At 45.1% G+C, this 60,948-nt stretch overlaps 1 protein-coding gene and 1 non-coding gene across 3 annotated transcripts; one reads left to right on the top strand and one right to left on the bottom strand.

Moving 5' to 3' along the window:
* Positions 1-1,468: 1,468 nt before the first annotated feature.
* On the bottom strand, positions 1,469-37,254 carry Frmd6 (FERM domain containing 6). 2 transcript variants are annotated; one of them, XM_032907895.1, is made up of 13 exons: positions 37,027-37,254; positions 28,900-28,990; positions 24,432-24,535; positions 23,212-23,288; positions 19,028-19,214; positions 16,544-16,699; positions 14,990-15,055; positions 14,233-14,301; positions 12,036-12,210; positions 8,244-8,579; positions 7,206-7,337; positions 4,086-4,177; positions 1,469-2,132 (listed from the first exon to the last, which is right to left on the bottom strand). In XM_032907895.1, the coding sequence occupies exons 1-13, from the start codon at positions 37,123-37,125 to the stop codon at positions 1,848-1,850; spliced, it is 1,869 nt and encodes a 622-aa protein (XP_032763786.1). In that variant the 5' UTR covers positions 37,126-37,254; the 3' UTR covers positions 1,469-1,847. The 2 variants fall into 2 exon arrangements, with proteins under 2 accessions (XP_032763786.1, XP_032763788.1); XM_032907897.1 differs by having other exon boundaries at positions 24,456-24,535.
* On the top strand, positions 4,289-4,359 carry LOC116906412. The gene has a single exon (XR_004388674.1). It is a non-coding gene; the product is annotated as a small nucleolar RNA SNORD45 (small nucleolar RNA).
* Positions 37,255-60,948: the final 23,694 nt, after the last annotated feature.

The following is a 60,948-nucleotide window of genomic DNA, read 5'->3' as shown; positions in this document are numbered from 1 at the left end:
AGGAAGCCGTCAGGTGACTGACCCCTTCGCTCTTCCACCTTCCGTGAGGACACCGAGACACTTATACATTCTGGCATTTGAAACTTTGGTTCTTCTAAAAGCGTTCGACAAAAGCAAAATAAAGTCATGACCACAGAACTTCTTTTCCTTCTTTAAAGTGTCAGGTGAGAGTTCCTGGGTGAGACGCTGCTGAGGCCGTGCCAGCACAGGAGGGCAGTATGGTGGGGCACGCCTGTGGCCACCACGGGCTTTGGAACACTGACCCATCCACGGGGAAACACTGCTTATGTTCTGCCTTACCCTAAATCTACTTCTTCCTTACTTGGAAACATAATTTTGTACAAAAATATGAGTTTCTTTAGAAAATAATACATAGTCCTCTTTTTAATAAAACCTGGCAGATAGCAAAATGGAGTATCAAAATATGGTAAACAAATGTTGTAAAATACTAAATCATTAAAAACATCTCCTAGAAAGACATTGTGCTATGAAGTTCTCTCCTGAAGGGCGAGCGACCCTTCAACGTTGATAAACTCGTTCTCCTGGCTTGGCTTCATTATACGCTGTAACAGCAGCAGGCCAGTAACTGTCTTAAAAATGGCCCGTTCTCCATCACCAATGTCCTCTGTACACTTTTACTTCCAAATGAATAGAAAGACACACTCGGATTAGTGGTCCCCAGTCCTACTTGTGCATTACTGTCTCTACCTGGGAAAACGTAAATCAATCTCCCACCCAGAGGAGACTGGTTTAAACCGGCCCGGGGTGGGACCCAGGCATGTTTTAAAAGCTCCCCGGGTAAGTCTGTTATGCAATCAGGGTTGAGAATCTTGGCCAAAGGCACACAAGGAAAAAGTCACTCTTACCTCTACATTTATCAACTGATTGTCTGTGGCTAAGTATCCTCGACATTAAACAAGGAATTCTATGTGTGCAAGACATACATGGAAGTCCAAATGAAGAGTCACACAGCTTCAAACACATACAGACACAAACCGTCCCATGTATCTAGATATGTACAACATATACGTACAGTTAGGGTATCTTGTTAAAGCAGAAACGGGCATTGCCATCTGTTCACCACCGTTAAAAACCAACAAAGAAAACACAACCAAACAAACGTCTTCTGAGACATTTCCACTGGTTCTTAACATACACCAGCTTTGTAAACTGCAAATGAACCACGGGCGCAAGTGAATCCCAGAGCTTCCTGGGAAGCTCCTGGAAGAACGAAACAGCAGCGTGCACTGTCCACGCGTGAAGGAGCCCCGGGTGTCCCGGCACACGTCTTCAGGACTGAGTGGTGCTTCCGTCACATAGGCATCTTTGGCTACAACTGTCTGACTCCCACCAACTTCAGTGTTCATTTTGGGCCCACCTCCGTGAGGCAGCAATGGCTATGTACTAAGAATGGCTCTCCATAAAAGAAGAGAGAACTTCCCTCTGCCCTCCCCCTCAAACTGTAAGCGCTTCATGAGGGAGTGGCTAAAAAAAACTTATAAGCAAACAGATAAACCTAATGTCTGTCACGTGATAAACAGGAGATGAACAAACACTGCAGTCTAACCGTCGGAAGTCTGGTAAGGCGGGAAAGCAAGCACACTTCTTCCAAAGGGCCATAAACATCTGGGCACTCGTCTTCCTCTTACATTCTGGCTTTCTTTTACCTCTGCATAATACTTAAAGTGCAATTGTTCCAAGGCTTTAGTTTCCATCTCGAATATTATAAAGAGAGAGCTAAGTTTGGGGTGAAAAAATTATGGCACAAACAATGTGTGAAGACGCTCGGACTCCACAGCCCCCAGCAGACAGCAGCTGCCCGCAGGGCTGCCCGCTGCCACCGGGGCTTAGACAACGAACTCTGGGACCTCGTCGTGAGTGAGGTCCAGAGAAAAGTACTTGCTGGCTCTCTTCACTGGGAAAGCGTCTTGCATGTTGACACACTGCTGAGCCAAGCAGCTGTCGCAGTAGAGACCGCTCTCATCCAGTTCATGGCCACACCCGAACGTGTAGCTCTGAGCAGTGTCCTGACACAGGCCTGCGATGCGCAGGAAGTCTTTCTGGTACAGTCTGATGTCGTCAAGGCTCAGGCTATGCCGATCAGTGGAAGTCTTTGGTTTTCGACATATTGTCTGCAAGATAAGGATAAGGAATGGGTGAGGAAAATGTGAACGTGGACCACGTGGGAAGGTAAGGTCTCTGCCCAGCAGAGAGAGCTGCTGCAAATCATAAAATGTCAAGTAGTCCTTTCATGTTAGAAAGGCTTTCCAACCCGTGCCCTTCTGGGGTGGTAACTTTCTGAGTGTATCAAAATGCCTGGCCTGCCGAGACACTCAGCTGGCGCGGCTGTGTGGTGACGCTCCTCCCAGTATGGACAGCCGGCACAAACACAGGCTGGCAGCTACCCCTAGCATTTGCAAAACTGAGCAATATGAATGAATCAGGATAAGGCAGTTCAGCTTGCTAACACCTTTCCTGCTTGGGTCTGTTAATATTGTAATAAGAAATGAAAAAGCAATTATCACTTGCTTGAAGAAGCAGGACATAAAGCGTTCTGGCTGCAAAGGCTGGGAGGGAATGGCCTCCCATTAGGGCCACCCGCTGCTCTTGCAGAAGAACTGGAGACCTCCAAGTACCCACAGCACTGGCTCTCAACTGCTTGTGACTCCAGCCTCTGGGGAACGGCTCTCTCTTCTGGCCTCCACAGGTACCTGCACGCACATGCACACATGTGCACATACACGCACGCAAAAATAATTTTTGAAATGCAGAATAAAGGGGTTGGGGATTTAGCTCAGTGGTAGAGCGCTTGCCTAGCAACCGCAAGGCCCTGGGTTGGTCCCCAGCTCGAAAAAAAAAAAAAAAAAAAAAAAAAAAAAAAAAAAAGAAATGCAGAATAAAAACAGCAGCAGTTCTTGGTCCCTCAAAGAGGTCCTGTCCTTCTAAATGCTATTGTGGGTGGCCAGCTTTTGAACTCATGATCCCAAGTGGTCGTGGTGGAAAATAAAGAAGTTAAAAGGTGACTCAGAGAATACCACAAATGGGGGATGGTTACTGAGGAGTCAAGAAACCAGACAGTCTAAGTTTGCTGGTTAGCGACACAAAGGACATCTTGTTGGGAAAAGACACCAATTTGTTAGACACAAAAGTTCCAGGGACACATCTGCTACAAAGTGTCACATTTGAGTGACATCAGCTATGCAGAATGGCCCCTTAAAGTTGCAAAGAGTCTTCCCAGGTCTCAAAACGACCTCAGACATGGAATTATTTGGTCACTGCCATAAGTCCTCAAGGCACACAAATGTCCCAGAGTTGTAGCTTTGGCATTTGCTGCTTAGCTCCAACACCTATGATGTCCAGGGACATCCGTGTGCAGTGCAGCACATGTGGGGCGGGAAAGCTGGCCTCTAAGCTTCCATGCCACACATACTGTTTAATAACAGGAAGTTTAGAAAAATATTTAGTAAATATTACTTTCACAGTTTGGCTTCTTTTATGGAAGTACAAAAAAAGGGTATAAAAGGGGGCAGGGTGTTTAAAGGTAGAGGAGAAGTAAGATGATGCCAGAGAAAGAAACAAAGAAACAGAAAGAAAGAAAAAGAAGGGGGAAGGATATAATAATATATTTTTAAAGAGCTGAACCAGTCAGTGGTCACGGCTGGCAGAGAGTCTAGCAAAGCACGCTGTGGAAATTCAATCTGAAAGGAAAGTGGAGGAGAACCTGCTCCTCAATTAACATAACAGCAACCTTTCCACCTGCTGAAGTGACTAGTCAGCCCTGAGACACATCACACAGACATACACACAGACAGACACACAGACAGACACACACAGAGACAGACACACACCCTCCCTCTCATGTGTATACACTCAGCTAACCAGAGACTTGAGAGTGCAATAAAGTATATAATTTATCCAAATAAAACCCAAATGTAAGTGAACTAGCTGGCGAAATGAAAGAATTCAGAATGTACGTCACGAATCATTTCCTTCTGGTTACTTTTTGCTCATTTGTATGAATCGCAGTCTGACAGACGTATGTCTGTTACTCCAGTTGCTAATATGAAGGTTTCAATCCCCAGTACCTGTGGAAGAGAGTCAGTGCTCTGTCCACGCAGCTTGACAACCGTTTCCGAGGAGCTGGAGGTGGAAGAACTGATTTCTTTCACAATTAACCCTGAGGTAAAAGAGTACACACAGTGAGCTACTCAGACCACTCTCCACAGTCCCTAACAAGTACCACCACCAACTGTAAGCACTGCTGAAGCCTCTCACGTGTCTCCTCGGGGGTCAGTGACGTCACGGCATGTGTTAGCTGAACGCTAACCTAAGGCAAGTTACAAATAGCACTGAGACCTTGGAGGAAAAAAAGTGTCTCCTCAGTGGTGGTGGCCTTGGCTCACAGCTGGTGGCACCCACTCTTTGGCAGGAAGGAAGGGACAGTGAGGAAGGGACAGCTGGGGTAGTGAGGCTCAGGAGTGAGCCGTTTACGTTGGATGGAGGTCCTAGGTGTAAAAGGGCCTCTCGACGGCATCCGCACGTCTCCCTTCTCTCCAGGCATCACTGAACGGAACACCGATATCTGGTTTTGTTTCCACGTAGACATTAGATGTGGGATGTTGACCTCTGCGGTCAGATGGGCCAGGGCCAGAATCTGCCCGGATAACTAACTGGCTGTGTGTCCAGGCCAGTTCCCACAGCTCATCAGCTCCTTTTATACCCTGCCTGCTACTCAGCTAGCACTTCTGTGGTGACTAAAGAGTTGTGGACAACAAGGGTCGGGTGCTCCTGCTGGTCAACAGATCACTGTGACCACAGCCCCCACCGCCGATGCCAACCGGAAGAGACAAAGACGTCGACAGCAGTGAGAATTCAGCACTGGGTTTCAGAGGTCAGCCCAGCCCTTCATCGCCTCTGTGTTCCGAGGAAACCTCCATTTTCAGAACTAGAAATCTAAGGCTGACTTTCTCCCTTATGACTTTAAGATGTAAGTGATGTGTCCCTCCAAAAAATGTTTCAGAGGCTAAAATGACCAGCTCCAGCTGGGTATCAGACTGAACACCACTGCAGTTTGTCTTGCCACTTGATGAAACAAGTGAAACCGGCAGGAAGAGGCATAGGGACAACTGCTTCGGAGGGGCGGGGTCCCCCTACCTTGCGGGTGGCTTTTACTTAGCCGCTGCTAGCAGCTCAAAGCCTGGCATGAACCCTGTAAGTACACAGGACTCAGTAGCTCAACTGAAATGGATTTGTGGAGCCGTTTCTGGCTCGCACACCGCTTGGGCGACACTTGTTTGGGCGTGGTACACACTGCATCGCTCCACAGACTCAGGAGGAGCGCAGACCCCAGACCCCACAGGCCTGAGGGGCTCAGGATGGCAGGGGTGCGGTAGACTGTGTGTGGACTCTCTGGTGCCCTCGGCTCCTCTGCCTGAGTAACCTCCTCCAAGCCCTTATCACAGCTGAAGAAGTCAAGACTCAAGCATGGCTGCTAATGTCTGCATTCAATCTGAGGTCAGGGTCCGAGAGCAAGGCTCATGGAGCAGAGAAGCCGGAAGCTGGGGTGCAGCAAGGAAGACACTGGAAGCATCCATGGCCCCAAAGTCACATTTTCATGTTCTGTGTTTAGTTACGCCACTCTCACATAACCTGTGCTCTCCCTGCCTAGCTTTTGAGTCCTGCATCGTTTCCTTTGGCAAATCTCATGTAAAGGCCAATATTCCAGTGTCCAGTGACCAGACAATTCAACTATCGGTGTTTGCTTTCCTCTTTCACTGTTAAAAAGACATATAAGGGTTGGGGATTTAGCTCAGTGGTAGAGCTTGTCTAGCAAGCACAAGGCCCTGGGTTCGGTCCCCAGCTCCGAAAAAAAAAAAAAAAAAAAAAAAAAAAAAAGAAGACATATAAATCTTTACTGAGTATTATTAGTGGCCATCCTATTTAAACTGTATTTCTATTTAAAACTACAAAATTAATAATCTCATAGAACTGAATGCAGAAACACACTACGAGGCACTTCCAAGTGGCCCATGCACTCCACTTTCCTAGGCATTTTGGACCACTTAACATCACTTTCTTTTTACAAACATAGATATGTAGCATTTCCCATGCACTTATTATATGCATATAGTTGTGGGTTTACATTTACTATGTGAAGAGATAGTTCAATATAAATCAAGGTTGGCCTAGCATCAGGAACGCAGTGTGTGGTGAGGGTGAGGGTGAGGGGTCTCCATCTACAGGTCTGGCCTGTCTACCATGGGTCAGGCTGAATATCTAGAAGTTGTGGGTGGGCTGAGTAAGCAAACAGAATCCTGCAGAGAACTGTTCCCTGTCCAGGAAGAACCAGGATGTCAGCAGCCGTGTGTCTGTCTAGTTCCCTTCTGACAGCTGGTGATCAAAGCTGACGGTGTCTGGAGAATAGCCATTCAGGGACCTTTCCCAGTGTAGGCTCCCTAAGTCTTAAGCCCAAGGAACAGAGGAGGCTGATTCGTGACATGCGATAAAAGGTTTAAAGCACGGGGTTAGGGATTTAGCTCAGTGGTAGAGCGCTTGCCTAGCAAGCACAAGGCCCTGGGTTTAAAGCAAACCCACACTGCTGGCCTCAGAGAAACAAGCACTATGGAATATTTACAACCCTCGAGCTGAAGTTGCAGTGAAGGCACACTTTCTAGAAGAATTCATGCAAACACAGAATTTAAGGAGGCCTATCTGAAAGTCAAACTGCCCCGACACTTTCTTTGTAGGCTCTCCTATTCGTATAATACGGTATAGGACACAGAGCAAACTTTTGGAGGGCGGACATTGTCTATTTCTGGCCATGGGCACTTGTCTTGTTATCTCAATTATTTTTCTCTGGTACAAAATGGGAAGAGGCCAACGTAAGGGTCTTCAAGGTTCCTTCCAGGGCCATTATGTGGTTCTCAGGTTCATAACAAGGAGTGAAGGGTAGAAAGCAAAAAAAAAAAAAAAAAAAAAAAAAAAAATCCAGCTATCCTACAACAGCGTGGCTTGTGGTCCACAGTCTGGGTAGACGATGCTACTGTTCCTTCCTGGTGCCCTCCCCCATCTCCTCCACCTGGCCCCGAGACCAGGCGACCTGCAGTGCTCTCCTCCCTGGCTGACTTAGAGTCCCCACCACCTTCCTATTTTCAGAGGCTCCTGCCGGGGGCTTCTGGAGGCCACGGCTGGCCCCGGGAGCTCACCTGAGTGCCCGTTCAGCTTCCTGGACAGGAGCATGTCTTCTGTGATGTAGATACACATATCTGGGCTGACTTCCAGAGACTCTTCGGTCATGGGCTCCAGGTCCCTGGGGTCATCAACCAGCATCTCTATTTCTGAGACATAGGCAGGGAAGGCAACACTTAATGACCCAATGGAGAACGTAACGACAGCCATACTACACGTGTGAGGGCAGCCAGGTGAATGTTCACATTTGGAAACCCTAGGACAGATCTCAGCATGACGGGCCACCTCCCTTTGAAGGGCTGCTGTTAGTGGCACGGCCTCTCATGCCGTGGTTTGATATCAATCGCCCTACTCTTTAAGGAAGAGGGGAAGCTGTATGGTCTCGCTGCCATGGCCCAGGGCTCACAGATGCTGATGGGTCACCAGCGCCAGGACAAGGACCTGCCAAGCCACGCCCACCCGACCTCCCCACTTCCCATAGCCGCTGCCTCAGAGCTGTGTGAAGTATACAAGAGCTTAACGTGCTGTGCAGTTTTTCTTAACAGAGCTAATAGGCTTTTTTCATCAAGCCCAAATGTTATAGATCTAATGGGAAATAGAAATGGGCTTAAAAGAAGCACGTGAATGCTAAATCTGCCCGACGAAGGCTGGGATCTGCTGCTCTATCTCAGCGGAGGTAATTTCCTAGCAGCCAGGGTCTGTATTTCTTTTATACTCCCTGTAGTTTGGTTAAAAGGTAGAGCACTCAAAAAACACGTTGGGAGTTAATACTATGTACCAGATGTGATTTTTTTTTTTTTTTAAAAGAGAAGGAGGAGGACATTCAGCTCTGTGGTCCTAACCACTGACTCACTTCTTACAGAGACGAGAAACCTAAGTCGTAAGGGCTACAGGTTTTTTGTCCCCTCTACTTCACGCGATCCGCCAACCCTATAGTTGCAAACACAATCAGGTCACTGGGGAAGCAACAAGACTTCTTCTCTCTCATCATTAGTCACTTCCCAGACGCCAGTTCTACAGGCCAACATGAGAATAGCCGTAGCAACAGGAGTTACCATCATCTTGCGAGTCCTCTTCCAGGCGGTCTTTGCCTCCACTCTCAACGCCTGAGGTGTGGGAGCTGCCGTGGCTGGTCATGGAGCTACAGGTCTTCAGCTTTCGATGCATGGCGCTGCCTGAACAGCCATCCTCTGGCCCTGGGTCTCGGGGCTTAGTGTCTGTCTCGATGCCTGACGTGTGGGAGCTGCTGTGGCTGGCCGTGGAGTGGCGGGACAAACGCTTGTGCTTCATGCTGCCAGCGCTGCTCCCGCTGGCCCGGGATCGCTTTTCCAGCGGGTCCATGTCAAGGTCCAGGTTGTCACTGATGTAGGATTCCCGGTACTGCTTTTTCTCTGCGTGGAGAACACAGCTCAGCGGCATACTCAACCAAGCCAGATCATGAACGGTGTCAGGTGAGACTAGGGGCAGCCTCTCTGAATCTAGTGACTGAGGAATTCTGGGAATTGGAGCTCGACACAGAACACTATATAAGGAATAACAAACACTAGAGCAGCAGCCCTAGGTGGGGATGGAGGTAGACTTTAAATGAAACTTCAAATATAGAGAGTGCCACGGCATACCCCTTCCTGTCTGCTCACTGCCACCATCCACGGGATACAAGTTCGAAACAGAGCACCTAACACCTTGTGGAGCAAGGTGACCAATGTGACGTTGCATGACAGCCACAATGGGCTTCTGCATTCTGCAAAGCTGTCAGATAATAGCATGTCAGACATCCCAATCCGGTCCTCCACAGACAATTCTAGAGAGAGTCAATGAATACTTCATCAGTGTGCTGACTGCTGTGTTTTACATGTCTGTCTGTCCAGTGTGGCTCCTGCTGCCCTCAGTTGATAAACCTAACAAGATAAAGTTGTTCAGGAAATTTCTTTCAGAGATTCTAAAACTTGGCTTTTCAAAAGTAATCCAAGACTGGCTTTCTCTAGTTTGGCCAAACAACGAGGCATTATCTACCATGGTCATCATTACTGGTTTGGTAACACTCCAGGTGCCCTCTGATTGGTAACAATCCTTATATTTAACATTCCAGTGTTGCTGGTTGATATGGTCAAAGTCAGAAGCCCTCTTAGCAAACACTGAATTAAACACACTCCAAGTTACAGAGTCTCAGCTGGGCGGTGGTGGTGGTGGTGGTGGTGGTGTGGGTGTGTGCTGTGCTCAGAGCAGAATGCCTATGTCTCAGGTGAGAAAAATTTCAAAGAAACAATCTATCCTCTTCATCTTACTACTGAGGAGAAAGAAACACAGTAGACCAATGCTAAGGAGAGAGTACATTTGAGAACATTAAATTAAAACATTGCTGTAATTTTAGACTAGCAGCCAGCTGGAATCTCGGGGACCTGTTAATGGACACACTTGCCCTGCTTCTTGGCTAAGTGGAATCATTTGCAGCCCTGATGTCTGCACACAGCCCTGAACCCGCACCTTCACTGCTTTCCAGAGGAAAATGGAGAAAGAACAGGGGTCTGGGAGATACAGCCCCGGCTCCTTCTGATCACAGAGCCCACAGCCAGATCATCAGAATACCCGTGCCCTATGGAGGATGTTTTGGAATGTAATGTGGTAACTGTGTTTTCTTCTGGGACCCAAGGATGTTCTAGTAGCTGCAGACAATGTTTTTAATGACTGGAGGTATGTTTCCTTCTCCTCTCACTCCCAAGACAAAAACTCTTGTGACAACTTTCTATAAAAAAGGTGAAACAGTAGTATCTTAGAAAGGCACACAGAAATGAAATTTAAGAACATGCATTCTTTTGATACTTAACTAATGCCATAAAAGGGCTTTTCTGGTTAAAATAATCCACAAATAACACGTGGATTAGTGGATCTGCATCAAAGCTAGCTCACGGAAAGTTGGTGTGACAATTTCTTCAGATCTAAAGATAACAAACTTATTTTCTTTGGAAGAATCCCACCCCTATCATTTATTTAAACTCAACCGAACAAAAGGTGCAATATACGCCACCCTCTATGTGCTCTGAACGTCTCCTCTCGAACTCAGGTTGATTTTTCACTAGTGTTGTGACAGTGTGAGACGTGGGGCTGCTCAGGGGTGACTAGGCTGTGAGAGCTCTGTCCTTACTCAGGAACAAATGTTGCTGTGGGAGTGGCCTCCTATCGTCTCCTGTGCCTGCTCCTTGCCCTTCAGATGATGCATCAGGAAGTCCCTGCCAGGTGCCCAGCCTTGTTTTGGACTTTCCAGACATTCTCCCTGCATGATCAGCCTGGGGTGTTCCATTATTGCGGTAGAATGAACAGACATTTGCTCACTGAGACTCTCAAGGGTTCCCCTCATTCACCTGCATTACTAAATGCTGTGGGTCGAGAGCTGATGGGACAGATGGACCTTTTAAGGTGCCATGGTGGCCATTTAGCTCTGAGGCACACTGGGAGAACCTTGGGCTGTGTACCCGGCTGGCTCATCTATCCTCACAGACTCCCTCTTGGTACATTTCCCCCAGTGGATTCCTTAGTATTCATGTCAGCCCAGAGGTGAGTCACCCTGGGAAAAACAGGCAGTCTGCGGCAGAAGCCAGCACACATCACGGTGCACCAGCTCCTGCCACAGCAGTCACAGTGGCAGACGGCGGGGCGTGAGCGATTCGCCTCTCATCACTGAACTGCAATCTCCACACACATCTGGCCACGTCTGGCTTTAGAGAAGCTGACCAGATGCACGTCTTCTTTAGGCTTGCTTTGTTAGAGGGAGGGAGGACAGCCCTTGCTTTCCATGGGAGTGTGGGTCAGCACTTGCTTCACATACAGACGGAAAGAGCCCGTGTCCCGGGGCCCAGGCAGACATTCCATCTCTAATCTGATTACTGTGACAATGACCACAATAGGATTTTTCGGAACAAACTGAAAACAATTCTAAGCAAATATGCGACACAGCATTTGGGGATGAGAAGTCAGTGTTTACTAAGTGGAGGAGGCCCAGGGCGCCATAACTGATGACCAAGATAGAAACCGCTAAACTCGTCTGCAGCCAGAGGCCCCAACATGGACTCCTTCCTTGCACAGTTTGCCTCTTCTTAGGAACAGTGCTAGGACCTCAAACGTAATGTTCAGGTCCAACGCATCTCCTCAAAGCTAGGACAGGGCCTCGGGCAAAGACACTGGATGGAAAAGGCCTTCTCCATTGTTACTCTTACAGGGTCAGCTTGAGGCTCTCCCTGCTGTCAATCAGAAAAGCCGTGGTCTATCTTCACTCTCACTTGGGGCTGAGGGAAGCATCACGCTGGAAGGAGCTGCAGCTTCCTGCAGACAGCACCATCAGCTGCAGACAGGGACACCCAGCACTCGGATACAGAGGGCTTCCGTCTTAGTCCACTGGGCAGAAACTCTAACCAGATGGGGTAGGGGAGCTGCTCAGTCGGTGGGCCTAAAGGACTGCAGGCAGCTCTCAAGTTCTAGTCCACGTCTCTAAAATTCTCATTCTGGAGGTGCTTAAAATTTCCTGTTCCTGGCTGGGGAGAAGGAGGCCAGCAGAGGCAGCTGGGTGTGGCAGTTTACACCTTTACCCAGCACTCAGAAGGCAGGGGAAGGCCTGGTCTACATCGAGAGTTCCAGGACAGCCAGGGCTACACAGAGAAATTCTGTCTCAGAAAGAGAGTCCAGCGGGGCCAAGCCACCCCTGCTCTCCTGGTGTGGGACTGCCGCCACCCCTGCTCTCCCAGTGTGGGACTACCGCCACCCCTGCTCTCCCGGTGTGGGACTGCCGCCACCCCTGCTCTCCCGGTGTGGGACTGCCGCCATGCCGCCGCCATGCCGCCACCACGCCGCCTCACCTTCGTTCTCCTCCTGCTTGCGGAGGTGGCGCAGGACGGGCTGCAGGTTCATGTAGAGCCGGTGGCTGTTGCTCAGCAGCTGCAGGAGATGCCGGGAGCGTGTGGGGCACCCGGTGTAGTAGACCAGCTTCCTGGCGGAGGGAAGGCCATCGGGCAAAATCTCAAACTTCTTGCCCTGTGGAGGAAAAGTGCAGATCAGATCGTGGCAGAAAACTACGAATTGCCAAAGTCCTGTTCATTTCTAAAGCAAGATTCTTACAGATAGGGGAAGCTGAACTGACCGTCCTCTGAGGGACAAGTTTCCTCATCAGAACGGGCAAAGGACAGAGGACAGCAAACTCTGGGTGGGATCTACCCAGGGTCTCTGGGAAACCCCGACAGTGGGATGGGTTGGTGTGTTCATCTGGACACCTTAATGTAGCAAACAGAAATGGAGCCGAGGCAAAGCACCAGGAGACCGCAGTTCACAAACAGACCGTGGGTATTCTTTTAAACCATCGGTTCTTCAACTTACTGGACCCCAGTGCTGGGATGGCAGTATCTGACATTTATCAAGCACTAAGCAGGCATCAATTCATTTAATCCTCACAAGACAGTAACCGTCCAAGAATCAAGGAGAGAAACTGAGTCACTAGCTCAAGGTCACACATGTAGATTGCACTGGGGAACTTCTGGAAATGGATTCCTGTCTCCAGGCTAGAACTTCAGAATCAAAGATCCCTTGAGGAAGGGAGAGGCTGAGAGATCTGCCATCTTCAACAGAATCTTAATAAGAGTGACGTGGGGTGAGTTTCAGGAGTCTCCATAGCATTTCTGATTCTGGGCCAGGAAGGGGGCCAGTGGGGTTATGATTTTTGTTTGTTTTGTTTTGCTTGAGACAGGGTTTCTTTGTATAGCTCTGGCTGTCCCAGACTCACTCTGTAGACTAGGCTGGCCTCAAACTCAGAGACCCACTTGCTTCTGCCTCTCAAGTGCCAGGATTAAGGGCTTGTGACACCACAGCCTGGTTATGATTTTCAAACAGTTCTGGAAAAGGTCCAGACCATGACAGTATCAATGCAGAATGAGCAGAACATGAACTGCTCCGGTTAACATGTGAGTTCAGAGCAGACAGCACCCACAGAATTATGCAGAGTTGGGCCTTCTGACAGGCAGGCTTTGAGAAGCCAGTGCAATGCCAACAAGGCAAGGTGGCCCTTTATCTGCCCAGGTTCTCTTGTCCACAGGGAGGAGCGTGTGTCTACACGTCCTCAGCTATGGCTTTTCCTGGTCTACCTTTCTCAATTGCTTCAGAGTCAGGAGAATTGTGGGTTTCAGTGACTTCCAGGACACACGTGATAGTGACTGCAATTCTGAATGTTACTACAGTGAGTAAGAATCACAGTGGGAGAACTGACAACTGGCTCTAGAGATCTGCTTCATCCTCAAGATCCTGAAGATAAAGCGCTTCCCCACTGCCATGGCGGACCACTGAAGACGACAGCCAAGAGACCGCCATTAACGAACATCTTTTAATTTCACTTTCATTCTTCACTGGAACTAAGGAACATCTGAGCCGCCAGCCAGCCTCCACACTGTTTCATTTACCCTGTGTGCCAACAGGTCTTATGCTGTGGACTTTTACATGGTTCTATTTGATCGATTTACCTTGTATTTTCCCCTTCACTTTCCTCCCCTGCAATGCAAGTTACTTAAGACAGTGTGGCAGGCACTGGACACACAGATTATAGTCTTTGATTTTAATTTGCTACTGATATAAATAACTCTGGTTATGATAATACTTAAGGAAGAAAAATTAAAAAAAAAGCTTTTTAGCATTTATTTATTGTGTGTGTTGTGTGTGTGTGTGTGTGTGTGTGTGTGTGTGTGTGTGTGTGTGTGTGTGTAGTGTGTGTGCGCGCTCGTGCCACTTTGTGTAAGGGGGCAGGTCAGAGACAGCTTTGTAAGTCCTGGGAATCCAACCCAGGCTGTCACGTTTGGCTGCAAGCCCACCATGCTAAGTGATTTCACTTGCCCCTAGCTTGGACTTAAAACAAAACAAAACACCACCCCAAGCCCCTTCAAATAAACAGACTACTTTTGTTCTTAGACACAGTTTTTTTCAAAGCGAATCCCCCACAAATTCTCAAAATCAACCTATGAGACTTCTCTCTCCCTGCCCTCTGTACCCCTCCTTTCTAAGTTACTTTATACTCACCACAAACACCAACTTCCCAACATTTGTCCAGGGGAAATCATACAGCAACTGTTTCTCTTCTTCTAGATTCTGTGGAAAGAGGTTCGGTACACGAGGAGTTAATAAGCATAATATCCTGTCTTGACTTACAACAAACTAAAATTCAGTAATTAAAATCTGAGAGTCTTCAGCTCTTTTTTGGAGAGGGGCAGACAGTAATTAAGATCAGCAACAACAGCCCACAGCTCCTGTGGACTGACTGCGGGCATGGGTTGCCGAAGGCAACTTCCCCTCTGTCCTATCCTGAAGTTTAAATATGAAGTCCAGATGCTCAACAACCGGGAAGGGACTGAGACTGGAAACCGGAACTGGATATTCCCACGTTGAAGGTAAGACATCTTTATAACTTCCTTACAGGGACCTACCTCCCCTAATCCCTGATGTAAGGCTAAAGGACAGCCCTGTCCCACCTATGGAAGGGAGACAGTCCCCACCCGTTTATGGGACGTATCAGACAACTGTAATGGATGCTGCAGCACCTGGGTGGGCCAGGCAGGAGAGAAGAATACCGGCAATTCATGAGACCCAAGGGGCAAGGTAGGATAGTGACATTCTGTGAGTGCCAAGCCTGGGCTGACCTTCCGCCCTGCATTTTCTAAGGGGACTGACTACTGTCAAGGCAGGTAGAGCCGACAAAGGGAAGTGAGGACTAAGCCTTGGCGGGGTCACACACAGACATTCTCTGCAGAAGACCTGTTCAACACCATTTGATACGAACCTGAAAGATCTGTATTCCTCGCATGGTCAGTCCCAGGGTCAGTGAACCTTCAACCTCTCTTTTATCCTGACAGAATAAAGTTTCATGAAAAAGTCATTTTTTCCTTCTATAATACATAATTGAACAATGAAGAAACAAAAAGACATATTTCAGAACTGGAAGATTTTTTAAGTTAAAATAACTGCTTGAATTGTTCAACAGCCTTTGTTTCCTGCAAGACTTAGAGAAAATCTTGAGTATTTACTAAACCAACTGTGTCCTTTCCTTCCGACTCCTTAGACTTCAGGTTTAGAGGTCAGCGCTGTATGCACACGTCCGAGACTCTCCTAGGTACTCATACCTCTGAGAACCCCAGCACACAGGCACTGCATGGTGCCTTTGGCCACTGGATCATTCTCACCTTCCACTCCGTGCTTAATTAACGTGTGGATGTTAGAATATTGGGGCAATAGTTGCCGTCTGACACACATCTGATTTGAATCACAGACAGGGAGCTGAGAAAGTTCCCAGATTTGAAACCTGTAAAATCAGGGGTGTGGTGGGGCCGACTAACATATCAACAAAATTCTGTGCTGAACATCATGCCTGACATGTGGCAGGTACCATTTTAAATATGGTCCACTGATCGATTCCTTTACACTGCAGTCCTAAGGGGCAGGTACGTCCCAGGGCCCTTTAAACTGTGAGAAATCTGAAGCACTGAGATGTTAAATGCTTTCCTAGGGTCATGCAGTAAAGAGCCAAACTGGGATTCATCTCACAGTTAGACCCACTGGGTTTGCAAATACACCTTGAATATTTACAAGAGTCCAGTTCTAGCTAGGAATGACCCTTGTAAGGATAGGGAAGACACAGGACAGGAGCAGGGACGAGAAGGCCAGAGCGCGCTGAAGAACAGCATGAGCATGTGCAGAGCATCCTCACCATGCTCTGTGGAAAGTGAGGCTTGGGCTACATGGGGTGAGAAGAGACCATGGAGTGCCTGAGTCTGTGCACCGCTTAACTGATACACACGAACTGTGTCACCCAGGAACCTGGGCTGCATCCACAGTTCTGCCACAGGGCTTTGTAACCTTAGTGAATTATTTAACGTTCTCAAGCCTCAAGTTCCCTGGCCGATAAAATGATCACTTCTTACAACAGTGGTGGGGTTTGAAGAAAAAAGGAGGCATACAGTGCTCTGTCTGCTCTGGGGGCCATGGGGACAGTTCCATAATTAAAAAACACCATGGGGGCGGGGCTTTCACGGAGGAGTACTACAATAATATTCACCAAACAGGCTGCAAAGGTTACTCTTCCAGGCAGAAGAACTACAGCAGAAGGCCCGGAGGGCCAGGTGCATGATCGCAGCCCTTGATTACAAACATTTAAGAAATCCTACGTGCTGCTCTGAGGCTAGGGCATGATGGCCTCCCAGCCTGACACATCAAACCAAGGGCAGGCTAAAAGAAGAACTTTCCACAACTTGCTATATGAGAAAAGCACAGTTCTCAGGTGAGCTGAAATCTCGCTCAGGAAGGAGTACGCCCAGGGGTAGGCCGAGGACTTTCCTACCTTGTACAGTCTGTAGTAATGGATGGCGACGTCATCCAGTCGGACGGCCTCTTTGATGTACTTTAGATATGCCTCGGAGGCTGTCAGCGCAAACTGGTCTCTGTGCATGTTTGGAATGTGTTTCAGGATGTAGTCCTTCCCCCGCTTGGAAACCACCTGTTGGAACGCCGTGCCCCCAAATGACAAGATGAGAAGCTAAAATAGACCACATCAAGCTAGATAATCTTCACTAGGAAATTCTAATCTTATTCTATTTTCACTATCTTCTTGGGCTATTGGGTGGGAGCAGCTAACATAAGACACAATGTCCACTTGGTAGAAAAAACAAAACAAAACCCTAATTGGGAAAAAACAGATTCTTCTGGTTTGAAAAGTCACCGATGTGGACAACAGTGCCACGCAAACTGGAGTAATTTTGCACACCTCATGGATTGTACTGTTAAATGATGGTACCGTGAAAAACACCTGTGTCACAGAACATCTGTCCGACTGGGGTCCCATTAACTCCCACAATCCCACCAGAACATGAGACTATAAACGTTCATCTGGGGAAGGAAGATAAAGGGTCAGGCAGGATTCTCTGGAACACTGGTTCTCACACAAGGCCAGGGACTCTACTTGAAAACGTCGGAGGAAACAGTTTCTACTGAACTCGCCCTGTGGCTTGCTAAGGCTTAGATTCAGGTGGTGTCGCAGAGCTTTCAAATGTCAAAACAACACAGCACCCAGCAGCTGCACGCTGAGGGTGCTGAGAAAGGCCGCGCTGGGTTCAGAAGGATCTGAAAACGTGGAAAGTCTCGGCGACATGAGCAGATGCAAGGGCTTCAGCCGTCAGCAGTGGGGGACGCTGGAGAGTTTTTAGCTCTAACGTTCAGATTCTGGTGTTTGTTTCTGACTTTGAATACCTCACGAAGGATTATACATGGAGGCCAGTGGTGGTTCACGCCTTTAACCCCAGTACTCAGAAGGCAGAGGCAGGAGCATTTCTGTGAGTGCTAAACCACAGAGAAACCTGGCTTGGGGCTGGGGTGGGTTCAGAAGTAGCTGTGTAGACACATGGGTAAAGTCACTAGCTGAATGGTGCCAGGGCATCCAGTTTAGGAAATTAACCAGATCCTGGAGTTTCACACCGTGGGCAACTGGGGAGATCCTGTGTGAGTGAAGCGCAGTCCTCCCTGCTGCGAGCTGGGGAATCCTGGGGCAGGAGTAGCTCTGCAGCACTGTGCGGAGGTCTGAGACGATGCCATGGACTTGAAGGAAACCAATAGTGACAAAATGGGGACTAAGGAGGGTGACAGGAAGCGGAGTGGTCACGTCAGAGTATGCTGCTGTTGCTGGGTAGGACGTGGAGGAGGCACAGTGCCGAGCAGAGTCCATAAGGTGCCATGTTCTGCCAACTGGACCTATGGCGGCCTCCAGCTCTCTGTCACCAGGGATAGAGAGGTAGGGCTACTTCTGTGGAGGTGGGGGAGAGGAGTGTGACTTGGGGTGTTCTGAGTTTGTGGAACTAAGGAACAAGTAGTCACCCCACTGTACAGTGTAGACATATTTAGGAGTTCCCTGCATATTGTGAAGGTGGGCATGGAAAACGGTGACTGGGATAACATCTCCCTGGTGTAAGTGGCTAAGTGCCAAGCACAGAACAATTCAACACAAGGAGGGAAAAGTATCTCCTAAATCAGGCAATGCGAAGATCATCAGTGACCTTAGAGACAGCATGTGCTTGGCCGAGGGGAGGTAGGCAGGCAGAAAAGGACTGAGGAATGCACATAGGAAGGAAGCTGCCGGAAAGCCAAGCGCACTTGGCCTATCTTTTGGGAATCCGGCCAGGTGGTTCTGCTTTGTGATGCGGGTGACCCGCTGTTCTGTGAACATCGACTGTGGAGAGTGAGCCCGAGCCAGAGCTGAGGACACCGAAGAGAGGGACACAGCGGCCTGCAGGAAGAGCGGCAACCCCACAGGTCAGGGAGCATGTGAGACCATTCCTGCCAGAGTGACCTACATCTATCTTCTCACGACAGAAGGGGATGGCCCCTCGCCTGGCAGGGAAGGACACAGAGGTCAGAGCCAAAGGCTGATTTAGATTTGTTTTCTCAGCCCATTAAAACTGTCAATGATCTCATCTCTTGAGAAGGAATCATTTTTCCTCAAAGGGGAAAGATGCATTTCACCAGGAGGATTGACAGTGTCACGCTAGCCAGGCGTGGGGATGGACACCTTCAGTCCCTGTACCCAGGAGGTGCAAGCAGGTGGGTCTCTGTGGGTTCAAGACCTACAAAGTGAGTTCCAGGACAGTCAGGGCTACACAGAGAAAACAGAGCGTCGCACACTCCAACACGGGGCTGGGAAAGCCTAAGTACTTCTTCCACATCTGAGACGCCCATGAGCCTCCAGAGTGAGGAGCAGGCTAATGAGCCTCCTGCTCATCTCTTGAGAGGCTTGTGCATCTGGATGGGCAGGGCGGAGAATCCGGACAGTACTTACCCATGCTGGGAAGTAAGCCTCTGGCTCAAAGTAGTCTCCATGGTGCACTTTCCTTTTGAAGTTCCCGAGGTCAGCCTGCAGTGCAAAGGCTGCCAGCAGGAAGTAGGCCTCCTCTCTGAGCACGCACTGAGAGTGCAGCACCTGCTTCCTTAGGTGCCAGTAATAATAGTATCTCGCAATCCGGTCACTAAAAATACGGGAAAACGGCAGTCATGTTTGGGTGGAATGGTGCAAGCACATGTCAACAGAACCCAAATCCCACCTGCATCGGCTGGCACAGGCCCTTGGCTTCTGCTCCCTATGTCCACCTCACTGAGGGGAAGGTCCAAGCTGGAACCAGATCACCTCCTCAGGAGGCTGCAGAAGGCTCAGATGCCAAGAACACCTTAAAGCTCATAGCCTTTGGCTCATCCAAAGAAAGGCAGCTCTGAGGGATTCCACTCCACTAAGGTGCATGTGTCACAGAACAGACTGGACATGCCAGACGCTGGGAGTTCGCAGTCTGCATGTCCACGCTATGCTCATCACTCACTCAGTGGGGACAAACCAGGGCGAGCCTGGCCTTCCTGTTTGATGGTCCTTGTGCCGTTCCCCTCCTTAGCACACCACACACGCTCTACAGCACTTTAAGATGCTTGCACGAGAGCGTCTGAGCACCAGTGGCCTGTTATTTTCCTGCTGTTCTGAGGCTGGAAGAGCCAAAGCTTTCCTCAAACAGCTTGTTCTACAGGATGAGGATGCTGCTTTATGGAGTGTCTTCACCAGTGCAAGCCGTGTCAGCCATGATGCTCCCGACATAAGGAAATGCTAACAGTGCAGGCTCTAATCCACTCGAGCCAGAAATAAACCCAGTCCACGGAAGTGAAGAGGCAGTGCTGGCAGGAGGGCTGGCCGGGGTGGGTGGTCACAGGACACCTAGTCAAGTCACAAGAAATGTTCATGGGCACATAGGATCCGTTTTATAATTAAGGAAAACGACTGTGGCCATGCAGGCTTTCAGTGAGGTCCTGGCATCTCTCAGGCTGTTTACCTGAGGTCACAGCTCACCAGCAGACAGTAATGGAAGCATACGGCCTATTTTAGCCAGGACAGGGGCTAAGAGGACGAGCTCACAGACAAAGCATCTGTGTAATTCTTTCCCATGACGATTCATTATTCAGTGTTGCCTTTCAGACGTCTCACTGCACACCGTAGGATGGTTTATGGCGGGGTGGGTGTGGGGTGCAGAGATAAGGGTTAATATTCTTTAGCCTTCTGGGGTTTATTAGTGGCCATGTCATACATCTTCCTTCTTCACAGAGCATTCCATCCATACCATGCCAAGTCGGTGTGCACGTCATACAAGCTGAGGCCAACTAATCATGTTTTAGGCTTCAGAAATACTCTCTGTACTAATAGTCCTTACTCTTAATCTGCATCTGCTGATGACAGAAAATATCAAATGCTAGTTTTTCACGGAACATTAGCCCAGCATATTTTTCCTTTCACATGAAGGTTTCTCAAAGTTTAAAAGTAAAAGGAAACAAGCTCATGTTTCCTGTTGTTTGTCAGCTGAAAATGTGATCTCTAGCACTGAATCACACGCCAAAGAAAGAGGCTCAACCCTAGATAATTCTAATAGGACCCTGATCATGCATGCGTTTCCAAAAAGAAAAGGTTTGCTCCCCACCCCTCAGCTTGCACCCTTGGTTCCACAGGAAGCCCTCCAGGCTCACTTAGTTTCTTTGTTGTCTTCTCAAGAAGGGATTTCTCTGTGCAGCCCTAGCTGTCCTGGAACTCACTCTGAAGAGCAGGCTGGCCTTGAACTCTTAATTTTTCAAGTAGTGACTAAGAGTGCAAGCTGGCCTCAAGTGAAGGGGAGGCCAGGCTAATGGAAACCAACTGAAGGGGAAGCCAGGCTAATGGAAACCAAGGAGCCTGAGAGAGTCTATGGCCCTGTCCCACTTGGAAAAGAATATGATCATATTTAATGAATCTCTTCCCAAAACAATGACAGTTCCTTTGGATTAAGAGTGAAATGTAAGCGGGTGACATTAATATTTTCACCCTCAGTCTACCATTTATTCAGCAATTCTGTAAGCAATGTGCCTCTGGTGTGTTAGACACCAAGAATACAAGAATGTGAAAAAACAAGCAAAAACCCCAACTACTGCTGTTGCAGAGTCTATGCTCTATACTGCTGTAGAGTCTATGTTCTATACTGCTGTAGAGTCTATGTTCTATACTGCTGTAGAGTCTACATTCTATACTGTTGTAGAGTCTACGTTCTATACTGCTGTAGAGTCTATGTTCTATACTGCTGTAGAGTCTATGTTCTCTACTGCTGTAGAGTCTATGTTCTATACTGCTGTAGAGTCTATGTTCTATACTGCTGTAGAGTCTATGTTCTATACTGCTGTAGAGTCTATGTTCTCTACTGCTGTAGAGTCTATGTTCTCTACTGTTGCAGAGTCTATGTTCTATACTGCTGCAGAGTCTATGTTCTATACTGCTGCAGAGTCTATGTTCTATACTGTTGCAGAGTCTACGTTCTATACTGTTGCAGAGTCTATGTTCTATACTGCTGTAGAGTCTATGTTCTATACTGCTGTAGAGTCTATGTTCTATACTGCTGTAGAGTCTATGTTCTCTACTGTTGCAGAGTCTATGTTCTATACTGCTGTAGAGTCTATGTTCTATACTGCTGTAGAGTCTATGTTCTCTACTGTTGCAGAGTCTACGTTCTATACTGTTGCAGAGTCTATGTTCTATACTGCTATAGAGTCTATGTTCTATACTGCTGTAGAGTCTATGTTCTCTACTGTTGCAGAGTCTACGTTCTATACTGTTGCAGAGTCTATGTTCTATACTGCTGTAGAGTCTATGTTCTCTACTGCTGTAGAGTCTATGTTCTATACTGCTGTAGAGTCTATGTTCTATACTGCTGTAGAGTCTATGTTCTATACTGCTGTAGAGTCTATGTTCTATACTGCTGTAGAGTCTATGTTCTATACTGCTGCAGAGTCTATGTTCTATACTGCTGCAGAGTCTATGTTCTCTACTGTTGCAGAGTCTATGTTCTATACTGTTGCAGAGTCTATGTTCTATACTGCTGTAGAGTCTATGTTCTATACTGCTGTAGAGTCTATGTTCTATACTGCTGTAGAGTCTATGTTCTATACTGCTGTAGAGTCTATGTTCTATACTGCTGTAGAGTCTATGTTCTATACTGCTGCAGAGTCTATGTTCTATACTGTTGCAGAGTCTATGTTCTATACTGCTGTAGAGTCTATGTTCTATACTGCTGTAGAGTCTATGTTCTATACTGCTGTAGAGTCTATGTTCTATACTGCTGCAGAGTCTATGTTCTATACTGCTGCAGAGTCTATGTTCTATACTGCTGTAGAGTCTATGTTCTCTACTGTTGCAGAGTCTATGTTCTATACTGCTGTAGAGTCTATGTTCTATACTGCTGTAGAGTCTGTTCTATACTGCTGCAGAGTCTATGTTCTATACTGCTGCAGAGTCTATGTTCTGTTGCAGAGTCTATGTTCTATACTGCTGTAGAGTCTATGTTCTATACTGCTGTAGAGTCTATGTTCTATATAGAGTCTATGTTCTATACTGCTGCAGAGTCTATGTTCTATACTGCTGCAGAGTCTATGTTCTATACTGCTGTAGAGTCTATGTTCTATACTGCTGTAGAGAGTCTATGTTCTATACTGCTGTAGAGTCTATGTTCTATACTGTTGCAGAGTCTACGTTCTATACTGCTGTAGAGTCTATGTTCTATACTGCTGTAGAGTCTATGTTCTATACTGCTGTAGAGTCTATGTTCTATACTGCTGTAGAGTCTATGTTCTATACTGCTGTAGAGTCTATGTTCTATACTGCTGTAGAGTCTATGTTCTATACTGCTGTAGAGTCTATGTTCTATACTGCTGTAGAGTCTATGTTCTATACTGCTGTAGAGTCTATGTTCTGTACTGCTGTAGAGTCTATGTTCTATACTGTTGCAGAGTCTATGTTCTATACTGCTGTAGAGTCTATGTTCTATACTGTTGCAGAGTCTATGTTCTATAGTGCTGTTGTAGAGTCATGTTCTAACAGGCAGAGGGAAGCCACAGCACTAGGATGTATTTGTTGTGTCCATGTAAAGCAGTGTTGTAGAGGACACCAAGGCTTAGGCTTGGGCTGTCTTTTACCTGATCAGCTTCCCGTTCTCTACATAGTACTGCACCCGGAAATGGATGATCATGGGAGGCCCAAACTGGTCGATGCCCTAAGACAGAGAGAGACACATGCAGCCAAGGTGTGTTTAGTTCTCTCCAACATAGGCTTCAAAGACAACCACCCTCCCATCACTTGCAAGATACATTTCTAAATACAGACGGGCTCGTCTGCTTGTAGCATGGCGCTTGTAGTAGGTAGAAAGTTGTCCTACATGGGCCCCAGGTCCACATCCAACCATGAAGTTACAACACAAAGCAGGGCACCCTCCCTCTCTGGATTCTCATTCGCTGCGCTGCCAATGGCAACATAAGGGAAGATAAAAATAAATGTCATGGAAATTTCTAGCTGAGAGCCGGCTCCTGGCCCAGCTCTGTCCCCTGTGGTGACCATTTGCTCCCTATTACAAATGCTCTCTTGTTCCCTCAACATTCCACACAGCACATTCTAATACACTGCTTGTTTACTTAAATGTTGGAGTGCTTTACTCTGCAGTTGGCTTTGAAGTTGCCTTCCAGCTTAGCCCAAGAATCCTGCACTGCTGTGGGAGGACCCCCTGCACTGCTGTGGGAGGACCTCCTTCACTGCTGTGGGAGGACCCCCTGCACTGCTGTGGGAGGACCTCCTGCACTGCTGTGGGAGGACCCCCTGCACTGCTGTGGGAGGACCTCCTGCACTGCTGTGGGAGGACCCCCTCCCTGCACTGCTATGGAGGATTTGGGACTAGATGTAGTGTCATTCCTGACTCACTAGGAGATGGCAGAAACTACAGGGCCTGCCCTGTCCCCCACCTCCCCACCACCCATGGAACCGATGTTAACTATATAACGATACCATGGCACTCAGTAAAACAACAAAGGCTGGGAAGCAAGAACCATAAAAAAGCAAATTTAAAAATTACTAAAAACTCCTACAAGTTTTGACAATATTGTCACAGGAGAAAAGCAGATACTCTCTCCTGCTTTTCACTTTGAAGTGCTACCCCATGATTACTAAAACATAGATAGATACCTATCGGTTCATGCTGTCAGGTATTCACATCTGAGCCGCAAGGCATTTCAGCACTTATAATTCATTTCCCTTTTTCAATCTCTACCTGGAAATTACTGCCTATGATTTTTTTTATTCTAATGTGACAGCTAAAATACACATTTTTAAAGAATAAAGAGAATTTTGTGTATAAATGCAATCTCACCCAAGTGACTTCGTATTGTCGTACCTTGCTGGCCTCCTTTTTCCATTCTTTGGGACAATATTTATAGAGCTTTTGTGACAATTCCATATATACATGTTCATTATCTGCACAGTAAAAAAAAGAGACAAGATGTTAAAGAGAAAGGATTTGTTTGAAAGAAAAAACTATTCAGGGTTGGGGATTTAGCTCAGTGGTAGAGCGCTTGCCTAGCAAGCACAAGGCCCTGGGTTCGGTCCCCAGCTCCGGAAAAAAAGAAAAGAAAAAAAACAAAAACAAAAAAGACCAAAAAACAAACAAACAAACAAAAACCTATTCAAAGCTATAATTCCAAGGCAGCTTCCTGGTAAGTGAATGTGGCACAAGGACACAAAAAGACCGGGGGCATGAGCTGGACTTTACTGAGCTGATGGGTTCTTTTTCTTCTGCAACCCAGCTCTCACGGTCTTAGAGGATGCTATGCTCAGAAGAAATGTGGTTTCTAACAACCATGTGCCTCGCTTCCAGGATCTTGAGAAACCACAGAGCATTCATTCCTGTGGACACACAGCTCAGAGAAACACTGGTTTCACGGAAAGAAGACTTCCCGTGGGGGCAAAATGCTGACATAGCAGCAGCGCGTTCCCACTGCTTTAGAATACCGGGGCATTGGCGGCAGCTCATCTCCAAGGGTGGGCACGACACCTGCCTTCCGAAAAGTTGGCTTTTAAAATATCCATTCTATGTTCCCCACACCAGAGCATGAGCGTACCAGAATGACAAACCGTCCCTGGGTCTGCCTTTGGGATCTATCCTATCAGAAGAGAAAGGTCTTGTGGAAAACAAGATTTGACACCAAACAATCCCTCAGGTGGGGCTGGGGTGATGACCTGCTTTTAAAGTGAACAGAAAATCTGCCCACTGGAATTTACATAAAGCGAGTGGAGCGTAAGGAAACAAGCCGGCCCAAACACATTTTTTTTTTCATTTTTCTTTTGAGAGAATTTTTTGCAAAGATCTATTTCATAAGAGAAGCCCTTGACATTCCGATCTTGTACACACACACACACACTCATACTCCAGCTTTTTTTCCCACCATCATTAAAGGGATCTCTTTCTAGATGCTCCATTAAAACCTTCACAATGAAGGGATGTGCACCATACTCAGTCCAGGAAGACGTGAGCTGACTCCACAGTGAAACCCTGGATGAACACTGGCTTTGACTGGAAGATGCCATTGAAAAAGTAATGCTATGCTGTCTATAAGTGGGTTGTTCAGGCCTCTAACACAGAGAAAGGGACAAGATGTCCCGAAGACGAGAGAGGGAATGTTCCACTTAACCCAGCTCTCAGGTCAGTGAAAGCTGCCTCCTACCCTTTCACTTTCACTGGCTGAACATGACTCTGACTATGTATGGTTTGAGCTCCTGCTGGAAGCAGGATGAGCAGAAGTGAGACTGCTCAGAGGAACACATGCATATTTACAATTTTATTGAAAATACATTTTCCATAGACTATATTCGATCGTGCTTTCCCCACCGATTCCTTCTATATCCTCTCAACCTTCCCTCCCACCCAATTCCATGCTTCTTCTCATCCTTTAGAAAAAAAATTCGAGTAAAAATCAGAATATCAAAAACAAAACAAAAAAAGGCACAAGAAACTCGAACACACACACACCACACACACACACACAAAATAAAACCCATGAGAAAGCAAAATCAGAAACAATAATATACAAACAAAAGACCAGTCAAGATAAAAAATGCCCAAACAAAGCAATGAGACAAAATGTCTACAAAACCACCATTGAGTTCAGCTTGTGTTGGCCATCGGCTGCTGGGCATGGGGCTACCCTTAGGTGTGGTGTGTATCCTCAGTGAGAATCCACTAGAGAAAACCGAGTTTTCCTTTGTGAATGGCTGCTATTAGAGACAGCTTCTGGGTTAGGAATGGGCACTACCTCCTTCCTCCTCTCTCAGCCTGAGACTCTGGTCTATCTGAGACTTGTGCAGTCCTGTGTATGCTACCACAGTCTCTGGGAGTTTATGAGCACAGTGCACACATTAAATTACCTTTATGCGTCTATCACTTGACAGTGTGACCAGAGCTATCTAGCTTGAAATCTCTTTGTAGCCAAACTTGTGTAGACTAGTAGATGCAAATTGAGCACAAGAGCTGTGTTTCCCTTCCCAAACTTTGCCCTAGAATCTGCACCTCTGGAATACCCTTTATAATGCACTACTGACTGTCTGAGTGAATAAGCCAGGTTCCTCAGTGTTGGAGGAAGAAGCCATACACAAAGGAAAGAGGTAGACTGAATCTCTTGGAACTGGGCTATCACTAGAAGTGTTAACATGAGCTCATGAATATCACAAAGTCTGTGGAGAAACTTTGCCAAAAGCTAACATCACCGTAAGAACTTAAGTAATTATTGCATGCCTCATGATACTGTACACTGAGAAAGGCACATTATCATTTATCTGATATCCCCACCCAAACCATGCATAACCTGAATTGATGAGGAAACATAAACCAAGCCCAAATTAAAGGGCATTCCACAAAGTAACCTGACTGCTCCCTTAAAAGAGAAAGGCCAAGGTCACAAGGAAGGGCGAAGGGATGGCTGAGGAATATGGACTTGAACCAGGCCATCTGTGACTATGAATACCTCTAGGATCCTTGGAAAAACCTAAGGACTACTTAGCATTAGGGTATGGACTTCCTTGTTATAATGTTGCCACCATAGTCACACAGAAGATGCTGCTGGTCTCAAGTGCAAGGGATGGGAAACAGGAAGCTAGATGACAGATGGAGGGAGAAATGCTGGTGTTAACATCTAAGGAGACTCTTACTTTCTTCTTGGAACTTTGAAATTATTTCAGTACAAAACTGAAAGGATTGGGATGACATTGTGATTCTTGATATTTAGATGGATTTTAAAAAGAGTGTTAAACTGGCTGACTCTTAAAATGTCAATGATTCTGAAGAATTACATCCTTCCCAACTATTGAACAGACAGTGACAATTGCAGTCACCAATTTAAAATGGTGTGAGTGGCTTCAGTAAAGCCATCCTTCAGACCCCGATGGTGAATACGTGCTGTACGTCTGTCTAAAGCCGTGGGATACCAACACCAGGAGAGAAGCCAAGTGGGAACGATGGGTTCTGGGCGATACAGTGTGGGCTCCGTCAGGTTGGGGCCGACAGTGGGGAAGCTATACCTGCTTGGCATTCTGGAACTGCCTATACTTCCTGCTCGCCTGCCTGGGAATCCAAAACCACACTAACAAGACAAAACCTGTGAGGCAAATTCTCAAGTTCGTGTCCACCCTGCAAAGCCGGCGTGACAGCAGCTTCTTCTGTCTGTCACACTGTCTGGACAGTGAGAGAAGTCTGGTGGCATGTCTGAAGGGGGACAGCTAGCCAGCAGCAGAACCAGAATCTGAACCAGGTCACCTGACGGCTGTTCCAACACTCTTTCAGCACATCGCAAACTCTCCTTGAAAGAGCATCTTAAAAGCTCTTGTTTGGAAACCAAAGGAAGCTGTGAACTGGTTTTCTTGGCCTGACTTGTTGAACCACAGAGATCAACAGTCCGGCTGCAGGTGCAGAAGGAAGAACGCCTTTGAGAGCACAGCAAGAGTCGCCTGGAATCTGGGAGGCAGCTTCCCGCTTCTAGAACCACTGATGGAGGCCAGTCTTCCCGTTTTCATCACTCGCTACTACAGAGCCATTTGCAGAGAGCAAGTGGCTGACTTGCAGGGCCTTATTCCACGTTCCAAGGCAGGCAACCAAGCACAGATCCCACTTTGGAGGAAAGGGAGCCCGCTTTATCTGCTGACTATATTTTCTAACTTGGCAGATATTGAATTTCTAATATAATTCATTCCTAGTACAATGGTAGAAGACAATGACTGCATTTCATAGCCACAGAGCCTGATTAGAACAAAGAAAAGGATTCGAAGAAAAACAAAAAAAAATTTTTTTTTCAATTAATCCATCACTGTCACATTTCTAACTGCAAGAGAATGTGAACAGAAGAAAGGCAGTTTTACTGTGTTCAAAATCCCTGTAATGTCACAAGCCATCATCATTTGTAGTACTGTGGACAGTAATGACAAATGACAAAAAACATCTACTTTCCTCTGGGGAAGGGCTGGTCTCCATGGAGAAAGAAACAGCAGCCACAATAAAAAATCGAACCCAATACATTAAAAAAAAATGAAACAAAGTAAAAGGAACAGACACATAAATATCTACATTCATAAAATTAATTAATATTAAGTCTAAAATGTAGTAACAATAATAAAACTCTAAGTCACTAAGAAGTACATCGGCTGATACTGGAAATTCATACTACAGGAAGGATGACGAGCAGTTGGTGGGCATCTTGACAAGTAGCTCACAGAGCGTGACAGCTTTACACTTTAAGATGTCATTCACCTGGAGACAGAAGGCTAAAGATCCCAGAGACTGGACAGACACTTACTTTGTATAACACTGAGACCAAAGAGGTGACTATCCTTTAACCTGAGCAGGTCACACACCTGGACCAGCAACTGGTGACACAGAATTTTAACCTGTGGGAGGGAGGGAAAAAAGACACGAGTTAATTAAATTCAGCCGCACTGCCACAATGAGGCACAATTTAAGCTCTGAAAATATACACGGTCGCAGGACATGCTGACACCGGCAAAACCACCCATGGTTTATGGAGATCACTGCAACCTGCGGCTGTCGCAGTGACTATCAGTTTGTACAGCATGCTAATGGGGTACCAATGTAATCTTACACAAGACTCATAAATCTCATGGCAACGGGTCGGTTTCTCAGATCCTGCATGAGAAATGGGCCCCTCGGAACAGCTTGCTCCTTTAAAGGTATTTATTTGGCAAGTATGTTCTTTCTTTTAGCATTTTTTCTTACTTTAATGGATACATTTTTATACAGTATTCAATATTTTGTATAGGTATACCCTACAGCAGTGGTTCTCAAATATCCTAATGCTGTGACACCCTTTAATACCGATCCTCAAATTGTGGTGAGCCCCATTCATGAAGTTATCTTCGTTGCTCCTTCATAAGCACAATTTTGCTACTGTTAAGAATCATAATGTAAATACCTGTGTTTTCTGATGGTCTCAGGTGACCCCTGTGAAAGGGTCATGACCCCCAGGCTGAGAACTGCGGCCAGCGGAATGGATTAACTAGTACACTGCCTCACATCCTTTCTGTACGTGGTAAGAACACTTATGACCTCAGCCGGCAATGTTTAGGTATCCAGCACATTATTAGTTATGGTTGCCACTCTGCATTGTTTTCTTTTCTTGAACTTATTTATCCTGTTAGCTGAAACTTCAGATCCTTTAGCCAACAACTCCCTGCCCTGCCCTGGTAACTCCCGTCAGGCCCTGGTAACTACCTCGCACTCTGCTTCTAGGAGGTACCCTTTTATGACTGCACCAATGAGACCAGGCAGTCTGTGCCTAGCTTATGACACTTAGTACAATGCTTTGCAGATTATTGTTGCAAATGACATCTCCCTCCTGATGTGGCTTACTACTCCATCACGTGTGGATGTGCCACGCTGTCTCTTCAGTCATCAGTGGGTGCCAGCAAACTGCTGTGAACAAGGCTGCATGCAGCATGAGAGTGCAGGTGCACATCCACTACAGTGAAGGGTTTTTTAACAACTCAGTTGTGTCACGTGATGTTTTTCTGGAGCTGTCTTGTGAGAGGGCATGTGATGTTTTGATGAAAACAGACACTTGAGAGGGTCATGCAACACTTCACGGCCTTCTAGCAGAGAGATAAGCACCGAAGAACTTCCTGTGGTATTCCGGCTGCTTCTGGCTGCTTCTGCTGACTCATGCTGATTAGATGGAGCCTTGCTGTTTCTGCTGGATTGTGCCACGCTGTTACTGATTCCTGGTGTTTCCTACTGAATCGGACTGGGGTATCCTGACAAGGAAGAGTGGAATCTCCCCAAGACACTTCTAACAGGTCCACAAAACCATTTTCCTATTAACTTTCTCCCTGCTACCTCTGTCACTGGGTTGAAGTGTTCAAGAACCCTAAATAAAGTAGGTTTTGAAAAACTCTACACATACAGATGTCATTTCCCCTGAAAACCCAGGAGAGGACTGTATATTTAATGCTTTGAGGAAGCACATGCTGTTTGCCACAGGGCCACACTGCTTTACATTTTGACCAGCAGATGACAAGTGTCCCCCCCCCCATGTTCAGCAACTCTTGTCAACTTTTCTATTTGGTGAAAGCCATCTTAACACTTGTAAGGCAGTGCCTTGCTGCTGTTTTAACTTACACTTTCTTGATGCTTACTGAGGCTAAGTACTCTTTAGATACCTATCAGCCACTGTTCCATGAGAAATGTCTGCTTAGGGCATCTATTTCAAAGCAAAGTTTTCTTCTTCTTAAAGGTCTAAGCAAAATACTCATCTCCTGCCCAGTGACAGACTGCCCAGGTTCTACTTAATCAATCACTCTCTGTTACTGCTTAACTCATTCCTCCCTTTTCTGAGTCTCAGTATAATTCAACCATCCTGACATTAGTAGATATTAGGAATCTACTAATATGAGATTCTGGAGATGGCTATTCTGAATTGAGAAGACATTACACATTCTTGTTTTGTATATACGTGGGTATACGTGTTTGTATTTGTATGTGTGGTGTGTGTGTGAATGGGGGGTCAGAGGACACCCCTGTTTGAGAGTCTCCTTGCTCCTCTGACTTGAAACCCTGTAACAATCCTGTGCTGCTGCGCCAAGCTTTTACCTGGGTTCTGGGGACTTGAACTCAGGTCCTTGAGTTTGTGCAGCAAGCACTTTTACCCGGAGGCAAAATCTCCCCAGATAGTCCTGATGCTTTCTCAACTGTGAATGAAACATCAGGTGGGAGTTAACTGAGCCTCTCGGGTCTGCCTCACTGCAACTGAATCACCCAAGAGAGCACTCAGCTCAATTTTATTTCATAGGAGTAGAAAATAAAACTGCTCCAAGTCATGGGAGTGAGTAGTAACAAAGGCCGACCCTCACAAGTTTTATGTACTACAAGTTACATACATGTTAAAGCAGGGGCAACACAACCTTTGTGATTTTTGTCTGTACATGTTACATGTCTACTTACTCTCTGAGGCATTACCAGATTTCTTGTCATTTTTTTCAAGGATAACTGAAGTATAATTTCATAATTTATAATGTTAGTGACCATGATTTACTTATCTAAATTACTTAACTCTGAGTTAGTAATTTTATCATATGTTCATACAGAACTAAAACTAAGAAAACGAAAACATGCAAAATCCCAGAGGAGAGAGGATTAGACACTGAGGGCCAGAGGTTAAGGAGGCTTAGTTACTTCCTGGTGCTCTGACGATCACCTGACAGGAAGCGGTTTAAGGAGGCGGGGTTCGCTCTGGTTTGTGGTCCACTGCTGCAGGAAGACATGAGGGTGGGGAGGAGCTTGAGGCAGGGTATGGTGCATCCACAGTCAGCAGAGGTGACTGCCCTGCTCAGCTCACTTTCTCAGTTTTATTCAGTTTGGGATCCCAGTCCACGGGGGCTCACCCAACTTACGAGTGTGCCGTCCATGTCAATTAACCTAACGAGGATCCCTCGTAGACATGTTGAGTGTTTCCTGAGTGGTCCTAATACTGTCACAGTGACAATAATGATGGCTGTTTCAGGCAGGGTCCGTCTATCCAGGATCTGCACGCAGCAGGTAGTGGTGGCTACTGAAGAGCAGGAACCTGTCCCCAGTGAGCTCCTGAGGACCTCCACTGTGCTCCACTAGACGGCTCCCTGTTACCCCTATGGACACTCTAGCTTATACACATGCCATCCATATTTTTGAAATTTTATTTTATGTGCATGGGTGTTTTGCCTGAATGTATGTCTGTGAACCACAAGCATGCAGTACCCTTAGAAGCCAGAAAGGAGCATTAGCTTCCCTGGGATTGACTGAGCTCATGTGGGTCCTCTGGAAGAGTAGCCAGTGCATTTAACTTCTGAGCCATCTCTCCAGCCCTGCCATCCAGCAATTTAATAACAATGTAAGCTCCCCTCAGCACTGGGAAGACCCACTGGCTGCTGGGACTCATTACCCCGGCCCTCTGGGCTAGCTTAATCCAGCAGCTTGGATATTTACTTTGTGTCCTAATGAAGTCCTCTTTATTTCCAACACTCACTGTAAACACTGGGTTATTATTCCATCTCATAACTATCCTGTTACAAATAAGTTTAAACAACAGACTGAGAGTGAAGAGGAGAAAGGACCACGTTTACAGGCAACTCTTACATTGAACTCAGCTCCATCAACGTGAGACTTAAAATGTCTCTGTTCTGGGGCCCTTTTAACCCTTACCTTGGCTGCCTTTAAATTTTAGTTGGAGAAGGAGCAGCCAGATAAAACGTACAAGCTGCTAAATTCCACATTACAAACTGAACGTTTATAAAATAAAATATGTGGTGACTCTCGACTAAACAAGGCTGTGCCTTTCTTCCAGGCATCCCATCTAATTATTACTGTTCCGCTACTCTAAATCAAGGATCTGGAGCCTTCTGCTAAAGCTCTTTAACAATCATCAAGTAAGTATAGTGTTCTTGTTTAAAAACTATAATTAAATAAGGATGTGGCTTGAAAGCGTTACCTGCTGTGAAAACAGGATCCAGCGTTGGGTATTTGCAGACTAGAATCTTTAAAGCCACATGGCTGATTGTGAAATTTCTTAATCCCTTTCATCTTCAGGGGCAGTGGGATTTTAGAAAGCACGACATTCTCAACAGCGTAGGCTTTAGCTAAAAATACCTCTGCGTGGAGCTCTGAATTGAAATGGGGTTTGGTCCTTGCCGTGCCAACTGTTTGTTACCAGGCGAGGATGTTTGAAATAGTCTCTGGTAAGAAAGAATTGTTCGCCTAACCGCAGGGACTAGAGGTGCAAGCTCTTGGCTGTGATTTCTGCCACTCTAAAAAGTCTGTCTCTTATATTTACCAGGATTTTATTTTTTAATGTCCATTTTTTGTATTTGTTTGATGATTGATTTAAAATAGCTCCTATTAGTATAATTCATGGAGAGTCAAAATGACCATGAAGTCAACTATACCTGCCAGGGGAAAACTTTATTTTAAAAGAGTGTATGTGAGTGCACCCTGACTGCTGGGGGAGGGGCTGGGAAGGCCACTGATAAACAGTTTCGTTACAATTAATTCCTTATGCCCAACACTGCACATAGCAAAATCACCACTCTCTGCTGTGGGGAAAGGGAGCCCTGGAAGATTTGGATTGTCTTCCCAGCAAGTCTCCTGGCTACTTAAGCTCATCCTTCCCAATCTCAAGGCTTGCTGGAGGAGAACCTCGGCATGGCAGAGGAGGACCTATGTTCCCTGGAGGAGGAAATCTGGGCCTGCATGTCAGTGGCAGAGTACCCTAAGAAATGAACAATGTCCGTAAAGACTGACTTACTGAGCAACCTCATGGACAGATACTATAGAATGTTCTTTACACACGGAGTGTCTTTAAATCCTTGGCACATTCCTACATGAGGCACAGAATAGGCCCATGTCATATACAAGGGAACCAAACCCAAATAATGAACGACAAACTTAAGAAGTAGGCACAAAGCTGCAAAGGAAGTCACCGGGCAGACGGTTCAGTCCAGGTCCCCAGTACCAACAGCCTCAGTCACTGACACAGGCTCCAAGAAGGAAGAAGTGGAGCCCTTGAGTGCGGCTGGCCCACAGCCTTCCTGTCTGCCTGAGGACTTTGTCAGTCTCACCCCTACTGAGGAATTTTGTTAAATGAAGATCCCTGTGTCCTGCCCTCGACCTACATCAGCGTCTCCATGGGTGAAGCCCAAAGAGCCCCTCCTCCAATAATTCTAGTACATGATCAAGGTTTAAAGTCAGCCATCTATACACAGCAGCATATGTCTGGGAAAACTAATCCACGGCACCACTTTAAGGCAATTTTTTGCTTAATTTTACCAGAGTGAAATTGGTTAAAAAAAACAATGAAGGTTGGCAATAGGAAGAACATTTAAAACGCTAGGTATACCCCACAAAGCACCCCACAAAGCGTGCATGAACCGCCTGCCGTCTTCAGTCAGTCTGCTCTCTAATGCTACTTCCCTCAGCTGGGACTTGAGTGCCAAAGAACTCCTTTAGAGACTGTGGCCACCTCCCTCTTCTGTTCCTCACGGAGACAGATCCCATCCTGTACCTGCTGCACACACACGGACATGCTTACACACCTCACTGGGCAACACACAGAACAAAGGTGGAAGGAGCTTCCGCCATGCTTATGCTGTATGTTCTAGTATCCCTAACTACCACATGTGTGTGTGTGTGTGTGTGTGTGTGTGTGTGTGTGTGTGTGTGTGTGTGTGTGTGTATGACTTCACATAACAGAGCCATAAATTTTGGTGGATTTTTACTTTCATTTTAATTTATGTTTCTGGTAACCATACTGAAATGTTTCCAATTTTCATTATATTTTAAAAAGCAAGCCGTGCAAAGATAATAGTCTATCACCCCACATACCCAAAACCAATTCCAAATTCCTAGCTTATTACTAGAAACTCTGCCCAGAAGATAGTAAAATCCACCTAGGAGGCAGGTCTGATGATACAGATGAGCAGAATCGAGGCAACCTGAGTAAATTAAGAAACTGCTGACTGCTCAAATAAAACCAAGATACCTATGGCTACAAGCAGAACCTTGCTGCAATGTAAACTTTTAGTGAAGTTGTTTAAAGGTCATATATGTTCTGCATATCTATCCCATTATATAGAACATGGTAAAAATATACTAGCATACAAGTAGAAAAACTAACTGGAGGCAAGCTTGCCTTTGGGAGGTAGGCAGATGTTAGATGCTTATGAGTTTCAGGCCAGCCTGGCCTACATAGTAAAGCCTTATCTCAAAATAAAAAGAAAACAAAAACAAAAAAAAAAAAAAACACAAAAAAACCCTCAAAATTGATAGGTACAAAACTGATTACCATGAACCTGCTGGCAGTTTCTAGCAACTGTACTCACTGGGATGTTCTATGATTTACATATCTACTCTGATAAAAATGGAGTGACTTATGCGTGTCTTGTGTCTGTGGGACTACGGCCCAGAAAGGATCATAGCAGTCTCATTAACATTGGTCAGGAATTTCAAACGGTACAATATCCATCAACAGCAGTAAATGTGTAACAGAACGGGACGCGGCTATACGGCTGGGATTTATCTTATGAGGAACAAAACAAGTGCTGTTGTGTCGATTTCACGGGCCAGATGCTGAGTGAAAAGGGCTTTAGGATAAGGACTACATCATTCTGGGGGCAGGAAGGTCGTAACTGAGAGAAAAACTACCTTCTGATCAAAACCGTTGTCATCACTGAGGACAATGGATTGCTGACGAGGAAGAGCCCTGAAGGGTTGATGGGAAATTTCTATCTGAAACTGGGCAATGGCAACGTAGGAGCATATACTAATGAGATACACGGGCTGCACGCTGAGGGATTTTTATGCTTTGTAACGTGTTAATTGTAATTTAACCATTAAAATTACAAAGGGGAAAAAATAAAACTATTTCAGTTCTCAGTATCCAGGTTAACAAGTATCTGATTTTGACTTGAGAGACAGAGAAACATCTTAGCTCGCCCACAGCAGCAGCTCACTCTGACTTTGCTTAGACTCTGACTATTGATGACCCACAGTCAAGATGAAAATGAGAAACTTAGCAACTCTGAGCATTTAAAACACAGACACAAATAGAAATTTTATTCAGGAAGCCAAGCAATTTGAGAGACAAAAACCAATGCTCAAAAAAATGCTGCTGGGCTGGAGAGATGGCTCAGTGGTTAAGAGCACTGATTGCTCTTCTAGAGGTCCTGAGTTCAATTCCCAGCAACCACAAGGTGGCTCACAACCATCTGTAATGGGATCCGATGCCCTCTTCTGGTGTGTCTGAAGAGAGTGACAGTGTACTCACTTACATGAAATAAGTAAATTTAAAAAAAAAAAGTTTACTTCTGTTTTTAGATTTTTTTTCCTTCCTCCATCTATAGTCTCCATTCTGTTGTTTTACATTATCTTTTAGCTGAGAAAGGGGCTTCCATACAGTAGAAATAACAAAGTGAATCCTTTTCACTACAGAAACTGAGAGTGAAGGAAATTCAAAGATTTCCTTCTTCGGTGGCGGGATCTGAGGGGGAAACTGTGAACAGCGTGAATTAGAAGCTTTCCCTAGGCCCGAATGGAAATGTGGAAGAGTCTCCAAATAATTCCAAAGCACACCAAGGCTGAACACACACAAAGATAAGGAGACAGAGAAGCCCAATAAATTAATTCAACAGAAAACATTTCAATAAAGTTTAAAAACAGATTCTTTGTTTTGTTTTAGTGTTGTACCCAAAGTCCTGATTTGACCCCGGCGAGACGCTGCTGAAGGCAGCTGTGTTGAAGCCATAATGCTGTTCCCAGCCGTGTGGCGGCCTGAGCTCAACCCTGCCAGACCCCGGCTCACTCTGCAGCGCTCCCTGAACCGCCTGACTCGGGTGTGGCCTTGTGGGCACGAGCTTGCTGAAGTATTCCTAGAGGATCTACTCACATTTATGATGATGCTCACAGACTTGTCATTGGGGAGGAAAATACACACTCTGCGGCGGTCCTGCATGACTTTGTTGTTATGGAAGGTCAGTTTGTTCATTGTGTTGTGGGCTGGCCAGTGGTCAGGCAGGGTGCGCTGGGTTCTCAGCGGCTTCTCAGGCTCCCAGCGCTCCAAAGCCAACTTTCCCTCCTCATCATACGGCCGACAGAAGCATCATGGTGCCCCACAACATCGCTGTAGAAAGTCCACTGGGAGACCTGCGAATAGAGGGGAAAGAGAACCTGTTAAGAGGAGAGAGGCCAATGGCACACAACTATTCGTGCAGACACAGGGAGACAGGGAAAGAGCATTTCAAGCTGAGACTGCCATACTGGGTGCAGAGACACATTCTGTCTGTCAACTGTCTTCACCCTCCATTCTTAGACATGAGTGAATAGACAGGTGAGAGCCTAAACGTTCACAGATGGACCGAGTACCATAAGCTCAAGACGATGGATCCTGGCTGAGGAGTTTCTGGTTCACACCAGGGAGGTGACGGGGCTCTGGAGTGAACTACAAAAACAGCATCAGCAAAGCCTCTCTTCCAGGACCACAGAACTTGGATGAGTCTTGGCTTGATTGCTGGTGACTTTCATTTCACCAGATAGCTCTACAAAGGAGGCCCTGGCTGCTGGACCACTGAGCAGCGCTGCAGTGATCAATGATTTCTCCATGGCATTCCCAGGGATTATTAAATCCTCCTTGGTGTTCATGTCCCGCTTTCCCCCGTTCTCTAACTGGCTCACGAAAAGTTAATTCATTAGTTCACCAATCAAACAATACACGGCGATACGAAGACTGTATTATCAAACATGTACATATGTATATAGTTTTGTCTGCCTTTGTGTTTGCTTTTTTTTAAAGTTTTGAAGTACGGAACTTTGCTTGCAAGTACGAGACTTTCATCTCTGGTCTTCAGTATTCTATCCTTCATTTCTGCTTTCTGTCTCCGGCCCCGGTGAGACCCTATGGAATAATTTTAAAGTCCCGGTGAGTTTTTCCTTCTCCTGAGGAGTGCTTCACATGTGCTGCAGTGTGTTAAGACTAGCTGTCTGTGTCACTGGTATTTACATTATTCCTTTGCAGCTGTAGTTGCAGGACTCGCGAGATTAAGTCCAGGAATATGAAGCTGGTCTCCAAGGCAGAAGCCTGACCTATCGGCTCCTTAAAGTTCATGTGTCTGCAGCAAGAGAGAATCTACTCATAGACGGTATCAGGAGTAAATAGGATCTAAGATTTTATTTATTTATTTTATGTATGTGAGTACACTGCAGCTGTCTTCAGATACACCAGAAGAGGACATCGGATCCCATTACAGATGGTTGTGAGCCACTATGTGGTTGCTGGGATTTGAACTCAGGACCTCTGGAAGAGCAACCATCTTTCCAGCCAGATTTAGTGATTTTTAAAAATATAAATAAAACACAATCTTCAAGAAAATTACTCAAAACTGAAATTAGGTGGTAATCTTGTATGTGGTAGTTCCTTCTTTGGAAGGGGACCATCCATCACTTGGATGTTCTGTCTTCCTTAAAGGTAAAGGGTGATAGCTCCCCTTAGGTTTCCAGCACACCTTTGGAGGCCAGGGCTATCATCTTCTTTAGAAGAGTAGATGCTCAGTCCCTGAGTTCCAGAAACCACTCTCCAAGTGCAGACATTAATCTAGAAATGTACTCTTCTTGGTCAACAATGTCCAAGCACTAGCTAGAAGGATGATGTTGGCTACATGGGACTCGCACATGGGGTTAGAGGTAAATGGAGAGTCCAAGCCACAGAGACAGACTCATGACAACTACAGGCACATGTGGAGACCTTCACTTCAGTCAGGGAAGCAATCTACACAGTGCTGGGTTCCACTACACTCTCAGGGCAAATGCTGGGAGAACATCCTAAGAGCTGACCAATACCAGAGAATGACCCCCCATTGCTACTGCCAAAAATGCTCTCAACACTTCCAAAGGTACACACCCCTAAAGCAAGCCAGGCCGATGCTGGTGCACCAAAGCAGGAGAATTTCAAGTTCAAGGCCATCCTGGGCTCCTGTACATTCCAATCCAGTTCTAGATACAGAAAGATCCTATCTCATAGAGCCAACACAAGTCAGACGTAGTAGCTGGCACACGCTTCCAATCCTAGCCCTCAGAAGGATGATGGTGGCAAGCTGGGGTCAGTCCAGCCAGGGTTACAAAGTGTGACCCTGTCTCAAAAACCTGAATCTAATAAAATTCCTAAAACAGCTTAAATTTGGAGACTGAGAGCCCCCGCCCTACTTGTAACCTTTCTTAAAAGTTTACAAAGTAAGCCGGGTAGTGGTGTGCACATCTTTAATCCCGGCACCCAGGAAGCAAGAGCAGGAAGATCTCTGAGATTGAGGCCTGCCTGGCCCACAGAGTGAGTTCCAGGAGAGCCAGGGATGCCCAGAGAAAACCTTTCTCGAAAACAAACGACCAAACAAAACCTCAGAAAGTATTAAAAGCTCGGAGAAGTTGTGAAGGCAAACTGCTTAAGTCTGACCACATTTCACACACTCCCCGAGCACAGAACACTCTTGTCTCCAGAGCCTGCTATGAAGGTGAACAATGTTCTCAGGCTTATCACTTGGGAAAGGAGTTCTGAAGTAATTCTTTATCGTACTACCAATTTCATGGGGAAAGTTTTCCCATCTGTTGTACTATTCCAACATTTAGGTCTGTCTTACTACATAAATTATAAGCTACGATTGAATATATCTTATTTTAAAGTCATACCCTTAAGTGATATTAATCCCATTATAATTCCTCCTATTTAAATCTGCATTTCATTTTGAGATAGTCCTATGATTTTCCATTTTTAATTGAACCAATTAAAGCAGGACATTTCTACTGACCTACTTTTTGGAATTTAAAAGTTAAATTGGGGGAGGGCATTCTGAGATTTAGGATGGTTCCAGGGCTTCATTAAAATACACGAAAACTTCATTTGGGTACAACTTTTTTCCATTTTAAAGATTTAGTTTTATTTTAGGCATGTGAATACCCTGTCACTGTCTTCAGACACACCAGAAGAGGGCATCAGATCCCATTACAGATGGTTGTGAGCCACCATGTGGTTGCTGGGAATTGAACCCAGGACCTCTGGAAGAGCAGTCAATGCTTTTAACCGCTGAGCCATCTCTCCAGCCCACTAGGTACAACATTTACTTTATGGTTCAAACACAGTACAAAAGTCAGCACAAAGACTACTGGCGCAGATTTACAGGAGCCCAGGTCAGAGGCAGTAGCATTGTTCCACGGCTGCTCTTAACACTCTGAGGGTGACAAACCCAACACATACATGCACGCATATATGCTCGTGCATGTGCACGTCACACACTACATACTGAACAGGGTGGGATTAAGCCTTCACTGCACCAAGACAGAATTAAAGCTAGTTCAAAAGTTTCACTAAAAAGGCAAACACAAATCAAACCATAACCTATCTCTAATTCACACCAGCATCAAGTTTAAACTGGACTGTCCTGGGAAACAGTAACTAGACAGAATTTATACCACTTTGGATTGCCAAAATTGGGTACAGGGCCACTGACCACTTGTTCTATGTTCTACACTGAGCCCCAACTCAGCCCCAGGAAGACACATTCACACCCCAAAGCAATGCCTTTTTGTCCCACAGTTTATGAATAAACCAGGTAGTGACAAAAGACTGTGTTGGCAGTGATTAGACCCACAACTCTTTCCTCAAAGAGACTTACAAAAAATATACATTATTTGTATACATACAGAGTCTTCGGTATTGAATTTTTACCCACATAATACAGTTTCAGTTAGGAGGGAGGCAAACAAGGATCCTCCTCCTGGGACTACCTCCCTGAAGCTTAAGACGGTCCTTGTCGAGATCATGAAAGGCAGATGTGATTAAGAAAGACTCCACCAGCAACCAATATGGCCAGCCACTCTATTACCTAACAAAACAAAGGGAGTTATTTTGGAAAGTGGACTATGAGGACCCTACCTTCTAACTTAACTGTTTCCTATAAAAAACTTAGGGCACACAGAGCACTTAGGCCTGTGTGCTCACTACTCACTGAAAAACAGAACACAGAAGCTGCAGGCTTCTCCTCCAAGGTGGGTAACAACTCTTCGGTCAGGGGCACTGCCAAAGAAGCTTGAATACTGTCTTTGATTCCCAAAAGCACATACATGGGTGGGCAGTGACATGTCAACTCAAGGGATGATACAGCTGAATGACAACTTTAAGTACAGAAATATAGCCTATACTGTAAGCTAAACTATGTAATTAAAAAAAAAAAAACAAACCAGTCTAGAGCAGTGGTTCTCAACCTGGAGGTTGAGATCCCTTTGGGGGTGGGGGAGTTGAATGACCCTTTTGCAGGGGTCAAATATTAGATATTTATATTATAATTTTAACAGTAAGCAGAATTACAGTTATAAAGTGGCAACAAAATAATTCTGTGGTTGGGGTCACCACAACATGAAGAACTGCATTGAGGAGTTGCAACATTAGGAAGGCTGAGAACCACAGCTCTAGTATACTGTCCTAAAATGCTGCGCATGTCTTTCACAGAACAAGTGCCACAGTTTTGCTCATTTGTTTTATTAATATAAAATGTGTGCTTGCAACACCTACTGTGTGACAAACAGGCAGTGAGCACACACAGTAGGCCAGACTGAGGGTGCTTGCTGGTGCTGTGGCCGTGCTGTATAGACGTGCTATTGTACCAGGTGATGGGACCTCTAGCTGATGGGCTGATGTGTGAGCAAACACTGTCTCAGGAAATCTGCGGGCAGACAATGGTGAATGGGAAGGCTCGCTTGCTGCTCGGCACAGGTGAAATAACGGTGCTGACGATGGGCTAACATTTGCTACACACCTGCTGCACGCAGGGCACTGCTCTAAGCACTTGTGGAGCAGGGAAGAAAACGGTGACCCCTTTGTCATGCTCTCCAAGGAGACAGCTAGGAGCTTGCATCACAGCAAACCAACTTATGCAGATACCCTGGTTCTTGTATCAGAGAGTCACCTCTATATGAACACTTATTTAGCTCAGCCACTTCAAATTCTGCCTTTCCTCATCTTCCTTCTCTAGTCAGATCTTAGAGCAAGGCCACACTAGGTATCACCAAGGCCAGATGTGGAATAACACTCATTAACTCTTGGCTGTCTGCTTACAACACACGTCCCTGACCCATAAGGCCCCACTTCTTAGCCTTGGCACTTGTCATGATTTGGATGTGCAATGGATCCTCCAGGTGCATATGGGTTCCTGGTGGCACTGTCTGGGGACATTATGGACCTCATGAGATGTAAGGCATAGCTTGAAGAGAAGAGTGCCTGAGAGAAGAGGCCTGTGGAGGCTGCACCCACCTCTGGTTGCTTCAGCTTTCCCTGCTGCACTGCCATATAGGACACTGCCACATGCTCCCGTCACCAGAGCCTTGCCACCAATCTCATCCCTGCAAAATGGCCTGCGCCTTCTACACCTGTGAAGCAGAATACTTCTCCTCTCCTCCAAGGTTCTCCTATCGGGTAGTTTGTCACAGCAATGAGAAAATAAACTAACTCAGTACCACTGTGTCTGGGAGCTAAGCAGTATCTGCACGGGGTCCATCCTGAGTCACATGTATGCTAGCTGCTTCTTGCTCTGCCCACAAGGTGCCAGAAGCCCTTCTTTATACCAGTCATGACAACCCACAATGCTAATGGGCACTGCCAAAATTTACCCTGGGGCAAAATTATTCATTGTCACTTTTATTAAATACATGTTAAGAATTCTTTTTAATTAAGTGTGTGAGAATGTGTGAGCACACATGAATGCAGTGCCCACAAAGGGCAGAAGAGGGAGTGGGATCCCTTGGAGTTGAGGCTACACAGAGCTGTAAGTCACCTTACATGGGTGCGGAGAACTGAACACAGGTCCAAATGTGTATTTCACGTTTTTTCTAACCTGGTAGATGAACAGAGCCTGCAGTCATAGAATCGCTTTGGAATTCAGCTTTCTTGAAACAAGCCTGTGGCCGGGCACTATCAGGCTGCTTGGACAGGCACATGCACTCCTGTTTCTGGCACTTGGTCCAAGGAGTGCTCTAATCTAAAGACCTGAGAATATGAAAATGACCCAGAAACATGATGTTTGACTTGAGATCCTCCTGGATATTCTAGCTAATAAAGGATTTTTTTTTTTTTTTTTTGGTTCTTTTTTTCGGAGCTGGGGACGAACCCAGGGCCTTGCGCTTCATAGGCAAGCGCTCTACCGCTGAGCTAAATCCCCAACCCCTCTAATAAAGGATTTTTAAAAGGGCCATTTGCCTCTAGGAGATGTTTGAGAACAATAAAATTTATTTTTATCATTTAGTTAGAGGAATAATGAACTGGGATCGTATGTGTTTATGGCCAGTTTTTACATGTATAAGTGCTTACCTACGGTATGTATGTCCATCATGTGTGTGCCCTGTGTTCAGAGGCCAGAGAAGGTAATTGGGTCCCCTAGAATTGGAATTCCAAAGGGTTATAAGCTGCCACGTAGGTGCTGTGAACCTAACCTAGGTCTTCTAAAAAGCAGTCAGTGCTCTTAACTACTGAGCCATCTCTCCAGCCCTGTGGCTAGTTTTTGGAGTGATAACTGCCCCTAAGAAGGAAGTGCCTGGTAGCCACTAAGCACCTGATGCCAAATCCCCTGGGAAGAACATCTGCTTCCTGTTTGCTCTTTTTCTGCACTTCCCAACCTTGCCTGAGTAGAGAAATGAGGCACTGGGCAAAGGGTGAGGACACCCCCAGAGCTGGTCCTCAGGAGTTTTACAGCATGCACAGGAAAGCATACCAGTTAGACCTAGATCCTAACGTACCAGCTGGGCAACCATGCCCATTTCCTAATTTGAGAACAATTCTTCATTTGTAAAATCCATAACAGTGGCCTCCTACAATGCTGGATAAATGAAGTGGTAGAATGGTATAAAGCATTCAGTTTCGAGTTCTTTTGACATAGAAAGGCTGCTTCCCAGCAGCAGCTATGACTTTCCAGGTAGTGAGACGAACAGCCACCGCGGAGCCAATAAGTCATCTCACGGAGCGCTCTCGCTTTCATAGCCAGATGCAGCAGCTGGGCTACACCACTGCAGGCTTATCCTGGGAAGGGGAAAGCGCATTGCTGGGTGTACATGATGTAGCGACATTGTGCTGGGTCACTACCCCTTTGAAATTCTGTAAAAAGAGCTGGTGAGTATGGGTAGATGTGTTCAAATGCGTGCAGGCTGACCAAAGGATGCTCAGAGATAGGGTAGAGTAGGATGTGGCCAGTATTGGCCAAGTAGGAAATCCCATTCTCCAACCACAATGCTTCATCTGCATATAGCGTGAACATAGAACCCTGGGCAAAACGGGACTCCTCTAAGACATTTGTTATATAAATGCTAGGATGGAAGTAGCCATCTTTCTCTTTGGGTTGCTTCTTGTGAGCCTGCTGGCGCTCCTTTGTGATAATCATATCATTTGAACTGTTACAGGTATCTGTCCCAGAGGCAGAACCACCAGGAATTCCCATAAGAAGCCCAGCTATCCCTGTGGTCTCTCTCACTGGCACTTGCAACTGTTGAGGGTCTCCTCTCTAATTTGGTGCATCCGGTAAGAAGTTAACAATCCATTTATTCACCAAAACGTACTTACTACCTCTTGCTGTAGTAAGAGCAACAGGCATTTGTTTTACTTAAAGGACAATGCTGTGTTTTAAAACCGCTCTCCATTTGAAAGAGACAATGGGGAATGAGCTCTGTGATGAGCATTCACAGAGCAGACCTAGAAGGGAGGAGGAGAGCCCAAGTGAACGAATCTTTGGAAGCTTCAGGCATCTGCACCTTGCAGGCAATACTACTTTCTAAGAGCGCCATACCCAATAAACTCATTTAAGGGAAACAGCATATCGGGCAGTTAACTCACAGGAGTGCATCCCCAGCAAAGGGCCATCCTGTTTGAGTATGAATGTGTGGGTGAAGAAACCTGTCCCAGTATGCCTCTCTGCAGAGCCATGCTGCTGCATGTACTTTTACTGACCTACAATAGCTGGGGTGGGGCGGGAGTGGGGGCGAGAGAGCCTCTGCAGACAGAATAACTGAAAAAAAGTTGGCACCTGAGCTGAGAGCAATATAAACACACTTTTGGGAAAATGAATAAACAAATAAACAGATAAAAAGATTAGAGTCTATTTCATATAGCTGGTAAGCGGCAAGCCGAGCCATTAGACCAATTATTAACTGTAACCTCATAGGCTGCTATGTTAGTATGTGGGAAATGGCTTTGTCTCTAGAATGCCAGTTACCTGTGGAATCAACAGAAAGGTTAAGGCTAGAAAGAAGGAATGTGATGGTCACAGAGCAACTGCTTGCTCAAGAACAGTCTGCCAAATGGTATGGCTGTCTGTCTGTCTGTCTGTCTGCCTGCCTGCCTGCCTGCCTGAGACACTTTAACCATGGGGCAAACCTCTTCACTTTGCCACTGTTTCTCTCACCTTGACATGAGATTGTTGTAAAGGTTAAACAGGTCATTCACCTAAGTAAAATGCTTAGTATACACAGTGTATATTATTTATGCCAAGTAATATAATTTGCATAATATAAGGAAAATGGGTGCACAACGTTTTGGTCGTATGTGGATCTATAACTTATTTTGCTAATGATTGTATCTTGAGCGCTGAAAGAAATTCCTTCTCTTCGTGGGAGCTAACCTCTCTCTCCTCTCCATCCCGCCCTCTGCTCATCTCACGATTAGATTTAACAGTGAGATTTGCTACACCTCAAAGGTAGGGATAAAAGGATCTGTACAGCAGATTGCTCTGGTCTCAAGGTTAAATGAGGTAGTAGTTGCTTCTTGACTTGAGAAGAGCGTGTGTGAAGGACCAAACAAGTGTGTCATATTGTGACAAAACCGCTGACACACTCTCCTACATCATGGCTGGCATGGCCAATCGCTAAAACTCACACTGCATTATCTATAGTAACAGTCATAAGGATATTCACATCTTTGGATTTAGTAACTGCACTTCTGGAGTAATAACCTCACTGAAGCGTATTACACTTCTGAGCAAACACATCCGGTGACGGCTATGCATCTGAGCAAAGACGGGAAGAAGCGGATGTCTATACACGGCAAGGTGCTTGTAAACTACAGCGCATCAGAGATGCCGTCAAGAAAAGCCAGTTGCTGTGCACGCATCCTTCCATCACAACACCCACACCAGCCGCAGCCTCTATGCAGTACAACTGCAGGAGCAATGCAGGAATCCAAGCCGAAGAGTAACCGTGGCCAGCACCTGAGCACCCTGGTGCTTGGTAAACCATTACTAGTTGAATAGTCTGCATTTGAAATTCTTGGGACCAGTGTTTCAGACTCTAGAGGTTTTCCGGTTTTGGAATACCTGCCTAGACAGAGCAGCAGAAGTTCCTAATGTGAAACCCCCACATGGAAAACTTCTGGAGTGTCATGTCGACAGGTGCTCATCAGGCTTCCGGTGCCGCGGCCCTCCAGCTTATGAAGTCCTATGAAGAGATGACCAGCCTGTATGTGTGCTTGTCACCCTCAGACCACTGCTAAATTCTGGCCGTCAGAGCTCATGAGGACTCCTCTGTGAGGAGTCAAATTTAAGGCAGTAGAAACAACAGAAGGTGATACTATTATATCCTAGTTAATTGCTAAGTGCTGTGCTCAGATGAGCCCGCACACCTGTCAGGATGTCGGCCACCCAACCTGCCTGCTCCAGCTCTCCTGAGGTCTTCTAGCTCTACTGCTGCTGTTCCGACTCCTGCTCCAGACTCCTGCCTCTTCCGTCCGTATTTCCGGTAACATCCACACTCTACTTGCTTGAGCGAGAAGGTTAAGCAGAGGGCAAGGCAGCCATGGTACCTGGGAAGCCACATGACTTTTCTTGCCCCAAAGACTAACAGCATATTCCTTCAGAGCAGACTTGGATGCCTGCTTTCTAGACCGCGCAGGGACAAGCGCCATTCCTTTGCTCCGTGTTTGGAAGGGCTTTGTTCCTGGAGTCCACAGAAGGAGTCAGGGCCATCTGTCACTCTTTCTAAAACTCTGACATAATGTCATATTTGCCCCAGTCATACCTGAGAGGAAATGAAGTTAAATCACTCAGTTAAATAGCACTCCTACATTTGAATGCTTAGTTGAAAAACATAGTACCACATGGCACAGCAACAAAATAAAAACAGACAACCTGATTTGTTTTGATAGCTGATCTTTCAAGACACAAAGACTCGGGTGGGGGTGGGGGGTAAATAACAGAGTGATCTTCGATGCTTGAAAGATCTGAGTGCTCTATAAACATTTAAAAATAGTCTTGGAAAGGAAAAAACAACACCCCTCTTCCTGTACTCCAGCCTCTTGATGAGCCGCTCCAGGATCACTGCTGTCCTCACCTCCATGTTCGCATTCTCGGACTAGCATGATTTCTTAACCACATCCTCACATGCTACCGTGTTACGAAAGTGTATCTCTGATCATGGGTAATGCATGTGCTTGCATTCCTTAGTGGTTCTCTGAACACACGACAGTCCAGGCACTGTGGTCCTCCATCACTCGTGTTCTGGGTCACTGCGACTCATTTTACTGCCTTTCTTTTGCTTTTACCACGCTGTTCCCTCAGCCCAGAACATCCTCCCTCGCATCCTGTCCCATCTGCCAACTTCTTCAAGAAAACAAACACCATCTTTCCTGCTCCCTAGACACTGCAGGTGCAGCTCTAGAGAGCCTGTCTCTTAGGCCCTGGCTAGTGGCAGCTGCTGCCTCTGCTTCTGGTCAGCAGGGGTCTCATCCTTTTCCTGAGACAGGCTTTTATTAGCTTGCTAATGCTTGGAACAGCTCCACTTCTACAATGGGAACCCAGTAGACTTGCTGAATTTATTTTATTTTAGACTTGCTAGCCAAAAAAAGCAAAGAAATTCCTTAGTAATTAAGGTTAATCTTATGCTTCTTAAACAGCCTTTGGCACATAACTGTAATCCTAACACTCAGTAGGCTGAGGCAGGAGGACTGCTGAGTGTTTTGGTCCAGCCTGAGCTACACAGTGAATTACAGGGCAGCCTGGCCACAGAGTGAGACCCTGTCTCAAACACTAACAAACAAGCAAGTAAGCAAACAAATAAATCCTTTCTTTCCCCCATGGGTATCAAGTACTGACCACAGCCTTTTTTTGAACATCTACAAGAGTTATAGACAAAATGGTTACATCTTGTCTTTTCCTCTAAACACATTCCCCCAATACTCTCAACTCCATACTCCTGTTACATCAATTTTTATTTAAGCATTCACAATGAAAGGGCATTGGTTGGAGTCCCCAAATTGCAAGGGCCAAAAAAACCACCCCACGGAAACCTGGACTCTAGAGCTTGGTTCTTACTGTTCACGGGTTACTGACTGACCAGTTGTTTGCCAACTGTAGTATGACTTGTATCCTATCACCTTTCTGTACAGTACATGATTTGTAGGGTACTCTAAGGCATACGCTAAGTGGGACACTAATCCTGACTATTGCTACACAATGTAACTCATTAAAATAAGGAGAATGTTTAAAGCTACGTGGATTTGATGGAGGAGCACACACTGTCATCTAGGCCCTAATTTCTTCCTGACACCTTGACATCTGAAGGCCGGTGTCTCTCAGAGGAACTTCATGAACTAGAGTACATTAGCAAACAAGAATACTCAGCTCAGAGTCATGGGTCACGATGCCCCATAGAAAAGCAGGAGGAACAAGTCTGTTTCTAGATCCAGAGGTAGAATCAACTTCCTCTGAAGGAAATACACTTTTAAAACTAAAATTGAGTACCGTGGGGAAGACAAGATGGTGAGGCTGGGTAGGCAATCAGTGGGGGGGGGGGTCAAGGGCAATGCTAAAAATTCACACATTTTAAAGCACAGAAACTTTTATTTCCTCCGCTTTCTGCATCCAAACGTCCTATCAGGCTTAGCACTGAGGCACAAAAATTCCTTTCAACCAAGATGAACTTCCAGTCTGACACGGCCAACAAAAAGTGCTGTTCTCAGGGAAAACACTGGACTGAGAAGCATCTGCTTCTAATTTCTACAATGAAATCTTTGATTCCTTCATTCACGGGACCTGCACTCAATTCCATCTGACACAGGAATTAAGGTTTTGCAAATGATAACTTTGTTGTGAAATTCTCATTATTTGGTATGTGTGCATATGTGTGTGTGTCTACACCACACACACACACACACACACACACACACACACACACACACACACTTTTTGAAAACAATAATAACTTTTTTGATGTTTTTCCTGAAATACTTTTTCTTGTCCAAAGAGAACACAATTAGAATGCCCTCAAGAAAGACTCAATGAAACACTTGAAAAGCTGCTATCTGTTTTTGGAATATCACATGTTTTCCATATCACGGAATAACTCCTCATAGCAATACACATACAAGTTGGAAAGAGACCTCCCCTGCCAAGAGCAAAGCATTCAGCATTCAAACTACTCACAGAGAAAAGGGGAGAACTACAGCTAAAAATGAACAGATGTAAATCTCAAAAATGATGCAAAAAAATCAAATTAGCAGAAAGATATGACTCAATCTCTATGACTAACAAGTTCAAAACCAGGCAAAAATAAAGAATGATTCATTTAGGAGGATAGGACACACATGGCAAGACTACCAAGAGAAGCAAAGAAATGATTAAACTCAAAATTGCATTAAAAATTATGTAAGACACTTTAAGCTCTTTCCTATGTGTGGTTTCCAATTTAGATGGTGAAATCAATCAGTGAGTACCAATGGAACAATAACCACACACTGGCAGCCATTATTAAGAAGATATACAAGCTTGCCACCCTTCACAATGTGAGCCGCTGAGAACTGTATGCAGAACTGTATCACATTCTAAATTATTATACAAGAGTTCACCCACCACATAACTGTTATCACGGCTTTGAAACTGGAAAACAGCCTCAAGGGCACCCAGTGTTAATGAACGCTTAGGAGACAATTTAGTGACAACATGTGTGCTCCTGTCTTAAGTTTCTAAGAACATTAAATGGAAACATGGTAACAAAGTACAATCAGAGAAATCTTCACTGCCGTGGAACTTGGGAACTTAACAGGCAAAAAACCTGTCACTTGAGCAAATGACTCAATATGGACTGGGTTTTTCCTTCTAGGACTTTCCTTCCCTGCTTTAAAAAACAGCAATGGACATGAGATATTTTAAATCTCCTTGGAAAGTACAATAGTTATAAACAATAGAAAGTTAAGAAACATTTGGAAGCATTTAACTACGTCAAACATACTCACGTGCTAATAAAATGAGTTTTTAAAAAAAAAAAAAAACCTGACAGCCACAGAATTATATGGGAAAACATACAAAACTGGAGAAAGACTTTGACATGCCAGAAATTCAACTTTCACCCCTACATATGTTAACTATGGGACTGAGATTACACACACACCCAAACGTGGTAGTTGCACAAGGTATGGCTGTGTACATGCACACACACATGACCTGTGCACATGCAGTTTGGGGACAGGCACCCTTTTCAGAAAAGATCAAAAGCACAACCTACAGGCTTCAAAGGAGAACATTCTAACAACGCTTTGTAATGCCACGAAGTCTTGTCTTACACCCCTTGGGGATTCTGCTTTGAATACATAAGTTGGAGACTGTCATATACAGAGGGAACTGTGATTTATAGTTTAAAAAGCACTTAAGAAAAATGATAAAAGCATTTGCTCTATGCATGACCTATTTTTTTACAGCTCCACGAAATATTCGCCAAAGCTACTTTCACCCAGGGATTCTCTATCAGACACATTAAAAACACATCTGCCCCAGCCGAGACTCTGTTAAAAGTCCCTAAAGTGTCATCAAATTCATGAGCTGGTCTGCTCTGTGGAAATCAAGGTGGTTTGTGTCACTGTTAAGTGGCTGTTGGGAGATGAGGGAAGCCAGGCTACCGGCCCTTGCATTGCTCCTCAGGGGAGCGTTACCCTGAAGCTGTCTCTCTTACCCCCTAGCTAGTGTTTAGTTCCTTCAGCTTCTGGAAGGTAACTACCAAAGCCTAACAGGACTGCCAGCTGGAATGTTATTTTTGAACGGCTTACCTGTGGGGTAGCATTCTGCACCGCTCCCCCCAAATCCTACTCACAGATCTTATTTCTCTAACTCTTCTTCACTGGGGTTTTGAAATAAGATGCAAATCGAGGGCAAAGGCATTATTACTCATTTCTTCTAAGGGGATGGAAACGGAGCCATGTGTTGAGCCTCTGTGCCTGTGGTATGTGAGGCCTACTGAGTGCAAAGGTGAGTCAGGAACAGCCTAGTCCAGTTACCCCTCGCTGACCCACCTATCGCTGGAGTCCTGGTTGTGTGATGTGCATCTCCTTCCACACAGCACATTCCTGCATACGGTAATCACCTGCTGATGCTGTGAAAGACATACAGTCTTGTTCTTAAAGGGTGTGGAGGAAGGAAGTCAAAATCACACCTTACCCTGCACTAACATGGTTAATCTTCCATGAAAAATGGAACCATATGCCTCAACCTTGAAGGTTACAGTTTTAAAAAGCCCAAGCCAAACAAAACCAGAAACTACCCCACCTTAGCTCTGTACTTTTTTCATGAGACGGTGACCACACTGGAAAGGCAACTACTCCTCAGATGAGCCAGGGACTTTCAGCCTGGCAAACTGGAAGGGTGGCTCATCTGTAGCCAGCTGTCACAGCAGACCCATGCCCATCACCAGAGGTGCAGTGCCACCCTATCAACTCCATCAATCCTAACTGGGACAAGCCTACCCAGCTTTTGCTAGTGGCCTCAGAACCATTTCATCTGAGTCAGAAGCAAAGTCACTCAAATGTTCTAAGTAGAAGCATGCACCTTGCCAACACATTAGCACACACCTTTAGTCCCAGCACTCGAGAGTCAAAGGCAGGCAGATCTTTATGAGTCTGAAGCCAGCCTGATCTACACAATGAGTTCTACAACAGTCAGATCAGCATAGAGAGACCCTGTCTCAAAAGAACCAAAAACAAAAAAAATAGTTGATTCAGTGAGATGGCTCAGTGGGTAAAAGAGCTTCATGCACAAACCTGAGTTCAGTCCTGGCATCCCACAGTGGAAGGAGAACCCATTCCTGAAACCTACTCCCACCACACACACGCACGCACGCACGCACGCAGGCACACATACACAGACACATACAGACACGCATGCACATACACACGCACGTGCGTGCGTGCCTTTAGTCCCAGTACTTGGGAGGCAGAGGCAGGCAGATCTCTGAGTTCTAGGCCAGTTTGATAGATAAATAAATGGATGGATGGATGGACGGATGGATGGGTAGGTGGGTGGATGGGTGGGTGGATGGGTAGGTGGGTGGATGGGTGTCTAGACTAGGGATATGGCTCAGAGGCGAACTCCTGGTTAGGACTGGGGTTCAAAGGCCAGCACCTGGGGATGGGGACTGAATGTGGAAGTGACATCACCTGTAATGATGAGCTTTCTAGTATGGAGAGCTGGGTGAGAATTCTTTCTCACAAATAACGTTTCAAATGTTATCTGGTGTCATTTCACCTTCGATACAAGTCTCAACCAGACACTCCCCTGACAAGTCATCTCTCAAGCCATCTTCTAACTGAACGCAATCTACTTAAAGACTTGGGAATGATTTCCTCTGAGGGTAAAGGGTGGCAGTTTCCCAAGCTGCCAATGCACAGAAACTCCAGGTCATCGACCTCAGTGATGAGACGCTGGCAGCAGCTCCTCATTTCAGTCTTACTGTGGTGGCTGCATGACAGATACACTCTGGGTGACCTATAAACAGACTTCACAGCAGAGGAGGACTTGCTGGAACCAGGCCTCAAATCAGCCCAAGAGCAACCGAGGCATGGAGCGCCTCTGAAGACTCTGCTCTCCACTCCCACGAGGGGGGTGTCTTCTAGTCTGAGGAGCTTTCAAGATTTAAAACAAACACCGTGTCTGGCCGATTTCTGTCTCACTGAGATGAGATCTGAGATCTGAGTCGCAGTAGGAGAGGGACCTGGGGCTTGGAGCAGCTCAGAACACCAAAGAGGATGTGGAGGCACCAAGATTTGGGGTGGAGGACATGCTGGAAATAACTGGCCAAGTACTGATTGGTGCCTGTGCCTGTGCCTGTACCTGTACCTGTGCACGCGAGTGTGTAATCCTCCACAAAGCCAGAGACAGAATCCTCAGAGAGCAATAGGCCAAATAATCCCCAAGTTCCTGGGGCTTGGGAATGGCTCTCCTTCCACTAGCCAGGGAGAACAGCCTGCTAGCATGTGTGGTAACAGAGGGCTTACTCTGAAGGCTTACTCCGAAATAGCTGTGGTCTGAAGGCAACTCTCAAAATACCTTACAAGCTTCAAAACAAATCTTCAGAAGAGCAAACGGTAGCTCCCAGGCTAGAATAGAGTCTGAACTCAAAGTCTGGTAACTGGGTCAGTCACACAGACAATTGAAATTGATAGACTCAACAACATGGCTGAAACGTTCAGACGTCTCAAAAGACACAAACCCCCCAGAGCCCCCTGGAGAAACAGGCGATCTGAATACAGCACTATCTATCACATGGATCAGAGTTCTAGAAAAATCTGACAAAGAAAATGCCAAGTTCAGATGTCGTCCTTCCAACTATCATCAATGTTTAAAGTTAAAAAAAAAAAAAAGAAAAGCCAATTCTATACAGATTTTTCAGGCAATTAAAGAGATTCATTTCCCAATTATTTTTATGAGGGCAGCATTTCCCAAAACCTTGCCATTATAAAAAAAATAAACAAAATGACCAATATCTTTCATGGACATTATTTAACAAAAACCCTTAACAAAACTTGGTGTATTGAATCCAGCAATATATAAAGGGCAAAGATGAGGCTGGATATAGTGGTGTACACCTTTGATCCCAGCACTCGGGAGACAGAGGCAGGCAGATCTCTGAGTTTGAGCCTAGCCTGGTCTACAGAGGAAGTTCCAGGACAGCCAGCTCTATACAGAGAAATCCTGTTTCGAAAAATTAAATGAAAACCTAAACAATCCCCCAAAACCCAGGACAAATATACCTACTCTAGTCTAAGCCTATAGCGAAGAGTCTCATGTTAATGTCAAGTTCCTGGTTTTGAAAGCCTATATAGTTTATATAGTTATGAGATGTTTTTTCTCCAAGTGTAGAGGCTACTATTTTTTTGGGATTTATATTGGGTCTCAAATTATTTAAAAATAAAGTTTTAAAACCTTGCAATGTATTTTCTCTATGAAAAATTAACAAATGGATCCAGAATTAGGTAAGATAGTTTTGAAAATAACAAAGTGGGTCTTACTGTCTCATTCACAGAATTCTTGTGAAAGATACGATAGGCAAAGCTGTACTATACAGGCCTAAGGATAGGTGTATAGGTCAACAGAACTGCACAAACCCAGAAATATTCAACAGAACAGAACAAAGAGTGCAGGACTAAAACCTGCATAAAGCTATCTAATTTAACAGGGAATGCAGTTTTATCAAGAGTATTGAAATGACATGGAAAAAAATTATCTTTGTCCTTATACAGAAGCTCACTTCTGATGAGTTGTAGATCTAAACTTAAAAAAGATAAATTCCTGAACTTATAGAAAATGTTTGGATCTCTGTGACATCCTTAGGACATCAACAAAACAAGAACATTACAACCAAAACAATGACAAAAACCCTCACAGAACTTTGTCCTTTGAAAGTCACCTTAAAGATGAAGAAATCTTTAAACCGGAAAAAAAAATTAAACGTGTTTCTAAACAAGCCTAAAACACACGACACAGACAGCTCTTGTAACTAAACAAAATTGACAGCTTTTAAAAAACATGGCCAATAAGTCTGAACAGTTACTGCGGCTAAGAACATGTGAGGACGACAAGTACGTGCTTAGATGACGGTCAGCATCATTAGTCACTAGGAAGACAAACAAAAGCCAAGGTAAGTCACCCTGCATACGCATAGAACCAAGAAGACCAACAGTGCCAGGGCTTGGTGAGCATTCAGAGCAAGCAGAACTCTTGGTCATTGCCCATGACCTGAAATGGCACAAGGTGCTTTACAAAAACAATTAGACAGCTTCTATTAAGTTTATCTAATTGTATACTATGCAACTAAGACAGGAGAAGAATGTGGATATCTGTGGTAACTTTATGATGGCTCCGAAATGGAACAATGCAGATACTCTTCATCAGCAGGGGAATGAATGAACCAACAGTGACAGCTGAATGCTCTCCAAGAAGGCAAAAGGAGCTACTGTATGGGCAACAAATTCAAAGCATTGAGAACTTTGTGTTAATAAAATCACTCATGAACATGTTCACCAAAATCCCTAGCAAAACACTACACTAAAGGACAGAAGAAACCATGTATAAAAGCAAGGTGAAAGAAGGAATGGAGGGGGGTGTTAGTTAAACCGGGGCCAGAGTAAACATTTGGTCCCGACAAAGATCTTCTCTAGTTGTTTTGTTGGTCACTGAGCAAATACATTTGCCAAGGCTCAATTATCTACTTATAATTAGTAAACATTATTTTTCATGCATGCAATTTGTCACAGGAAAGCTAAAATGTTTAAAAATTAATCTGTATATCCACTAGTGTTAAGTACCAGTTATTAACTCAAACCTCTTGTAATATATGAAATATATGAACGAATACAATGTAAAATTGACTCAACTGGTAAACCCAGGGCTTCATCTTGAACCCTGAGCTTTAAACTCAACCTTAGAACTGAAATGCAGGAAGTTGTGGTGATTTTGTGAGACAAAAAAGAAAAAAAAAAAATCCACTGCATGTCAGGAATGTCAGGAGCCATCCAGGAGAGCCCAAGGCTGGAAGGTGACCTTCTTGGAGATGGCCCGTCATCTCTGCATGGTCTGTGATCAGTGAGCTCTGAGAGGCAAGGCCCCAAGAGTTCATCTAAGGATTGCTCCTTGCAGCTGCTCTGCCTTTCCTGTCACGCATAGTGTAGGGATTCCCAGGCATCAGCCCATCCTACTGAGTAGACTCCCTGTAGATCAACATAAAGATGAACTTCCATGACTGAAAACCGTATAGATGAATTGATGACTTTATAGAAATTCCTGATTTGATTCAAATGATCTTAGGAAGAAAGTTTTGAGAGATGGTTTTAGTTGTTTTGCTAGAAAGATAGAATGAAGTTAGAATCAAGAATAGAATGTGCCCACTCATTATAATAGGAAGTAAAGGTTGCATAATAAGAAATACAATGAGCTTTCATAATTACACTAAAAAGACAAATAGGCTTGAGACAAATTTGTGTTTAAGGAGAAACATTCAGTTCCAAGGATGAAGCCACAGGTGTGCACCATGAAAAGGCAAGGCCATGTAAATATTTTTGCTTTGAACATGTAATGAGCTTACAGGATGAAACACTGCTTTGAACTTGTTATTGACACCTTTCTGTATCTGTAACTCCCCTTTTATGAAACATTTTATCTATGAGATTACATAGAACTTTTTGTCTAAAAGCTATAAGGCTGAAAGCAATAGAGAAAGGTGGTGCAGCCATTTTTCACTTCACCCACTGTGTGTGTGTTCTCTGTGTGAGTGACTTCCTTTCCTTTCTTTTTCTCTCAAATTCAAAAAAAGCTAACAAGCTCCAAGTCTCTCACATGTCCAGCAAGGGGCTACTGGCTGACTCGCCAGAGAAAGGAGCATTAGCAATAAATCCTTTTTGTAATTCCCCCAGTGTTTATTTAAGTATTCAGAGTCAAGTTTTTTTTTAAGTGCTTATTGAAGCACAAAACAGTAACAAAAAAAATTATCTTTTATCTGTTCAGAATTCTTGTAGAGTTAAGTTTCCCCAGCACTTAATTATACACGAAGAGTTAAAGAAGCAGATTTTCAGCCACAGGATAAGCAAGAGATTATTAAGTTTCCAGAAGCCATGAACTTCTAGTCCCCAGTATACTTAGAGTAAGTTACAAGGCTGGAGATCATCAGTCTTTTGGCTTTTGTCCAACACTGGGTTCCACTTCAGCTCAGAACCCCAAAAGGCAGGACACCAGCAACTTCATAAAACAAAGACTCAAAGTTACCACTGAGCAAAGATTCTGAACAAATAAAAGATAATTTCTTGTCAAACAAAAACAGGAGAGAGCAGTTGTATGTAGCGTTGTGTAAGCTTTCTTCCCTCTGCTCTCTGGTTGACCTGTGCTAGGCTCATCTCTGAATTTCAGCAAAATCTCTGGCACACAAACAAATGTTGAGAAAGAGTCATCCATGTTTTCATTCTCAAAGTGATCTGTGAGTGAATCTCTCATAGAAGGTATGTGGTAGAAATACTTCCCCAGAACAGTGGTTAAATTATCTCATGGGCTTCATAGCCTTCTGCATTCCAGTTTTTATGAAGTTGTAAAGAGTAGATCAAGTTCCTGAACTTAATGTCTAATCCTTCAATGTATAATCATTTCAAAACACTTCATTTTAGACTCCTTTTTTAGTCGGTTCATTTAAGTAACAAGGTGACAGCTGCATTCAACAAAGGATCCTCAGTGTAAAGTTTTACGCAGGACTTTGCTTTTTATGGTTAAAAGGTCAATGATCTGATTCTCTGTGCTGACTTGAAGCCATTGTGAAAAGCAGAAAAATGAGTTAAAAGGTGGACTTCAGTTAGACTGAAATTAAACTCTCTGGTAAAACCAACGTGAGCTGAGGAAAATAAGTTGCTAGTATCTGGCAGAAACTAAAATTGATTTTTTAAGGTACCAAACAGACTTGGGAGGTTGAGGCAGGATTGTGGCCTGTCAGAGGCTAGCTCTAACATGAGTGGTGCTTTCAGGCTAGCCAAGGCTATGCAGTGAGAACCTACCTAAAAAAAAGTCTGTGTGTGTGTGTGTGTGTGTGTGTGTGTGTGTGTAGGGATAAAAATGTTGTGCCCCAGTTTTCAAATACTGTAATGATTTTATCAAACAAGGTGATTAGTGGTAGGAGAGCACAGTCCTTAAAGAGTACTGAGCTCTGCTGGGCTCTGACGGCACAAGATAGAGGTGTCCACTCATTAACCCTTCCAGGTCAATTTTTCGGTTCCCAGCTTTTGTGGCCTTTGGTGATGCAGCGGTCTTTGAGACATTTCTGCTCCTTGGCAGTTGTAAATGCTCAGCCTCTACTTAGAGACTTTTGAATATTTAAGGAACAAAGTTTCTATTTTTTTCAATATTTGTCAAATATTAAGAGCTGAATATGTATTGCTGTTAGGAGACCACAGATTTTACTCATATGTCAGACTTAGAACACACTCTCTGGAGTTGTTTGTTCAACTTATAGGTCAGTAGGTCACAAGGTGATTTGCTAAAGGTGTAAACCCAAGTAGTAGTTGAACGACCTCACACTGCCAGAAGGAATAAAGTCCCAGTGACACTGCTGGACACAGATCAAGACCCAGCTGTGTTCCAGGTGGCTGGGAAGAAGTCAAGATGGAGAGGCCAGGATCTAGGATCTATCTGTTGTCAAACTGCTTGCTACCTACCTGCACAGACCTCCCAACAGTATCACTGTGCTACACCACAAAACACACACAGGAGTCACCACCACGCCATCCTACCAGGACTGGGGTACCCCAAAACACAGCTTGGCTGACCCCAAGGCAGCACCCCCAAGCTCTCAAACAAAATTTCATAGCCTTTCCAATCTCTTAGGCAATTTAAAATGTTACTGCAATGTCTATTCAACAAAAAATAGATTATATATTGTGATGGTCTGTATATGCTTGGCCTGTGTAGGTGTGGCCTTGGAGTAGGTGTGTCACTGAGGGTGTGGGCTTTAAGACCCTCATCCTAGCTGCCTTCCGCTCAGTCCTCCAGTCCCACATCTGCTTGGATGCTGCCATGCTCCTGCCTTGATGATACTGGACTGAACCTCTGACCAGCCCCAAATAAATGTTGTCCTTTATAAGAGTTGCCTTGGTCATGGTGTCTGTTCATAGCAGTAAAACCCCAACTAAGACATACATTAAATATATTAATTTAGATCTCTCTCTGTAACATTCTGATTCCCAAGTTCCTAACACCATACTTCTCAGATTTTCTACTCTATCTTGGGTCACTTCCATTAGCTTTCTGGACCAGGTTTTATGCTATGACTTCATGGAAATTTCTTTTTTTATGTTTCTCTAGGCACCTGTAAAAGCAAATAATGCAGTGAGTTATAAATCATCTAAATGTCCTTTTTTTCAGATGTCTAAAATGAAAGTAGGCTCAGAAAATGAACTCTTGTGATTAGAGAGGCTTTATTTTAAATGTATTTAATTAGAATATACTGTAAATTTCAGGCACTAGACATTTATCTGTGTGAGAGGGAACTGTTTCTTAATTTGATTTTTGAAAAAAATATTTTTAATGTTACATTTGAAAATCTTGGGTTTGTTTGAAGTAGCACTCCTTAAAATGTTACTATTATTATTTTTTTTAACTCTCCTTCTATGGGTAACTTGAATTCCTTAAAAAAGATGTCAAACTGGCACGTTGAAGCTGACTTCAACTTACTATGAAAAAAATCAACTTTAACACTGTATTCATATAGGTTTGGTTAAGCGGAGAATTCTCTTTCTCTTTGGAAGAAAACCATGAGACATTTCTGGTTATGGTGAAGACTTCACAGCTGATTCCTCTCCGTGGGCCTCATCATTTCCCAAAGAAATCAGATGGGAAAATACTGGCACTCTTCAGTTATGCAGCTGAACTCATTAAGTAAAGGTGGTGCAGCCCGAGTCTCATGGGGGAGGGGTGCTGAGAAAAGTCCTTACTGTCAATGTCTTTGGAATAGTGAACAGATTCATAAAAATGTTACTTTGCAAATTAGCGGTCTTACATTTTCAGCCTAATTTTCTTTTTGTCTTTCACTTGATTGAAAACAGATTGAATCACCAAACAAACCCTGGCGTCATAAAGTATTATTCACACAGTTCCGATGACAACAGCCAAAGAAATCGCTCTGGAAATTTGTTTTTCCCTTTTTAAACATTCAAACCCCACCCCCTGATTCTGACAGGTACAGAAATTAAATCTTCATTAATTTTCTCCCAAAGTGTGTGTTTTTATATTCTGATTATTTTAAAGCCTGCTGTTGGAGAACAGAAAGGAAGGATGTGGAGTTCAGAGACTGGTCACTGTGGCATCCCTCTTCTGCCCCTCCTAGACACTCAGAGAACCCGCTCTAGGATCTCACTGTATACTTTTGTTCTTTTACTGGTTTGTTTTGAAGATGGAGTTTCTCTGTGTAGCCTAGCTGTCCTGAGACTCCCTATGTAGACCAGGCTGGCCTGGAACTCACAGAGATCCTCCTGCCTTTGCCTCCAGGTGCTGGGATTACAGGTGTGTACCGGAAGGGACAGACTGATGACTTGTGAGCTCAAGGTTAACCCGGTACACAAGGTGAACTAGTCTAGGCCGGCCAGTGAGATCCTGTCTATAAAAAACAAAAAAAACCTGGAAGGCAGAGGCAGGTGGATCTTTGAGTTTGAGACCAGCCTGGTCTACAGGGAGAGTCCAAGGATAGCCAGAGCTACACAGAGAGACCCTGTCTTGAAAAACCAAATAAATAAATAAATAATCAATCAATCAACCAATCAATCTTATCTTTCTTGCTAGAAGATACAATTTGTAGGAGTGGCACCATAATGTACACATTATTTGTCAAATGGATGAAAAACTTAGGTTTGTGACGGTGTTCATCATTAAGATGAAGCATAGCCCCACCCAGCCCCCAAACTATAAGCAATATGGCTCATTTATCTGGAAACACCACACGCTGATACAGTAGGACAGAACATGGAAGGCAGCTGAGGGATCAGTGAATGGATTCCCAGCAGGTTATGCAG

This window comes from Rattus rattus, chromosome 7, assembly GCF_011064425.1.
Source record: "Rattus rattus isolate New Zealand chromosome 7, Rrattus_CSIRO_v1, whole genome shotgun sequence".
Classification (NCBI taxonomy): Eukaryota; Metazoa; Chordata; class Mammalia; order Rodentia; family Muridae; genus Rattus; species Rattus rattus.
Note: the sequence above shows the minus strand (reverse complement) of the source record. Positions and strands in the feature narration are given on the sequence as shown.

Coding starts and splice junctions, on each gene's coding strand:
- Frmd6 (XM_032907895.1), bottom strand. CDS start 37,125: ATGAACAAACTGACCTTCCATAACAACAAAGTCATGCAGGACCGCCGC. Junction 7,338..8,243: donor AGAGGACTCGCAAGATGATG/GTAACTCCTGTT, acceptor CCTATGTCTCAG/AAATAGAGATGCTGGTTGAT. Junction 4,178..7,205: donor GAAGCTGAACGGGCACTCAG/GTGAGCTCCCGG, acceptor CTTTTACCTCAG/GGTTAATTGTGAAAGAAATC.